The 61,667-nt window shown below is 40.1% G+C and overlaps 1 protein-coding gene across 4 annotated transcripts; it reads right to left on the bottom strand.

Annotated features, from left to right (window-relative positions):
* Window positions 1-990: 990 nt before the first annotated feature.
* Window positions 991-39,980, bottom strand: RESF1 (retroelement silencing factor 1). Of its 4 annotated transcripts, XM_045587893.1 has the most exons (9): window positions 39,920-39,964; window positions 39,090-39,178; window positions 37,952-38,039; window positions 34,647-34,706; window positions 19,054-19,116; window positions 9,097-14,087; window positions 7,707-7,790; window positions 7,375-7,572; window positions 1,690-7,320 (listed from the first exon to the last, which is right to left on the bottom strand). In XM_045587893.1, the coding sequence occupies exons 6-9, from the start codon at window positions 14,024-14,026 to the stop codon at window positions 4,925-4,927; spliced, it is 7,608 nt and encodes a 2,535-aa protein (XP_045443849.1). In that variant the 5' UTR covers window positions 14,027-14,087; window positions 19,054-19,116; window positions 34,647-34,706; window positions 37,952-38,039; window positions 39,090-39,178; window positions 39,920-39,964; the 3' UTR covers window positions 1,690-4,924. The 4 variants fall into 4 exon arrangements, with proteins under 4 accessions (XP_045443850.1, XP_045443849.1, XP_045443848.1 ...); XM_045587894.1 differs by lacking the exon at window positions 7,375-7,572 and having other exon boundaries at window positions 991-1,713; window positions 39,920-39,958; XM_045587892.1 differs by lacking the exon at window positions 39,090-39,178 and having other exon boundaries at window positions 1,690-7,327; window positions 7,361-7,572; window positions 39,920-39,980.
* Between the last annotated feature and the right edge of the window lie 21,687 nt (window positions 39,981-61,667).

The raw sequence follows: 61,667 nt of genomic DNA, 5'->3' as shown, positions 1-61,667 counted from the left end.
GGATTTTGAGAATCCCAAAAGTGCACAGTCATGTGTTGATCCAGTCAACCATCAACAGTGACTGCAAGGCCAAATCACTTCAGAAAGAAGACAATGCTTTGCTTTTGGTGGGATAAGGAAGGTGTGGTGAAACTGTTAATACTGATCAGTACCAATAACAATTAATTTGAACCATGCTTTAATAGTAAAATGACCAGAATGAGCTAAAAGACTCTGCAAAGTGATTTTCATCCTCACACACTTCAAAATCAGTTAAAGACCTACTAAAATATCTTGCCTGGGAAGTATTAAACCACCCACCATATTCACCAGACCTTGCTCCTTCAGATTACCATTTGTTCCAATGGATGAAACACAGATTTTCTGAGCAGCACTTCAAAATGTATGAAGAAAATGAAAATTGGATCTCTGAATGGTTTGCCACAAAACAAGAAAAACTTATTAAAGTTTTTAAATTTATCTACCAATTACCTGAAAGATGGAAAAAATATGTAGCTAGTGACAGACACTGCTCTAAATAAAGCATTTTTTGTCTGTCTTGTATACTTTGATTGTAAATTCCACATTATTACTGATACACCTGGTATATACATGGACCACTCAGAAATAATATAAATTAAATATTGCAATTTGTGACAACACAGATGGGTCTTGAGTATTGTTATTTGCCCTAGCTGGTTTTGGCGTAGTGGATAGAGTCAGCAGGTGGACTGAAGGGTCCCAGGTTCAATTCCAGTCAAGGACACATGTCTGAATTGCAGGCTTGGTGCCCAGTAGAGGGCATGCAAGAGGCAGATCAGTGATATTCTCATCATTGAAGTTTCTATCACTCTCTCCCCCTCTTCTGAAATCAATGTTTTTGAAAAAGAAAATATGAAATGTACATTAGTAAGCACTGTTACTTTAATAAGTTAAAATTTTAAAAATAAAACACCTTCCTAATAGTAGTGTCCTATCAAAAAGGTAGGAAATCAAACACAAATCAATCCATTTTGATTTCAATTGTTTTTTTTAAAGTTTATTTCGAGTATAAAACGTAATGTTTCAGTATCAAAAATTCTGTCAGTTTACTAAGTATAAAAGAAGACTTCTGACAATAAAAGTTAACAATTAGGTATAAAATACTTAGGAATATACTTTTGACATTCAGACAGCACTTTTGAAAACTAAATTCTGCCAGTTACGTTTTAGAAACAAAAATATGAAATCTCATCTAAAATCACCAAGTCCTTAACTGAAGAATATTTCGCCTCAGAAAAGGAAAGTTAGCATTTCAAAGTAAGATTTTTAGAACTCCTTTTAAAATAATGGTATACTTGGCTCAATAATTTTGAAATTCAATGCCTTATGGTTTCCCTGAAAATAGCATTTACTTTTGTCTGTTAGCCACAAATAAGGTTCTCAATGACATATATAACAAGTCTTAACCAACACTGACTGAGGCATTTATCACAGAAATTATGTATATTTACAACAAAATATTCTGAACAGGAAATAAAAAATTTCTAATGACAGTGACAAAATCGTAAGAATTAAAGTCTCAGAATTCTTTTAAAGGACTGCTACCAAGGCTTTTGCTTCTCTTCTCCAGATACATCTTCTTGTAGGTTTGAAATATTGCTTTTGAATCCTTTACTGGGTTTTTTAGGGTCTCAAGTCCATCTGCACTGAAGGTTCTGTTGATGTTTCTTGAATTAGCCAAGACATTGTCATCTACAGAAACAGAAATTTCATTTTACTTTATTATTTTCTTAAAGTTAGTGAGCAAAACAGAGAAATTACAGAATCTTCTCCGGTATAAAAAATTAGGACAAGGAGTAAAAACTTGATGAACTATGGCTTTTCTCAATCAAATTAAACACACAACTTCTTTCTTGCCTGTCCTTTCGGTTGTTTTCTACTCAGTCCTTCTCTCCTGCCTAAGGGAAAGCTGTTCTGCTTTTTCCCTCAATCAATAAAAATCTCACTTGACATTTGAACACAATTGTGTAGTCTTCCATTTAAACAGAAGAAACATCAGCCAATTCGTTTTTAAAATTCTGGCTTAGGCATTCTAAAACATGCCCATACATTTACTACAAACTGTTTCAGTGCTGTATTAACCTCACTACTCCTTTAAATTGTGGGGCCAGCTTTTCACGTGCACTTCTTGATGAGCCTCTTTATTTCACTGTGGGTTCCCAAGATGCAGAATTCCAATACTTTTCTTCCCTGTTCCAGCCTTCCCTTTCCACAAGGTAGGTTTTACGTTCTGCCTGGGTGGATCTGTCATCTCGTTCTTCTCTGCCCTCGTTTTCACGAGGAAAGGAATGCTGCTGTCTTAGGGGAACCTCAGCTGTTGCTTTCCATTGTCGTCAGTCACTTCCTCTTCTACAATACCCGGGACTCGAATTCTTTGTAAGTAGCTCCAACCACACACGGAACATTTATACCTAAATTAGGTATATAATCCTTTAAAAAGGTTCAAGTACTTTGGGAGTCATTAGCATTTCTCACATCACACAGGTTCACAATGTCCAGTTGCTCTCTCTCCTCTCACGAAGTGTCAGCAGACTTGGACAGAGCTCTACAACTTGTATTAACTGGGCCTTCCCTCGCCATTTAAATATCAATAGATCACTGTTACCCTCTCCACATACGATGGATAAATTAGGAGAACAATCTTCCGACCACTCATTTGTGCAGCTACAGATCTCCCAAGCTTCTTCTCTGGTTTATGTTTTAGGTATTTATTTATGATTCTAGGTATTTGTGTTTCACTGTTTATTGCTCATCCTGTTTTGTGGTTGTTTTTATCCCTGTAATTTACCACCTGTCTAAACATCAATTGTCAACCCATACATGTATTCATCTTATATTTTCTTGTTCAGATTTCAAGTATGGCTCTCTCCTTCTCTTTAGAGTAATACCTGAGTCTGCCGTTTCAATGGCCCTTTTTTGCTTTCATTTACATGCTCATTTCTTTCACTTATTTTTACTTCGTGTTTCAATTTCAAAAAAAAAAAATTTTTTTTTAAACTTGTGTCCTCTTTTCTGGTTGTTTTCATGTTCTGATTAATAAGAGTTCACCTCTCCTTTGATTCAATTTGAGCATTTTTCCTATTTGCACTTTCAATGTGTATGGCTCAATTTGAGTATTTGTGCTTTCAGCTGTTTTCTCCACTTATTCCTCTTTTATGAAAATGTGCTCTCCTTTCTTGTTGCTTCTGGTAAAATTGTTTTCTTGTTTTCAACTGACTAAACTATTGTCTTGACACTCAATAAATCTAAACTTAAATAAAACTCCAGAACCCAAGTTTCTAGTTGTTAATGCAAAACCCTAAAAATCAACTAGATTCATTCAACCACTTAAAACTGATTGCTAAAAGCAATGGTATTTGTGGTTGGTCCTCAGCTCAAATACCTCCGCAGATAGAAAAATCAGCAAAGACACAATATGAAAATAACTCAATTTCCCTCTTGGGAAAGAGATCACTGCTACCTTCCTCCCCATATCTTTCTACTACTGATAAACACATACACCAAATCTTGTTTTTATTTTTTCAGGATACAAAGTTTATTCAATGTCTAGCACAGACTGGCCAAACTGCCTTCAACAACATGAACAGAAAGCCTGGGGAATAGGCAAAGTTGTTATAAAAATAACTTTAATTCAGTTCTTTCCACATTAGAAGTCATCAGGCAGGCCATGGAATGTGCCATATTCCCTCCACATTAACAATACTGATCCTGTAATTAGCTATTATCAAAATACACTTGTGTCTCTAAAAAAAACCACTACATACGGAATATCACTTCTGACATGTATAAAAACATTTAAATATTTTTAACCTTGTCCCCCCACCATACACGTAAGCTCAGAGTTCCGGGCATTAAAAAGAGAGGCCAGTCCAGCCAGGATGAAGTCTGCTCTGTGCAGAGAGAAGCCCCTAGGACTCATGAATGCAGAACTTCACAAGAAAGGGCCATTGTCCCACCTTAAGGGGCAGATCAGAAAAAAAAAAGAGAGAGAGAGAGAGAGACAGAGAGAGAGAGACAGAGAGAGAGAGAGAAAACATTGATCCAAATCTGCATGAAAAGAAAAATCATGCAAGTATGAAGCAGCCTTGTCCTCCGAGAGGACAGGTTAGGTGTAAGGAATCTGGACCCAGAGGTCTCAAGTCTGGGCTTTCTAGAAAGAACCCAAGCTTTTCAGTGGCCCCCACTGTGTCTACCCTGGAAACTAGATTCTGCCTTGCAACTTAACTCCAAGGAATAAAAGGTACATTACAAAACGTCATATAAGGAGAAAATATAGATTATTCAGATGCCATTTTTATTATCTTGCTATATAAAAAGTTATTCCCTCTTTCTTTTATATAAAGTGAATACTAGAATATTTGGTCAATTGGAAATATTGCTAGGAGCAGGTGTCTGCAATTGCATCAAAGGACAATTCAGAAATTTATGATGAAACAAAGCTCCATGCTAAAGCAGCACCAGGAACACACCTCAGGTTCTCATCACAGGAGGGACATCTAAGTCAGGGGTGAGGAGAATGACACACTTGATAAAACAGAAGAATGAAATGTGGGCACATCCTATACCTGGCAGCCTCTTGCCATATCAGGTACATGATCCCTGAGGAAGTCCCCGAACCCCTGAGCATTAACACCACCAAGAGAGCCCTGCCAAAGCCGTGCATTTTAAGACACAAAAAGGCAGAGTGGGGTTTGTGAATGCCCACTGCACAGGCTGCACAAGGCACAAGCAAGGGGCACCAGGGAGGAGGAGGTATCCTGTGTACCCATCACCAAAAACCTGAGGCCGGCACCCCATCTCCACAAGGTGAACAAGGTGAATTATATTTTAAAAAAAACAGGTAAACTCATTTCTCTTAGAAAACTAATAATCTCTGGTATTTTAAAAGTCATTTCAACAGCTTTTAAAATGGCTCTTTTCTGGAATGATGAGGTATTTTGGAAAAGGTCACCCACAGGTGCTGGTTCTTTCCCAGCTTGTAGTAGTGCAGGTCAATGAGCGCCTCGATGGCCTGTTCCACTGAACCCATCTTGATCAGCGCCATGTCCCTGTGCTTCCTGAAGAACTTTATCCTTCTGACAAACCTGCCGTTGCTGGAGAATAGGGCCCAGAGGTCATGCACAGAGGTGAAGCGCGGTATGTGGGAGACGTACAGGCACTCTGAGGGTGGGAAAACCTTCTGGTCCTTCTTGGAGCAGGATTTCCTGAAGCGGTGCAGGTGTGAGTTACTGTAGTCTTTGGTGAGGTCCAGGTCTGCCTGGCCCTCACGGAGCAGATGCACGTCTTTGTGCCGGGTGACGGTGATGAGCATACGCCGTCCATACAGCTTCTGCCCACTGAGGTGGCTCATGGCCAGCTGGGCCTGGATGCCATCTGCCATTTGCACCAGAGCTCGTGTCTTATTCTTAAAGAAAATCTTCGCCCGCTGCACATTGCCATACACGCCGAAAATAATGAAGAGGCTTTGGATTTTGATTCTCTTGGGGTTGAGGTTTTTGACCAGCAGGACACAATTTCCAGCCCCTGCTGGGCTGGTGGTGGCAATCAGGCTGCCTGCTGCTGATGCTGATGCTGCTGGGGCTGCTGCAGCTGCCACTGACACCAATGGTGATGGGCCTTGGGTGGCAGCTACTGCTGCTGCTACCCCTGGGATGGTCACAGATGCTGGGCCTGGGATGGCAATCGGGCCTCCTGCTGCTGCCTCTGACACCAACGGGACAGCAACAGGGACTAGGCTTGGGATGGCAATCTGGCCTGCTTCTGCTTCTGGCTCTGACACTGACGGAATGGCCACAGATACCAGATCTGGGACCGCAATCTGGCCTTCTGCTTCTGCTGCTGCCCCTGACACCGGCGCAACTGCCACAGGAGGCAGGGCCTGGAGCTCATTGGGATAACAATGGCCAGCAGCTTGAGGAATGAAAAGTGTAGAATGGAAACCAGCTCGTGATTGCAGAGGGACAGACATTACAGGAGCAGCACTGAAGGCCGAGGCCATGGCTTGGTCCTGTGAGACCTGGCTGTCACACCAGGGCAGGTCAGGATAGGTGTAGACTCGGCTCTTGCTGTCGTTGTACTTCACATTAAGGATGGAAGAGGAGGATAAGCTGATGTGAACTGTGCAACCGAAGATGTTCCAACTGTCCAGAAACACCTTTGCAAGCTCAGCACTCAACGGCTCAGCATACTGCAGCAATGCCTGGAATGTGTTGTTCTGGGTGAAAGTGATGATTTTTAAAACTTTGCCAAAATGGGAGAAGATCTGGTGAAGCATGTCCAGGGACAATGGGTGGGAGAGGTTCTCTATGATAATCTGTATTACTGGGCACTGGGAAGTCATCTCCATACCTGTATCCACAGCAGCTGCACTCACAGGGCTTACATTCTCAGTGCCTGAGCATACAACACCCTTGCCCAGAGAGTCTGAGTTCACAGTGTCCGCCCCCACATCCACAGCATGCACAGTGGCGGCATTCACAGTACCCAAAGGACCTGCATCGACAGTGCCTGTACCCACAGCACAAGCTGAGGAAGGCAGAGCAAGTTTCCTGGACTGAACTGAGTTCAGAGCTTGCAAGGCTGACTGGACCTGTGAATGGTTGTATGAGCTGCTGGTATTCAGTTCCTTGCGGTGGGAGAACTGGACACAGATGGGCTGGCCTCGAATCATGGGTATCATAGAGGTATAGTAGTTCACCATGGTGATGGCAGCCTCCTCTGTGTTCATCTCAATGAATGCCTCGTTTTTCGATTTCATCATCAGGAGGTTGGTGACCTTCCCAAAGGGCAGACCTAGAAATAGGACCTCGTCCTCAGTGACACCCCCAGGGAGCTTCCCGATGTAGACCACTCGGGAGGGAACACCTGAATTTTTGTTGTCACCTTTGAACTTCTTACTGTTGTCTTTCATCTTCTTGCTATCACCTTTTAACTTACTGCCATCACCTTTCAACTTTTCGCAATTAAGTTTCAATTTCTCGTTGTCAACCTTAAACTTACTGCCATTGCCTTTCAATTTCTCGTTGTCAGTTTTCCACTTACTGCCATCACTTTTCGACGTCTTGTTATCAATTTTCCACTTCCTGCCATCACCTTTCAACTTCACGTTCTTGTGGTCAAGTTTCAACTTCAATGTCTCGCTGTCAATTTTCAACTTGTCACCATTCGACACCCTGTCATCAACTTTCAATTTCAGCTTCTCCCTATCACCTTTCAACTTCAACTTCTTGCTGTCAATTTTCAACATCCTTTTGTCACCATTCAACTTCTTACTGTCAACTTCCAACATCTTGCTGTCACCTTTTAACTTCAACTTCTTGCTCTCTACTTTCACCTTCACCTTCTCGCTCTCACCTTTAAACTTCTTCCTGTCATTTCCACTTGCTGCGGAAGCTGAGTTAGTAATGCAGGCAGAAGACAGCTCGTCAGGTCCCCGCTTTGTGCCAGCTGCTTTGTCTAGGGCAATGCCATCCATTGCACACAGAAGAGACCCACGGGGGTTGGAGTGCAGGCGCCGGAACGGAACCAACAACGGCTCTGAGTTACAGACTCCTAAATCATTTTTAAATGAATATGAATAAAAACAAAACTTCACAATAGTATCATAAATATAATCCAGCTTATACAATATATGACAGAGTAACAAAAATAAAGAAAAATACTTATTAACTAGTTTATGACCTTACCTATTTCTTGGTTGACTTCTGGAATCCTTTTCTCCTCAGGTACACATTTTATCCAGTCTTCTTTGGAACTTTTTATTCCTGTAACTATTTAAATATTCGTTTTGAGATGTCTAGATATTGTTCTTCACCAATTTTAGTACTACAATGAAGATATATTTAGATGAAGCCTAAAACGTATTATTATATTCATATCATTCTAAAAGGGTTCAAGAACGCTGACAGGGTTCCAAGAACAGAGCATCGGCCATGGACTGAAGGGTTCTGGTTCGATTCCGCTCAAGGGCACATACCTTGGTTGCATGCTCAAAACCCCAGACGCAGTCAGGACAAGTGGGGGAGGCAACCAATGTGTCTCATTCACATGGATTTTTCTCTCTCCTTCGTACCCCTCACTTCAATTCTCTGTAAAAAGCAACGTAAAATATCTTCAGGTAATAATTTTTTTTAAAAGGGAGGGGGTGGCTGAAACCGTTTTTGGCTCAGTGGATAGAGCATAGGCCTGTGGACTGAAAGGTCCCAGGTTCGATTCTGGTCAAGGGCATGTACCTTGGTGGTGGGCACATCCTCAGCAGGGGGTGTGCAAGAGGCAGCTCATCAATGTCATTCTCTCGATGTTTCTAACTCTCTCTCTCTTGCTCTCTGTAAAAAAATCAATAAAATATATTTAAATAATAAATAAAAATAAAAAGGGAGGGGGTGGCACCAGGAAAATACTCTTATTTTTAAGTGCCTAATTTTCTCAAATTTGAAAAACAATTTACTTGGAAAGTTCAGCTTCACTATGCAATTACTTCCACTTGGGTTAAACACCATCACAAGTCAAAGTATTAAAAGATACATGACAGAAACGTAATTCCACTGCCTCCACCAACTTTCAAGATTCACAATAGATCAATGCCTCAAATCCTATGCACATAATTAACAGCATGAAATTAAATCACCCATGGATTTAAAATTGTACTCCTAAGAAAATGTAGCTATAATGCACTTTAACAGATAGTGTCTGAAAAGCAGGAGAAACATTTCCATTCAAATCCTTCAGTTTTTCCATCTGAATTTTTCAGCACAATACTTTTTACTTAATGTTCACAATTCCTAACTAAATGTTTGCACACTACCACAAATCAATAATCATCTATTTTCTCCCTTCCTCCCATACAACATTGAAAATTCCGTAATTCGGTTAACCAATAGTCTTGATGAAAATTCTATTTGTCAGCCTGGGTTTGGTGACCTTCCTGTTTCTACATTCCTCCCTGAACGTTAACACTTTAACTATAGTGACATCTGTCAACAGCTTCAAAGATGGTAAAAGCTACCACTAATGATGACTACATATCTCCTAATATTTAAAACAAAATTTCAAATTCATAAGACTATCATACTGGACCTTGCATAGGGGCTTGCTCAGGACAAGGCGGCAGATCCTTCCGTTCTTCAGTAGAGTTTGTCTTATTAATCAGCCCATCTGGACATAACTTAAACTCCAGCATGCTTTGCTTTTCTGTGGCATTTTTCTCAGGTAAAGGGCTGTTGGGTTTATTTTCCACCTTCCTCTCTTTATTAACATTTTTCGGTAAACTCTCGAGTTTGGTGAGGCAAATGCTCTCTCGTTCAATACATTTAAAGGCAACTCTGTTCAGATACTGTTTCCTTTGCTCCTTTGCTTGGGGAGACAAATGGCTGGGTTCAATTCCATTGTTTATATTGATTGAATTTTTATCTAATTTTGTTTTGTCCAAGAACATTTTATCAGGTTGCTTTCCACCAACTGTTTCTTTAACATTCCCCAAAAGGCATGATTTAGATAAATTAGAATGGTGGATTTTTGTTTTCTTAGCTTGGCTTGAACAAATACTTAATGATTCTTCAGAGGTTTGCACACTGCTACTGTGTAGCTCATTAGATTTCCCACAACTCCCTACTTGCACACTAAGGTTATTTGACCTCACAGATTGAGTCTCACATGGTATACTTTTCTCACAGTTTAATTTTGATGCTTTTACACCCATTGCTTCTTTACGCTTCCGCCTTTGCAAATACTGCTCTAGTGTTATAACTTTAGCAGCTTTAGGCAAACCATCCTTAGACGAAGAGCCTGATGATTTAACATCAGTCTTTTCTTTAATTTTGGCGCGTTCATTGGGGTTCAACAAAATACCCGTTTTCAAAGTAACACCTCCATTTTTATTTTGATCTTGTTTAAAATACTTCATCTTCTTTACCTCTGAATTAAGTATGCTCCCTTCACCTAATTTCCTTTTCACTGAAATTTTTTGCTGACCATCACCTGTTTCCAATTTTCTCTCCTTTGGCAAGAATTCCCGTACAAAAGAATTCTTCTTGATAGGTAAATCTTTACTTTTATTTGTACAGAAAACTGGCTTTGCTTTAGGTAGACTTGAATTTTGTCCTATGATCTTTCTCTGTGAGCCCTCTTCAAAAAACTTTTTCTCACTAGAGTGAAAAGTTACCTCATGAAATTTCAGTTTTCCTTTCTGTATGTGACCTTTTAAGGAATCTAGTTTTTTAACCCCTTTAGATAAAGTTGGACTGGTTAATTCTTGCTCTGTGCTTAGTGAGCTGAATAATGGTTTGGATATATCTTTCATAATCTTGCCTTGTTCGGTTTCAGAATGTTTTTCCTCAATCGGAAAAGTCAGAGCAATCTTTGGATTATTATTTGGAGAAGTCTTATGTACAATGGAATCATCTTTATCAGAGGTAGTCTCTCCTTGCTTACAACTATTGGTCTCCAGAGAACATTGATCTTTCCTGTTTTCAACCTCTGAAGTCAAGTTCTTGATAGAATTACATTGGCATTGGGGAAATCCTTTATAAACATTAGAGAGCCAACCCAATGAACAGCAACGGACATCATCTTTATCATCTTTCTCTGAACCCATTTCAAAATTAGAACCATCTGGATGTACTGGTGAGTCACCCTGGATTTTTGTGACAGGGTTTTCTTTCTCACATTGTGTCAATTTATCAACCTCAGGAGATTCATCATTCTGTTCAGGAAATAATTCTTTCATTTGCTCTGAGTTTAATATTGTAATCTTTATCTGGTCAGATGCAACTTTGGAGTCACAGGTGGTTTTATCACAAGACTCATCTTTTGAGTTTGGGACTGTTATTTGCTGTGCTGGAGAATCTTCATGAGTATTCACAGGTTCAATACCATAGGGAAATTCTTTTGAAAGTTCTGAAAGCTGACTGTGTGGGAAGACGGATGTGTTATCAAGAATCTCATTTACTGCAGGAACCTGGGCAGTGTGACTGCAAGACACATCAATTTCCTGAGGGTTACCGTCCTGGTGAAGAGCAGCTGATGAACACTTATCTATAGCTGAGCTTACTTTAGTATAATGCTTCAAATTGCTTTCCACTGGATTTTCACTGGAGTTGGCATGCTTCAAAAATGATGACTCTGGAGGTTGCGTGGACTTTGATTGATCAGGTATTTTACATGAAACATCTGTGTGCCGTAAAAAATTACCTTCTTGTAATCCAAGCTCTATTTTTTCTGTGATATTGTCTAACTGTCCTGTTTGTTTTTTAGTACTAGTTACTTGGAGATTAGGTAACAATTTCTGTGGTTCAATCTTGTCAATAGGAGGTGGATTGAATATCTTTGCTATTTGATAATTATAAGATGTATCACCTTCAACAAGAGAACATATATTGTCAATCTGTAACAACTCACTACTCAGAGCATCACTGTCTCTTGAGTTAGATAAGGCTTGCTGATCACTCACAGTACAGTGATTATCTGGTTCAGACTCTAATGGAGTTCCTTGATTGGTATTAGGTGCACCTTCTGTTTTACCATTAATTGATGCATTTTGCTTTTCCTTCTGAATTAGAGGGGAAACCTTGGTGGATTTTGTTATATTTGTAACTGGTTCATTCACTTTCGAAACAGTAGTCACTCCTGTGTTTTCTGCCCATTGATTCTGTAAACTACAAACACTGCCTTCTTTAATAACCGGATAGACGGTTTCAGGTAAAGGATCAGGTGATATTCCTTTGTCAGACAATGTTTTGATGCCTGAAATTAAGGGTGACACCACAGCAATCTGAAGTTCTGTTCCCTTTGTAGTAGTTGCACTTGAAGATTCGTAATTTTGCACTACCATTGGCAGAGTTGTAACTTGTGAGCAGTTTTCTATCTTATTGTGAGAATTTTCCACAAGTGAAACTGCAGTTTGATCACAGATTTCTCCAGCTTTCGAGAGTCCAACTGCTGTTCTGTGTGTGTTCAACTCAATACACTGTTTCTTTTCTGTAGGTTTGGAAGGTTGTTTTCTCCACAGATTAAGACAGGTTGCTATCAATTCCAAAGAATGACTATCAGAATTCAGAGTAACTCCAGTTGGGGACGATTTATGGTCAAGGCAAACAGAATTTTCTGAAATCTTGGCATTAATATCACAACAGCTTGGAGTTTCCATAGTTTTCAAGTTCAGTTGGTTATTAGTGATTTGGGTATTGACATTCCTTTCAGAACTGTGTGGTTTAGAGTCCTGAATAGTTCCACAACCATCTTTCATTAACCTTTTCTCAATACCATCTCCATGTGTAAGGAGATTGATAAGTAGCCTATTTTCATTTAAGTATTTTGAAGCATATGACTCAAAGGCCATGGACTGAGGAACTGAAATTGTTTTGGCATTTGTTTGCACATTTTCTTCAACGTTAACTACATTTCCTGATGAAAACTGGGTTTGCTCCATAGGTGGTATATTGAAAGAAGTGCCATCTTTTAAGTTATGTAACTGGTCTGAAACTGGCCCCTTTCCCGAACACTCAGAATTTAGTAAAATGGAATTAACCTGGTATGAATTTCTGAGATTGGTATCTTGAATGTTAGAATTCAATGTACTATGCATTCTATTAGTTTTTTCTATTTCCACTGCTGTTGGTGATTTATCCCCTACAATCTCTGGAGCAGCTGGGGTTACCTGTGGTCCAAACTGGGTTTTGCCAGTTTGTTTCAGTGCAAGTTCAGAATTTTGAGTTGATTCGCTATTAGCTTTAATACAACCTGATGACATTAAAATATTTTTATCAATTTTAACTTTCCTAGCCAGTTCATAAAATTTATTTTTCATTTCTATTAATTTTGCAATATCCTTCACTAACTTTTCTTTTGTGAGACTTGTGTCCGGTACTTGACTTGAAGTAAAATTACAAAACTCTACTCTTTCTTCTTGATTACTTTGAGGAAGAATCTGAACACCATCCACAGAAGATCTAGTGGGGTCATTATAAGGCTGATTGTTATTAATATTTACTTTCACATTACAAAAATTTCCAATCATGCTTTCATTTTCATTGAGGTTTTGCTGTTGAAATCCCCTGCAAAAGTCTTTCCTTATTTCAGAAATATGTGCTTCTTGACCCTGAGGAACGTCACTAGAAGAGTGAGTAATAACATGCTGAGTATTTTGCAAAGTTTGGCTTACATATCTACAGTCATAAGGAGTAGGAAGTCTTTTTTCAGTCTGAAGTACTGCAATTTGATAGGATGGTAAAGGTGAAGTCTGCTTTGACTGTAACGTAAGTGCAGAATTTGAAGGATGACTATTTTTAACTTGTCCTGATGTAAGTGGCATAGGATTTTGTTTCTGAAGAGGACTTTGCAAAAAGCTTTGTGATGGATAATTGTATTGCTCTGAATGTGGTCCATAATCTGCATAAGTCAGTCCATTCGATGTATACTGCTGTGCCCATTCAGCCTGTCGCTCTGATAAAGATGAGGTAAGTCTCTGGTTTCCTTGATAAGTTGCAGGAACTCTTACAGAATTAGAAGGGACCATTTGTCCTTGCATAGGATAGATTTCTGATGATACAAATTGATTCTGTGGTGCATTTACATTTGGTAGATTAGTTCTAAAACTATTTGGTTGAGTAATAGCTGCCCCCGGGTGAGAAAACATAGAATTACTCATTGAAGAGTTTGTCCACACATTTTGTGCAACTCCTGGAGACATTTGTAAACTGTTGTTTAGTTGATTGGGTCCTTTTACATTAGCATGCGTATTTCTTTCCACTGAAGCTTGTGAGGGAAAAATTGTCCTACTATGTATATCAGAAGCAGAAATTTGTTGAGGAGCTGTATTTCTGATGTTGAGGGCTGACTGTGAAACTGGATTTGAGTTACTCGGAAACATGCACGCAGGGTGGTTACTTCTAGGAGGGTTTAAAGATACTTGAGATGGTGCGTTTATTATACTCTGCTCCAAAAAAGATGGCCGTCTTTTGGGATACATTGGTGGTAAGGTGACACTTTTCGGTTTTGCATTCCAATCCATTGTTGATTAATTAGAAGTAGTAGAAGTGTATTAAAAACCAGGTTTTTAAAATGTGAGGAATCTGTAAAAAATAAAAGCCTTTATTAAGCTGTTTGCTTGGACAGAATTTCTTTTAAAATCAGTTTACCTGAATACCAATGCTGGCTATATCTATCATACTTCCTGAATATTCAAATTAGACAAATCCTCATTTTAATTTCCGAAAGAGAAATAGCAAAGTAGGATGCAACAATAAACATGGCAAATGTCACTATTTCTAGGATATTTAACTGGAATTCATCCTACACAGTGGAGTTAATACTTTGTTACATTTAAGTGCTTTTCAAGTATCTCTTTATTCTAAGTAATCCTCATTCATTATTTTAAAGACAGAAAATGTTACTATCACTACTTTCCTTACACTATAAGTGAATATCAGCTGTTACACCTCTTTCAGAAAATTTTGATACACACATCAAAAAACAAAAACAAAAACAAAATACTTAACAACTAGCCCTTGATGCTGTGGCTGCATTGGTTTGAGAGTTTGCCCAATGCAATGAAAGGTTCATTTCAATTCCTGGTCATAGCATATAGAATCAACTTGCAGGTTTGATGCCTACTGATACTTCACAGAGTATTTAATGAGGGGTAGATATGGGAGGCAACCACTTGATGATTCTCTCTCTTTCTAAAAATCAAAACATATTTTTTTAAAAACATAACACTAATATATAAAATGAAGCCTCCTTTTTAAAAAACAAATGGAATCCTACCGAACTGTCTACAATTTGCCTGATTTTCATTACTATACAAAGGATATCTTATCATTTCACTAACATATCTACCTCATTGTTTAAATAACATTCTACTTTATGGATGCACCACCATTTAAACAGTCCTCTATTGACTAACTATAGGTTTACCTCGTAAATTTATTGCACTTTCCTTTATTGCATTACAAATTGAAGAGGCACCATCGTAACCAAACTACATGATAGGAGAATGACAGGTAAAATTAAATTAAACAACCTTGACTTAAACTTATTTATAACCAACAACTTCAGAATGCACATTCTTACCAAGTGCATAAGAATTTTTACCAATATTAATTATATGGCTAGGCCATAAATAAATCTGAACTTTCAAAGAATTAAAAATGATTGAGATTAATTCCGTGGAATTACGCTAGAAATTACAGACCAAAGGTAACTATAAATTCCAAAATAATTGAGAAGTAAAGAATGCTTGATACACTTGAGGTAAAACAGAGACAGAGACAAACAGAGAATGAGTCTGGCATCTCTTATTCTACTTACAAAGACACCAGTCCTTTTGGATTAAGGACCTACCATTGTGACCTCATTTAAATACCACTACATCCCTTAAAGGCCCAACTACAAATACAATCACATTGGATGTTAGGGCTGGGGTTTGGAAACACAATTTAGTTCACAACAGTCTTCTATCATCCCAATGTTCACATAAGACCTTAAGACTGGGGGAGTTTGAGGGTTTGGAAGACATTAATGGGGGGAAAAGGAGTACCTAAGGAATACTTTCAAAAATAAAAAATTTTTGAAAAAGAAAAAAAACAAGACCAAAAGATAATATATAGCATTAAACAGACTAAAAGAAAAAAAAAAAAAAAAAAACCTGAGAAATAATCAAATAATCAAAAGAACTGAGAATAAAGTTTACCAAAGAAATGAGATAAAGACAGTAAAATAAACACACAAAAAAAGTAACAAAAATACTGAGATTCAAGAAACTCAAGTTGATTCTCTAAAAAGAAAAAGAAAATCATTAAGCTCTGACAACACTGACCATGAAAGAGACAACACAGCATTAGGGAAAAAGGCTATCACTAAACCTGGCAACAGTAAAATTATAAATATTTTGCGGTGGGCATTTTCTGTTTTCAGCATCCAGCATGGAAAACGACAGGTTCCTGCGTGGAGGAGCTGGGGATTAAGAAATTAGAGACAAAAAGAAGAGACATGGAGTCAGAAATAGATTCAGCAAGCTGGGCGCTAGGTGGGTGCCATCTCTCTGATGGAGAGGCAGTCACACCCACCAGGCAATATAGCACATTTATTGATTTCCAAAGGGGAAGTTTAAGGTTGAAAGGAGTTTCGGGTGTGCCCAGATCCTATTCATTAGGATCTGGGTAAGTTCCTCATATTTTGGAACAAGATTTAGCATATCAAAGACCTGGGTAAGTCAAGGTCCTATTTCTTCCTCATTCCAAGCACATGGATAAAAGAAATCAGTACTGATAACAGGATTTTGCCAGTGCCCTCGGGCTCAGCTGATAAGAATTAAAAGAATGTCCATGTGCCTTCCCAGACAGCTCTCTACAATATTTACTGTAAGTAACTATATTCCAATACATTCAAAATTTAGGTGAAGACATTCCTTTAAAAACACACTTCACTAGCTGGCATAATACCATTCTTTTAATATTTGTCTTTATTGGAGCATTCTAACAATAATTTATAGAATCATTAATCCAATATACCTCATTTAAAGGAAAAAAAGAGGGGCTATTTTACAGCTGATTTAATAAGTCTGGCATACCAAAAGCTGAAAAGAAAAATTAACCAGCCAATCTCCATCAAAAAGACAACTGTAAAAATCCTAAGAAAAATGTTAGCTAACCATATGAAGTAATATATGAAAGAATGACACATTATGATTAAATGGAGCTTTAGAAACACAAGATTTGCCATTTAAATATTAACCGAAGTAATTACATTACAATAATTTTTTTAAAAAAAAAAGATTACTCCAATTGATAGAAAGAACTTGATAATATATATCTATTTTTTAATATATATTTTATTTATTTATTGTTTTTTATAGAGGGAGAGATGGTGGGTTAGAAACATCGATAAGAAAAAAAAAAAAAAAGAAAGAAACATAAGAGAGAATCATCCATCAGCTGCCTCCTGCACACCTCCTACTGAGGATGTGCCAGCAACCAAGGTACATGCCCTTGACCAGAATCGAACCAGGGACCTTTCAGTCTGCAGGCCAACTGAGCCAAACCGGTTTCGGCTGTACTTGATGATATTAAATATCTATTCATTAAAAGAACAATTACATCAAACCAGGAATAAAAACTTAAATTTTGATAAATGGTGGCTTTAAAATGTTAGACAAAGATGTCACTATTATCCCATAATTGGACCAGAAAGGCTAGAAAGAAAAAGCTGAGAAGAAAAACAAACCTGACTACTCATAGAAGCTACATTGAAAATACAATTGTATATACCTTCTAGACCAGCAATTTTAACTTTTTTCATATCATGGTATACAAACTAAATTACTACAATTCCCAGGCACACACAAAATATTTTTTTTTTCAGATCTGACAAAAATAACAAAGATTTAAGTGTAAGGATAAGCCATATTCATACATTTGAAGATAACTAGGGAGGTTATCTTACAATTTACCTATAAACTAGAGGCCTGATGCACGAGATTCATGCACAGTGGGAGGGAGGGCAGCTCTCAGCCTGGCCTGTGCCCTCTCAGTGCGGGAACCCGGGATCAATCCCCCCCAGAGGTAGGCCAGCCACCCATCTGGGGCTCTTCAATAGATTGCCCCAAAGAGGTAGGCCAGAGCCTACCACCAGAGACGTGGGAACCACTTCTACACCACACACTCAGCATCAAGCCCCCACCTATCTGCATGCATCAAGCCCCACCTACTCAAGCACACCACTGTGCACACAGCCTCCTGGTGATTGTTTTGGCATGAGAGAATCATGACCACAGAAGCTTTTATTAATAGGATTCAATGCAATCCAAGTAAAAACCTCAGTAGATTTTGGTAGAAATTTATAAACTGATTCTAAAATTTACATGGGAATGCAAAAGTCAAGAACAAGAAACTTTTATGTATAGATGTGAATTAGAACAAGATCAGATGACAGAATTGGTTGTAGTTTCTTCACTAAACTCAAGAAAAATAAGATCATGGTCTGAACAAAATATAAGGAGAGCTGAGACCAGTTTGGCTCAATGGATAAAGCGTCGGCTTGGGGACTGAAGGGTCCCGGGTTCGATTTCGGTCAAGGGCATGTACCTTGGTTGTGGGCATATCCCCAGTAGGGGGTGTGCAAGAGGCAGCTGATCGATGACTCTCTCATCGATGTTTCTAACTCTCTATCTCTCTCCCTTCCTCTCTGTACAAAATCAATAAAAAAATATATTCAAAATATAAGGAGAAAAATTTATATATTCTTTACATGTATTTTCCTAATAAAGGTCACTAATAAGATAACTGATTGACCAGGTAGAAGTATAATTCAAAATTAAAAGCAACACTTCTAAAAGTTATTCTCTGAATTTGGGGGTAGTGTGTAATGAAGTGAATTGTGTGTACCTCTAGATACATAACTGAAGGCCTAAACCCCATTGTGATTACATTAGGAGATAGGGCGTTGAGGATAATATTTAATGTTAAATGATTGTTAGGGTAAGTCACTAACCCAACAGGACAAGTGTCCTTTTACGAGAAAACACTAAATGTATGCACATAAAGGAAAGCTGACATGAGGTCACATAGGGAAGATGACTATCCACAAGGAGAGAGACCTCAGGAGAAACCAAACACTGATTTTATGCATCCAGGTTCTGGAACTGAGTCATCCAGACTGTGGTTCTTTTGTTAAGAGCAGCCTAGCAGACTAATACAGATTATATGGGTGTGAAGAGAAATGACCATTATGAATAATCTGGCATATTTTCCCCCTTCTCTCTCCTTGAGGCGACAGAAGACACTTAAGGCCTGAAAAAGGATCCCTGAAATTAGGGGGAAGGAGTTGTTTTCTGACTTTTTTACTGCAGTCTGTAGTTTTGAATACAATGTACTTCCTCTTATACCATTTACATGTAAATGCAAAAAATAGACTTCATCAGAGATAGATTTCCAGTCTATTGTTTTAATTTCTCTTAGAAAAAAAATCATTTTGCCAAAAAATCTCTACCTTGCCTGCATCCCTTATCAAACCCTCAGCTGTTACAGCAGTGGCACTCACCTGAAAAACTCCAGCTATGACTGAACACATGAATCTCCTCTACAAAGGAGCAGAGCAGGTTTTCTGGAAACAAAAAATAAAATCACTTATGCCTTCATAAACATGAACATAAAGATCAAACTCAACATTGATTCTTAACTGGTTTGGCTCAATGGGTACAGACAGCGTTGACCCGTGGACACAATGTCCCAGTTCAATTCCAGTTAAGGGAACATGCCCAGGTTGCAGGTTTGATCCCCAGTAAGAAGTGTGCAGGAGGCAGCCAATCAATGACTCTCATCATTGATGTTTCTATCTTTCTCTTCCTCTCCCTTCCTGATGTCAATAAAAATGGTTTAAAACAAAAACAAAAAACACCTCAGTAATTCTACCTCATTTTATTAAAACTGTATTTACACTGAAAATAATTTTATCCCTAGATGGTTTAGCTCAGTGGATAGTGTGTTGATCTGAGGACTGAAGAGTCCTGAGTTGGAATCCAGGTAGGGACACATGTTGGGGTTTTAAGCTCAAACCCCAGTACAGGATGTGCAGAAGGCAGCCAATCAATGATTCTCATCCTTGAGATTTCTATTTCTCTCCATTTAAAAATGTAAAAATAATAAGTTCAAGAATATGCTGTCTCCAATAGACAGACTTTAGATTCAAAGATACAAGTTGAAATTAAAATGGGAGAATGACTACTGTAAGATAAAACAGCAATAAAACAAAAAATGTTATTAGAGATTACGAGACATTTTATAACCAAACAAGGGTCAAGCCACCAAGAAAATATCACAATTATAAATAAATATGCACCTAACAAGAGCATTAAAACATAAGCAGCAAAAATATAAACAAGGGAGAATTAGTAATTTAGAGTCCAAGACTTCCATTCCACCCTTTGAACAAATTGTCAGGAATAAAATCAAGAAAAATAGACGTTTTGAACACATTATACACTCCTAAATTCACCTTTCCCTTTTCTTATCTCTCCACTCTCCTCACGCCACCACCTGTGGTCCATTAACTTCCCCACTCCCAAGCTCCAAGTGACCTTCCTTTACCCCTACAACTTGTTTCCTAATCCCATTTATTCCAGGAATTACTTTTTCTACCTGTGATTTTATAAATAAATGTTATTTTTTAATAAAAAAAAAAAACAGTAAAAATAAAGCAATACAGTTAATTTTAAGTCGGTGACCTATTGGTGGGTGGCACATAGGTTTAAGGCTCTATCCTATCCAGTGGATACTGTGGGCTGGATACAATAGTTCAAGAAATGTTGTCAACTAGTAAAAGGGTCAGCCAGCAACCCAGTAATGGGAACAGGTGCCATAAAAAATAATGGAATCTTACATTCTGTTGTAGGGAATTCTCCTGGGAACATCCTTGCTTTGACTTAGCTATAGGTAAATTAGTGAACCCTAAATGATAATCATAGATAGTGATTTTACAAAGTTTGGCTCTCTTTATGATGTAATATAATTGTCTTTCTTGAAATATTAATATTTATCGCATGTAACATTATACTTAAAATTGTTTTTCTTTAAATATTCATTTTTATTGCAAATAACATTATATATAAAATTGGGGTTTTTTTGAAATATTAAAGAGTTTGGCTCTACTAACTCCAATTTTCTGACAGTAGGTTTTACAGTTAACAAAGTAATATTAATATGTTAATGCTGATTAGATGTGGCATCCCTCATTGGGAAGCAAGTACTTCTTGCAAATTCAGAGGCATCATTCATACACCTTTTTTTTTTATATATATATTTTATTGATTTTTTTACAAAGAGGAAGGGAGAGAGAGAGCGAGCTAGAAACATCGATGAGAGAGAAACATCGACCAGCCACTTCTTGCACACCCCTTACCGGGGATGCGCCCACAACCAATGTACATGCCCTTGACTGGAATCGAACCTGGGACCTTTCTCTACCACTGAGCCAAACCGGCTTCGGCCACATACTCCTATTCTAAGAGAGAATTCATGGTTATATCCTTTGTGTCATAAAAATGTCTTTAAATTTTTCACTTTAAAAAACCATGCATGCTTAAAATAAACAAGTCTACATTTAGGTCTGACCGTTTCAGAATTTCAAAATTGTATATTATTACTCTTACTTCCTATGAGAAAACTGGCAATAAGCGAGTCACTAAAAGCCATACTAGAAGAAGTTGAGTCCAGCTGGTATGATTCAGAGATTGAGCATCAAATATATGAACTAGGAGGTCAAAGTTCAATTCCCAGTCAGGGCACATGCGAGGGCTAGGGGCTTAATCACCAGTAAGGGGCATGCAGGAAGCAGCCAATGATTCTCTTTCATCATTGACGTTTCTCTCTCCCTCTCCCTTCCTAAAACCCATACACACACGTACATGCATACATATATTATTTTGTCTTCAGAAATTGTGTATACCAAAGTAGGAACTCCAAAATACAAATTTATTTGTGAAGCAGGGGGGGAAAAGTGAATAGCTGCTATAAATTAAGACCTAAATCTACTAAAATCTAATATATGTAGATTTCCCATTTGCTCCAGTAATCCCACTTCTCAGAATATAATTCCAAGAAAACAGTAAGGATGTACTAGATGTACCCATTACTAATGTGGACTTTTTTCAATAGATCTGATATGTATCCTATTTTGTTGTATTGGCAACAAGCTTCAAAACTTCATGTCAAACTTAAGGTATTAGCATCATAAATACTTTACACTAAAATATGTCCTATTTTGTGACAAAAAAAAGAGCATTTGCGGGAAGTTTTAATTCATTACTTTATTTTGAAGAAAAAAAATTACTTTGGGAAGCTTATGGTGAACATCCTCCACCTCACAATACTTATGAACACTGATTTAAACACTTTAAAAGTGATGATTTCAATGTAAAAGACAAAAAAAAGTCCATATCAACAGAAAAAATTTGAAGACCAATTATAAGCATTATTGGATGAAAATGCATGACAAACTCAAAAAACAACTTGCAGAAAGATTAAAAGTTGTTTAGCCAACAATATCCAATTATCTACAAGCAATGGGAAAGACTTTGAAGAAAGGAGAATGGGCTATAGCTGGTAAGGGTCCTAGGTTGATTACAGTCAAGGGCACATGCCTGGGTTGCGGGCTTGATTCCCAGTGTGGGGTGTACAGGAGGCAGCAGATCAATGATTCTCTCTCATTATTGATGTTTGTCTCTCCCTCAACTCTTTGAAATCAATAAATATATATTTTTTAAAATAATAAAATATAATAAAGGAAAATGTGTGCCACATCAACTGAATTAAAGACAAATGGAAACCGAAAAGTCATCAGTAAAATGTCACTTCAACAGCACAAAAAGAAAGTCTTTTTTGCATCAAATTGTGACTGGTGATGAAAAGTGGATTTATCTTAAGAACCCAAATGCATAAAATCATGGGTTGATCCAGGTCAACCATCAACATCAACTGCAAGACTAAATTGCTTTGGAAAGAAGACAATGTTCTGAGTTCCACTTGGTGGGATCAAGAAGGTGTGGTATATTATGAGCTTCTAAAACCAGACGAAACTATTAATACTGATCGCTATCAACAACAAATAATCAATTTGAAACATGCTTTGATCATGAAATGACCAGAATGTGCCAGAAGACACGGCAAAGTAATTTTCCTTCATGATGATGCACCATCACAACACTTCAAAACCAGTTAAAGACACATTAAAAGATCTTGTCTGGGAATTATTAACATACCTGCTGTATTCAGCAGACCTTGCTCCTTATTATCACTTGATCCAATTGATGGCACATGCACTTTTTTAAAAAATTATATTTTATTGATTTTTTTTTTTTTTTTTACAGAGAGGATAAGTTAGAAACATCAATGAGAGAGACATCGATCAGCTGCTTCCAATACACCTCCTCCTGGGGATGTTCCCACAACCAAGGTATGTGCCCTTGACAGGAATGAAACCTGGGACCCTTGAGTCTGCAGGCTCTATCCACTGAGCCAAACCAGTTTCAGCGCCTCATGCACTTTCTGAGCAGCACTTCAAAATGTACAAATTGGAAAATTGGGTCTCTGAATGGTTTGCCTCAAAACAAGAAAAGTCCTATTGGGACGGTATCTACAAATTACCTGAAAGATGTGGGAAATGTGTCGCAAGCAATGGACATTACTTTAAATAAAGCATTTTTGATGTTTCTCTTGAAATTATCATGTTTTCTTTTATTACAAAATCCACATTAACCAATAAACCTAGTATGCACCCCTATGTTCATAGCAGCACAATTTATCAAAGATAAGATTTGGAAACAGCTGAGTGCCCATCAGCAGATAAGTGGATTAGAAAACTGGTACATCTACACAATGGACTATTACGCCACTGTAAAAAGTAATTCTTACCATTTGCAACAGCATGGATGGAGACAGAGCATATGCTAAGCGAAATAAGCCAATCAGAGCAAAATAAATATCACATGATCTCATTCATTTGTGGAATATAATGAATAAAAACGTTGAACATACTGTCCAACCTATGAGGGAAGGGGTAAGAGATCAACCAAAGGACTTGTATGCATGCATATGAACATAACCAATGTACATACACAGTAGGGTGTGGGAGTGGCTGGGAGAAGTCTCAGGGGGAAAAAGAAGATACATGTAATACTTTAAAGAAATACTTTGAATAAATAAGAGACTTATGCCCTAGCAGATTTGGCTCAGTGGATAGTGTCAGGGCCTGCAGACCAAAAGGTCCCAGGCTGGATTCTAGTCAAGGGTAAGTACTTTGGTTGCAGGCTCCTCCCTGGCCCTAGACAGGAGCCTGGTTGGGGATTGTGCAAGAGACAACCAATTATGTTTCTCTCACATAAATGTTTCTCTCAATCTCTCTCCCCCACTCTCCCTTTAAAAAAAAAAAAAAAGAAAGAAAAATATCCTCGGGCGAGGATTAACAACAAAAAAGATCTGTGAAATATTTTCACTTTAAAATATTTTATATGCGTGCAAAGCAAAGGATGTGGTTTAATTGAAAAACTGTCAGCCCAGCAGCTTCCTTTATTTTTAGGTCAGCCTTATTATACAAATTACAAAGCAAAAAATAAGTTATAGGCAAGGTGGAAGGCATAAAAAAAAGACACTGAATCAGGGTAAAAAAATGCATATTTATACAATACGTAGCAGGATTCAATGAATATTTATTGAATGAACACCTGTAGTTGCTGAAAACCAAATTTAAGACAAGTCCTTATTTTAATTTATAGATGGGAAACAGTCTTGCCTCTCCCTTCTTCAGATCTATGCCAACTGTGATTTCATGTGTATTTCAATACCTTGTTTAAAAAACATATGTATTGTATATATACACACACACACATATACACTATAAGACTTCTCAACTGAAAAGTGAAGCAATAGAAAATGTTTTGGCATTTAAAATAAAAATTCTTATTGATTTCAAAGAGAAAGAAGGAGAGATAGAAACATCAATTATTGACAGAGAATCATTGATTGGCTCCTGCACACCCCCACATTGGGAACCAGCCAGCAACCACAGCAAATACACCCTGACCAGGAATCAAACTGTGACCTCCTGGTTTATTGGTCAATGCTCAACCACTGAGTCGGGCAGCCTGGACTGTTTTGGCATTTCTAATGGAAATTTTCCATTATGTCTAACTTCCACAAGCTAAAGTTTATTTGGAGAGCGCCTACTCATGTGCAAGGAAAACCAGCATTTTTTGTTGAAAAACTTATTTGCATTGGGAAAAAGCTATATTTAGGCTTTGAAGACTAAACTCTAGATTATTCTAAATTGCACAGTATTTATAAAACAACACAATTATTTACAAAACTTCATTAATACTAATAGCTAACATTTGAGAATCTACTATATGTTAAGAACTTTCTAAATACATTATCACATTTAATTCTCACACTAAATGAAGTTAAGCAGTCTTCCCTAAGCAGTATCACCATGCTCAGCAGGGCTAGAAGGCCTATAATCACAGCTGTAAAGCTGGTTGTTCTCCATACTGCCACATAGAAAGGAGAAAGACTAAAGGGATTCACTCAACATGTTTATTCCTTACTCAAACAACAAAACCAGTATAGCATTGTTCCAGACCTAGGTCATATTGAAGGGCTCATGAGAACACAGGCTCTGCAGGAGCCATCGGTAGCCACTGTCTAGCCTTGCAAAGAAAATCCTGTGCTCAACTAAAAGTAGGCAGGCACACACCAGCACTGTGGCTACTTCTCACAAGGTTAGTATCAACATTTGTTCTGGGAGGACTTGCAGGGTCCTCTGCCAGAGTGTAGGTCAGAACTCCAAGGAAGGTTAATTGTTTATATAAAAGACTTATATAAACATGTATGGTTTTATTGTACTTTTAGATAAAATAATTTTTTAAATTTCCTGTTTTTGTTTCTATGCAACCCATGTGAAGGCAAAGGTCATTAGAGCACCATGGTGAAGGTGTTTGCGTACCTCTAGTCTCCAAACATGCACGTATCCATCTACTCTCTTCAGGCTCTCAGACCACTCAATTAAATACTCTCTCCCAGCCGAAACCGGTTTGGCTCTGCCGTGGAGCGTCAGTCTGCAGACTGAAAGGTCCCGGGTTTGATTCCGGCCAAGGGCATGTACATTGGTTGAGGGCACATCCCCAGTGGGGGGTGTGCAAGAGGCAGCTGGTCGATGTTTCTCTCTCATCGACGTTTCTAGCCCTCTGTCTCTCTCCCTTCCTCTCTGTAAGAAAATCAATAAAATACACTTTTTAAAAAAATAAATAAATAAATAAATACTCTCTCCCAGGCAACACCAGGCCGAGTGACTAGACTGCGACTCTGAGCAGGAAGACCGGGCCTTTCTTGGAGGTCAGCCCACAACCAGACTCACTGCCTGCCAGCTAAAGTATGTCCCAGATACCATGCAGGTTCACCAATGAGAGCCACATGAAAAACAGGAATGGGAATTAAACTGCTCTTTTTCCTGATTAAGTAATCCAGATATCCGAATCATTATATCCCATCGTGACTGGCCAGCAGAGCAATGCAACTATCATTCTGCAAGAAAGTTCCCACTTTAGGTAACCTTTTAGGTAACAACACACGGATTAGGGGCGCTGACTCCTCCCCCACCCACCACCTCCTAAAACTGAAAATCCAAGTATAACTTTTGGCTCTAAAACCTTACCTGGTCTACTGTTGACTGAAAAGCCTTACACACTTTGTATGTCGTATGTATGATATACTGTGTTCTTACAAAGTTATTACTACTATATTTGTTGAAAAGTAAATCCATGTATAAATGGATCTTCACCATTTAAACCCAAGTTGTTCAAGGGTCAATTTTCTTGTATTATTTCCTAAAGTGGGAACTAAAGATAATACACACGGAGTCAGTTAACCTTCCTTGAAATTCTGCCTAGTAACTCATTTTAGAAACTCAAAAAAAAAAAAAAATCCATTATGTTCTCAAATATCTAAAAATCTCTGAAAACTACAAGTAAAGGACTCATGTTTAGCAGCCAAGTATAAGCAATATAAGGATACAGTATTCTGTCAGGGTACAAACTGAATTAGGATATTAAGTATCACTTATTAAAATGAGTGAGCTAATTTTGTGCCTCCTGACATAGAAAAATTCTTTCCATAAAAGTGATCAGGTCCCATGTAACAGGCTGAAATGCCACTAAAGATAAATCTGATAAAACTGCCATTCCGTTAGTTACCCGTCACTATAGGTCACATTCCAGTTGTCCAGGTTCTGTTGAGGGTAGCAAGAACCACAATACCGTTATTTTACTAGGATGAGTAAATAGCCAGACTTCGTAAAACTGAACGTTGAAATTAATGATGCAAGACGACCTCAAGTACCAGAAGAGACCTATAGGACAGAATATACTTTCTAGTCAGTAGGATCGAGTTAAGGGATGACAGATCCAGCAATCAGTTAAAATTCAGAGCCATAATTATTGCCTAGTTAATACATACAACTAGTGTTGTGCTTTCCCTTAATCAGGAACCACAGAAAATCATGACTAATAGGTTGAGGTATTCAGGGCTTCGCCCAAAGACACAAATCCTCACTCCCAAAGTCAGCATCTGCTGAAAGTTTCTACGTGTCCTTGGATTAAGATTTCCCATTGGCCAGCAGTTATGTTGAGGATGGGGACAACTACTTTGGGTAAATCAGATTAATGGCTGAGACTCTCACCCTCCCCTCTCCCGGGTCTATTGTCTTCTTCCCTAACAAACAGGGGAACTCTGTGAAACTGCCTGATCATGTGCTCTAAGTCACGCTAGCCACAACTTACTTTGTCCAATGACATGGTCATGCAGGAGGGAAAAGGTGAAAGCTGGTAAGAATATTGTGGCAGTGAATCTTTAGGACGGTAATGCAACAGTCACCTACCTGAGATGATTCTATCACTCAATAAACACCTTTCAACTACTTTAACCAAAACTACACGTGGCATTAAAGAGAGTTGCAAAAATACAAAACAATGCTACTCTTTTCTCTATTATTTTTGGAAAAGATTTACATAAACAAGTAAGGTTTTATTCTACTTTTAAATAATTTTTTTTAATTTCCTCGGTTTTCGTTTCTAATGTAGTGAATGTTGTTGTAACCTACATAAACAAATGGTCTTTGGGATCCTGAAGAGTTTTCTTCTCGAGTCCATGAGCCCCTGCAGTTTGCAGCTGCAGTAAAAGTATGTCCATGCAGCCGAGACCGGTTTGGCTCAGTGGATAGAGCGTTGGCCTGCGGACTGAAGTATCCCAGGTTCGATTCCGGTCAGGGGCATGTTACTTTTGGTTGCAGGCACATTCCCAGTGGGGAGTTGTGCAAGAGGCAGCTGATCGATGATCCTCTCTCATCAATGTTTCTAACTCTCTATCCCTTTCTCTTCCTTTCTGTAAAAAAAATCAATAAAATATGTTAAAAAAAAAAAAAAAGTATGTCTATGCAATGTTCATGCGGCAAAAAGCTGGAAGCAGATACTTTACCTTTATGGAATTTGCCTGTGCATACTTTTTTCCCCCTGTTGGGTCTATATTATATCTTTGCTATCATAAAGTTTCAACAAAATAACACAAAAATAGAGAAAAGGTTCAAAACCACAAGGTAGGATTTTGAAAAGATTAACTAAATTGGTAAAAACATTTTAGCTAGACTGACCAAAAGACACACACATGATCAGCACAGCAAGTGAAGTCAACATCTAATATGAATGAAATTTAATGCATCTTAAAATCCAACACCTTTCATGATAAAAGCAGAAAGTGGACATAAAAGGAAATCTGGGAGAGCAGCACGCTAGCAGATACCTTGAGGTATCTACAAAAACCCACAGCTTTCATACTTAATTGTGAAAGACTGAATACTTTCTCTGAGACAGAACAAGACAATGTCTGCTCTTGCCACTTCTATTCATAGAGGAGTTTGAAGCAGAATTGGGCAAGAAAGAATTAGGGGTGGCAGTAGGATGCAGGGATCTGACAGCTGGAGCTGAAACCACAAATGTTTTCCAGAAAAACTGGATGTTTTTTGTGGGTTTTTTTAAAATATATTTTATTGCTTTTTCACAGAGAGGAAGAGAGAGATAGAGAGTTAGAAACATCGAGAGAGAATCATCGATCAGCTGCCTATTGCACACCCCCTACTGGGGATGTGCCCGCAACCAAGGTACATGCCCTTCACCGGAATCGAACCTGGGACCTTTCTGTCCGCAGGCCGACGCTCTATCCACTGAGCCAAACCGGGCCAGGCAAAACTGGATGTTTTGTGACAAGGATTTTTTTCTTGCAAAGTGCAAAATAAAATGTTGCAAAAAGGCCAGAAACCAATCAGAGAGCCACACAAAGAAAGGCCTTTCTAAGGGGAAAGACCAGAATGCTTTAATGGCAATCCATTTGGGTGCCCTTCCCGAGTGGGGAGCCTGTGTTTTCCTGCAATAAGCTCCTGCCTTCTCTGAACTCCTCTGGTTCTTGCTTCATTCTTCAATTCCATGAGACAAGTCCAGGGAAGAATTCCCCCTCAATGATTCCAGTATCAATACTGTACCAGGCAGTTAGGCAGAAAAGGAAAAGAAAAAGACATCCGGACTATAAACAAAAAAGGAAAACTATCTCTCCTTGAAGAAGACATCATCTTATATATAAGAAAACTGTTTAAGAATCCAATAAAAAACTAATACAACTAATAAAATTAGCTTGGCCAGGTTGTCTAATACAAGCTCAATATACAAAGCCAATGTATTCCCATAATACATTTAATCTAGAAAATATTCCATTTAAATAACATTAATTAAAAAAAAAAAAAAGGAAACCCAGCTCCTGCGATGGGTCAGCAAAAAACAATGCCAGGGCGCCTTCCTCTGTGTCTTAGATGACATGATAGCAAAGCTTAAAACGCCCTCAACACCTTGGTCCCCACTACTGTCCCGTCCACCACCAACCAGTAAGCATTCTGGCCCAAGATGCTGGCAATCTGCCTCTCTCCAACCTGCGTAGACCAACAAGTGAGGTGAGCTGGGCCTTGACTATGGAACCCCCACTATAAGCTGACGAGACAAGGCCTCAAGTGTGGAAGTGGCCACTGGGGGATTCGGAGACGTGTGGACCAGAGGTTGTGCAAGCTGAACAATCTCTTGCAGGTGAAAGTAGAAGTCCTGCTTTACAAGTTCTCTGAGACCACTGTCAAATCCCAAATAACTCAGGAACTGGAAGAAATGAAGTGTCAGTAAGAGAAGGAAATTAAGAACTCTGAGATATTAAGAGAAAAGGTTCAACACCACAAGTTAGGACTTTTCAGCCAAACCAGTAGAGTGGGTCCTGAGAGTATCACAAAGGCACTGGCACCCTTGAGTTGGCAATAGCAGGTGACCACAGAATGGAGGAAATCAGGACTCCGGGGCAGTTAAGTACCAATATTCTCTAGCTGCACAACAAAGGGAGGCCAGGCTGTGAACTAGGCCCCAGGAAGGTCTGGAGTGATGCTGATGCTAAGGCTTTGGGTGCTCTCCAGTTACCTACCTTATGAATGCACTTATCCCAGGCTCTCCCTCATTGGATGGACTCTCTTGGGAGAAGTAGCTGGAGTTCATCATGGCTTCCCCTCACATTGGTGTTTGGGGCGTGGTCCCAATTCTAAAGAGTCCTGTCCTCTGCCCTTCAAGCCACTCTCTTTGTGCATGAGTGTGTGTTCCCCAAATTCACATCCTCTGGTTTTAGTTTCTCAGCAGCAATCACCAGTCTTCTATGCAAATCAATTTTTGTGCTCCTTTCTTGTTTACTCCACATTTTTTTTTATTTAATAAAGATTTAAATTAAAAAATAAAATGACTTCCCCTGGCTGGTTTTGCTCAGTGGTTAGAACACCAGACTGTGGATTCCCAGTCAAGGGCATTTATCTCCCATGCAGATTCCCCAAGCTAAATCCTGCCAGACTTGTCATATGTGGGAGGCAACAAATCTGTGTCTCTCTTACAATGTTTCTCTGTCTCTTCTCCCTCTCACTCCTCCTTCTTCAACTCTCTAGAAATCAATGGGAAAAAAATATCCTCAGGAGAGAATTTAAAAATAAAGATAAAACTTTGAAACAAACAAAAATAAAAGCTATATACTCTGAATATTATAAAACATTACAAAAGAAATCAAATCCTTAAATAACTGGAGGGGGAAATCCACATTCATAGACTGGAGGATTTAATATTGTTAAGGTAGCAATACTCTCCAAATTATGCAATCCTTGCCCAAATCCCAGATTTCTTTGCAGAAATTAAAAACGTGACTCCAGCCGAAACCGGTTTGGCTCAGTGGATAGAGCGTCAGCCTGCAGACTGAAAGGTCCCGGGTTCAATTCCGGTCAAAGGCATGTATCCGGGTTGGAGGCACAATCCCAGTAGGAGTTGTGCAAGAGGCAGCTGATCGATGATTCTCTCATCGATGTTTCTAACTCTCTCTCCCTCCTTTCCTCTCTGTAAAAAATTCAATAAAATAAAATAAAAAAATAAAAACCTGACTCTAACATTCAATTTATAAAAGAATAAATAAAGTTGGAAGACTCATACTTATCAACTTAGATACTGATTAGTATTGTCAAAAATAATAAAAATGCTAACTATTATGTTAAGCCCCCAAGATAGCAAATTAAGTCTTAATTGCAGTTTCAGCCAAAGCTGGTTTGGCTCAGTGGTAGAGCATCGGTCTGCGGACTGAAAGGTCCCAGGTTCGATTCCGGTCAAGAACATGTATGTTGGTTGCGGCCACATCCCCAGTAGGGGGTGTGCAAAAGGGAGCTGGTCGATGTTTCTCTCTCATCAATGTTTCTAGCTCGCTCTCTCTCTCCTTTCCTCTCTGTAAAAAAAAAATCAATAAAATATATATTTTTTTTAAAATGCAGTTTCAGCCCAGGGGGAAATAATCACAAATTAGTGAGGTAATCTGTCTAAAAATACCAGTCAGGTGACCTTGTCTGAAACAATCCTTCCTTCTTCTGTTAATTTTCTTGCCCCAACTTGGGGGGGGGGGGGGGCTGGAGAGGATCACTGGGGTAAAGAGGGGGACTTATTATTGTCAATAAGGAATTATTTATATATATATATATATTTTTTAATTGACTTTTCACAGAAAGGAAACAGAGACAGAGATAGAGAGCCAGAAACATCGATGAGATACATCAACCAGCTGCCTCCTGCACACCCCCCACCAGGGATGTGCCCGCAACCAATGCACATGCCCCTGACCGGAATCGAACCCAGGCCAAGGCTCTATCCACTGAGCCGAACCAGTTTCGGCAGGAATTATTCTTTAAAATATTTTTTTCTTGCCCCAACCAGTTAACTATGAAACCCTTCCTTTTCCACTTATTTTTACGTAATTTTTCAGTTATGTTGGTAAGTAATACTATATTAACTTTCTATTACTTCCTGCAGTACATCTGTATTTACTAGTGGGATCGTTCAATAAAGCCAATCAGACCTTCAAATTTATGGGGCTAAATTTTAATACAAAACTATACAGGTTCTGACATAGAAGAGACATTAATAAATGGAATAGAAACCAAATAAAAACTTCACATTTATGGTCACCAGAAGAAACTAGAATTCAGAATATAAATTCTTACAATTCAACAACACAAAGACAACTCAAATTTTTAAGTCCAGGAAAGTTTTGCCCCACAGGTGTGGCTCTTCAAACCATGTCTGTGGACCCATGAAATAAGGTCACAACAGTTCAAGGTCAGGGTACATGCCCAGGTTTTGGGCTAGATCCTCAGTAGGGGCGTGCAGAAGGCAGCCAATATGTGATTCTCATCATTGATGTTTCTATTTCTCCCTCTCCTTTCCTCTGTGAAATCAATAAAAACGTATTTTAACATAAAGTCTATAAAGGTTTTGGATAGTCACTTTCTCCAAAAACAGATACACAAGTAACTAATAAGATGATTGTCACTTATCATCAGGAAAATACAATAAAAAGCCACAATGGGGTACCATTTCTTGGTCACTATGATGGCTATAATTAAAGACACAAGTGTTGATACGGATGTGGGCAAACTGGATGGAACTCATGCTGAGAACAGAAGTGGCTCACCTCCTTTGAGTAACAGTCTGACAGTTTCTCAAAAGGTCAAATGGAAAAATTATCCTTCGGAGATTTACTAAAAACTAAAAACGTTCATATCGAACCTCATCCCGCATGCCTAATGGGGAACCTGAGATGGGGCACTGAAGAATTAAAGAAAACAAGAGAATATAGTTGGGGCCAAGTGGATCACAAGGGAGTGGTCAAGACTTCTACAATGTTCTTTGCAGTTTCAAATCTGCTTCTTTCATGTTGCAATTCTCTGAACTCTTTATCAAGCTTTGTTTTGGCAGCACTTGCTGCGCCTCCCACAGCCCACATCCCTCAGCTACCTAGGACTACAAGGTGGGACTATAAGGTCAAGCTTACATACAACCATAGCCTTTGGCTATAAGTATGCTGGGAGGGCTCTGCCCTCTAAGCTGGGACTTGTATGTGGCTTTACTGCAAGAAGACCTTGCCCTCTCGTCAGTCCAAGGCTTGATCCTGTCCAAATGCTGTAGCTGCTCTCCACATATATATATTTTATTTGAAAATAAAAACTTTCAAATGTTACCATGTGACAGAGCAAGGCCCAAAAATACCAGTGGTTCTCAACCTTCCTAATGCTGCGACCCTTTAATACAGTTCCTCATGTTCTGGTGACCCCCCCAACCACGAAATTTTTGTTACTACTTCATAACTAATTTTGCTACTGTTATGAATCGTAATGTAAATATCTGATATGCAGGAAGACTTAGGCGACCCCTGTAAAAGGGCTGGTAGACCCCCAAAGGGGTTGAGAACCACTAGTCTATACTAACACATGTACTTTAATTCTCACAGCAGCATTACTCATGGTAGCCAAAATATATAAACACAATGTTTATGAACATGAAAGGATAAGAACAAATTTTGGCATATCTACACAATATAGCATTTTTTAGCAATAAAAAGGAATGTACATATGTGTCAACATGGATAAACCTTGAAAATACTGTTCTAGATCAGAGAACAAAAGACCACATGATTTCATCTGTATGATACTCATGTATGTGAATATACTTAAAACCACTGTACACTGTAAATGGGCTAACTGAATAATATGAATGCGGTATATGAATTATCTCTAAGCTACTTTACAAAAACAAAAATACACACACAGCATTTTCCTGTTACTAGCAATACATACACATGACCCAATAAGAGCTAATGGAATTTGAATTTTTGGTGGAGCAAGCAGTCAATGGGCATGATCAGTACAAGTTGAAACTGGTTAGATAGGTGAACAAAAGCAGGTAGTAAACCTAACAAGCTCAGTGACCAAAATAACCTGTGTCACAGGCTAATCATCATAATTCCTAACCACTATATGGATAGCCTATGGACAGACAACAGTTCAAAGACGACCGGGGGAATGGGGGGGATGGGGGGGTGGAAGGGAACGGGGTTAATGGAGGGAGAAAGAGGACAGAGTACTTTCAACAACAAAACTAAATTTAAAAAATTTAAAAAAAATTTCTAACTGGGCAGGCCATGGTGGGTAGTTACCACAGGCCTAAGACTTCCTCAGTAAAAGGTGTATCTTTCCCTTAAGCAAGCCGCCGTCCACTGTTCTTGTGCACTAGGGCAACAAACCTTTGAAATACTGGAGTTTTGCCAGTCCCCGGCCTGAGGTACAAACCTGAAGAGAGCACAAGATCTTGTTGCCTGTATACCATCCCTATTTATTGTAAAATGTTAATATCCAGCAATGTATCCATCTCTCCATTTTACTTTTTATTCAGTGATTCTCCACCCTTGACTTCCTCCAGCCTCTGTAATCAACAGCCAATTAATTTCATGTAAATCTTTTTCTTTGTTGATTACAAATGCATAAAAGCAAATGCATAATTAACATTCTCCAGAGCATTTTCTTAGTCTGTTGAGGTCTTGCTTCCATGCATGTCCTCAGTTAGGCTCAAATAAACTTATAAAATTTTTCTATAGGTTTGGACACCAATTAACAGATAAATACCTAGAGATACTGGGACCACACAATGAAGGGAATTGTACCTGAGAATGAAGTCAATGCTGAAGCCAAGCTCAATTCAGAGACGCAGGATCAAGCCATACCTGAAGGTCAAATTATATACCCTTTATGTGATCCAATAAATTTTCTTTTTGGGCTTAAAAAACAAACAGTAATCTACTGATGATTTCTATCTCTTAAACTTTAAGAGTACAATAATTCCTTATAACAGTTTGCTACTTTAACCACGTTAAAAGAATTTATTTGCAAATAAAGTATTGCAATTTGAGAACCATAGTGACTCATTAAATCTCTGAAATCATTAACTATTAACAAATGTCTCACTTGCTTTTCAATTTACAAGCACTCTTAGGATATTATTAAACAGTTGCACAGCTACCTCCCAACAAAACATTTAGAATTCTTTAAGGTCCACATAATTCCTTCTTTACAAGGCTTATTACAAAGTAAATGTTTTAAAACTTTTGTAATGTGTTTTATTGATTTCTGAAAAGAAGAGGAAGAAAGGGATAGAAACATCAATGAGAATCCTTGATTGGGTACCTCCCACTGGGGATCAAGCCAGTAACCTGAACATGTGCCCTGACCTGAAATCAAACCCATGACAACCACTGAGCCACACAGGCAAGGAACAAAGTAAATTTTAACTTGCATTTCTATAAACAGGGTTGGTAAACTATTGTCTCTAGCTCATATTAAATGTTTTCTATGTCTCTTTCACACAGTTTGCCTCCAGTGGGGGATGAGGGGTCTAGGAAAAACCTAGATAGACAAAAAAAAGTCTTGAAATTCACCTTTATAAAAGCCTTTTAAAATAATAGGTTAGCCGAAACCGGTTTGGCTCAGTGGATAGAGTGTCGGCCTGTAGACTGAAAGGTCCCGGGTTTGATTCCGGCCAAGGGCATGTACCTTGGTTGCGGGCATATCCCCGGTGGGGTGTGTGCAAGAGGCAGCTGGTCGATGTTTCTCTCTATCCCTCTCCCTCTCTGTAAAAAAAAAATCAATAAAAATTTTTTTTTTAAAAAATCAATAAAATATATATATTTTTTAAAATAGGTTAGATCAATTCTCTAAACATTTGTTACTATTGTGTCCGTAATAATGAGATGGGAGCCTCCAGCTCTTCAGGGAATACAGAAAATATAGAGTAAAATTTTGGCCAAAATCGGTGGGGGGCTGTGCAGGAGGCAACTGATCGATTTTTCTCTCATCAATGTTTCTAGCTCTCTATCCCTCTCCCTTCCTCTCTGTAAAAAAATCAATTTTAAAAAAGTTTTAAGTAAAAGTTTGGAGAAAATTTGTCCTGCGTGGAAAATTTTGTGGAGGAATTCATGATTTCAAAAAAGCCTGCAGATAAAAACTAGAGTTGCATCTGGTACTTCTTTATAAAAACAGAACCTACAATAGGATCTATGGTGAAAACTTCTTACAAAGCTGGTTAAGTTCATGTAGAGCTTTATTTGTAAACTGAATTTTATACATCTAGTATATTGTCTTAGGTCATAAAATGTATTCTAACACAACACCTAAAATTTATTAAGCTATTACCATGTGTCAGGAGCTGTGTTATAATACAGTGCATTTGGAACAGGTCGTGACACAACAATCCAAGAGGTAGCTACTGTTAACCGAGACAAAGACAAAGAAGTTAATTATCGTCCCAAGATTGTACTGAGAGTAAAAGAATAGAGCCAAGATCTGAAGCTCAGCAGTATGATTGCAAACACTGTGGTCTTAGTCATCCCTCTTGCGTTTTATAGGATGAAACCCCAGGAGATAATCTCTCTGGCTTTATTGGTTGGTATCTCGGGGAATGGCTCACCCAAAGTTGGGCTGGTGTTCAACACCATTTGCCAGAAATAATAAAAGCAACCAAATAAGATTCCCACGATCAAAGAAGTAAACACATCGAAATTAAAATGCCAAAGGCTTAATACAAAGAATCTTCAAACAGCAAGGAGACCAGGCCAGATTGGCTCAATGATATAGCATCAGCCTTGGGAATGTAGGGTGGGTCCCAGGTTTGATTCTGGTCAAGAGCACATACCCGAGTTTCAGGTTTGATCCCCACGAGGGGGCATGCTGGAAGGCAGCCGATGAATGACTTTCTCTCATCATCATTAATGTGCTCTCTCTCTCCTTCCTTCCTCTTTGAAATAAATAAAAATACATTAAAAAAAAAAAAAAAGGCAAGGGAGCTTAGTTACCTACAGTTGAGGGCCCACATGACTGCCAGCTGATTTCTCAACAGTAACTTTGCAGGCCAGAGGGGAATGTCAGTCACCGAAACCGGTTTAGCTCAATGGATAGAGCGTCGCTTGGGGCCTGAAAGGTCCCGGGTTCGATTCCGGTTAGGGGCATGTACCTTGGTTGTGGGCATATCCCCAGTAGGGGGTGTGCAAGAGGCAGCTGATTTATGACTCTCATCAATGTTTCTAACTCTCTATCTCTCTCCCTTCCTCTCTGTACTGTACAAAATCAATAAAATATATATATATAAAATCATTTAAAAAAAAAAACAAAACTATTCAGTGATGAATAGCAAGGACCTAGAAGCAAGCAGCAAGATTAACTATAACCAGCAAAGCTATCATTTAGAATTTCAAGTCAGATAAGGAACTTCACAAACAAGAAGTATTACATGAACTGTTGGAAGGGTCTTCTTTAAGATGAAGAAAAAAAGATAAAAATTTGAACAAGAAGCTGGGCATGGACTTATGAATCAGGAGATCAAGGCACATACCTGAGTTGCAGGCTGAATCCCCAGTGGGGGGTGTGCAGAGGCAGCCAGATCAATGATTCCGAACATTGATCTTTCTTAATCTTGTCTCGATCTCACTCTCCCAATCCTCTCTGAAATCAATAAAAATATATATTGGCCCGATACCGGTTTGGCTCAATGGATAGAGCGTCGGCTTGGGGACTGAAAGGTCCCAGGTTCGATTCCAGTCAAGGGCATGTACCTTGGTTGCAGGTATATCCCCAGTAGGGGGTGTGCAAGAGGCAGCTGCTCGATGACTCTATCATCGATGTTTCTAACTCTTATCTCTTTCCCTTCCTCTCTGTACAAAATCAATAGAAATATTTTTTTTAAAACTTTTGTAAAAAAAAAAAAAAAACAACGTAAAATATATATATATATATTGGGGGGAAAAGCATCTCTTCCATATCTTGCCAAGATGAATTACCCTCCATCCTAAGCTAACATTATTTCTAAGTTTTGTCATCAAATCCATTGTGTACTGTAGTTTAATTTTTAGCCAATGCAGATTCACTTAATTATGTCCCATAGCAGATATATTAGGCTTTCTAAAAGTGGCATACTTACCTTTAAATGTACCTTTTTCATTATTGTATGTGTTCCAATTTCTCTGCAAACATGTCAGTGTCCCTCCACAAAGTTTACTTCTTTGATCCTGGGACATGAAGAAACTACTATATAATTACTTAATATAAAACTTATATATCACCTTTACTTATATTACATTTATAATAAAAATACATGGTAATCTGCTCACTTGATGACACTGCTGGGGAAAGCTGTTATTTAAGGTTGCATGAAAAGCATACTAATTTCTTTGAATTTAGAAGTGTGCAAAGAAAAAAAATAGGTCAGGCCCCACAGGTATGACTCAGTGGTTGAGCATAGACCCATGAAAGGATAACTGATTCTCATCTGATGTTTCTGAATCTCCCTTCCTATCCCTCGTTTCTGAAAAACCAATAAAAATGTATTTTTTAAACACACACACACACACAAAAACATACTAAGTCTGGCCTAAATTGCCGTTCACCATTCAAGTTAGAATTCATGTACCTTTCCGCCAGGTCTACTACTATCCTTTTATTCCCAAACAAAAGTACTCTGGCCAGGTGGCTTAGTTAGCTGGTGTGTCCTCCATTACACCAAAGAAAGGTTCTGGGTTCCTTCCTGGTCAAGGCACATTTATGGGTTCCATTCCGTTTGGGGTAAGTGAGGCAACCAAAGGATGTCACATATACATTGATGTCTCACTCCCTCACTTATTTTTTGTTGTTGTTGTTTTAATATATTTTATTGACTTTTTTACAGAGAGAAAGGGGGAGGGACAGAGTTAGAAACACCGATGAGAGAGAAGCGTCCATCAGTTGCCTTCTGCACAACCCCACTGGGGATGTGCCCGCAACCAATGTACGTGCCTTTGTCCGGAATCGAACCTGGGACCTTTCAGTCCTCAGGCCGACGCTCTATCCAACTGAGCCAAACCAGTTTCGGCAGATGTCTCACTCTCTCTAAAAATCAATAAAAACATATCCTCGAGTGATATTTTTTTTTAAGTTCCTTACCTTAATTTCATTAGATTAGTACAAGAGCCCAACGGTACAAGGAGAGAAAAAAAAACAAAACACAAAACACACACACCCCTGAGTAACTGAAACCTAAACACTCGTGCATGTGTGAGTACTGAATACAACTTAAAACTTACAGCGCACGTTCAGGTCTGCAACCCCGGGCCAATGAAGATGCACTCGACGCTCCTGCAGCATCACCTGCTCTTCACCGCGCAGACGGGCACTGCAAGCATTTAAACACACAAATGGTTTTCACTTGAAGCTACTGAGCGCAGGACCCTCGGGGCTGGTGCCGAGGGAGTCCGCGTCCCCCGAGAACGCCTCCTCCCTGAGCCCGGGGTGCACTCGCGCCCTGGAGGATGCCTCCAGAAGCGACCTCCTGCCGGGAACCGCCAACATCCCCAACATCCCCGGCAGCTGCGCGTCCGCGGGCGGCTCCTTGGTTTGGGGAGGAACAACCTCCCGAGGGGGTAGGGCGGGAGGGAACGGTCCAAACCTACGAAGCCGCACCACAAAGATTGGTTTCCCCCACCGCAGCTGCAGGAAATCACGAAAATCAGAAGCTGCTCCTACACCTCCCCGCCTAGAACGAAATGCGCCCCCGCGGCAGCTGCCGGCGACCTCCAACGGCGCAGCGGCGGCGCCCTCGGCTCCCGCGAGGCGAGCCTGGCCCCAGCCGCTCCGGCGCGGGCACCGCGCGCGGGTCAGCGGGCGGCCGGGCGGGGAACCCAACGGGGCGCGCGAGCCGCCGGGGACCTCCCACCCGGGAACCTCCCACCCGGGAGCCGCCCAGCGCCCTCCGCCCGCGCGGCACCGTCACGGCCTCCGAACAAAAGCGCTGGGCGGCCGGGCGCGCGCCCGGCTCCTGCCCGCGGGCGCCTGCGCCCCCGGCGGAGCCCGCTACCGGGGATGGAGCCGCGCGAAGGTGAGCGAGGTACAGGCGGCTCCGCGGCCCCGCACTCACCGTCCAGCTCAGACCCCGGCCGGGGTGAGAGGAGAGGCGAGCCGGCCGCCGGGGCGCCGGAGCTTTTAATCCCCTCGGCCCGCCTCCGGGGGCGGGGCCAGCAGCCAGGCTGGGGCTCCCGGAACAGCTGGGCTCCACCCCGAAAGCCAGCGCCTCCGCGGTCCTAGTGCCGCCCTGCTTCGCGGCCGCGGCTGCCGGCCCCGCCCTCCGGCGGAGCACACGGAAGTTTGCAAAGCACATTCGCGCTGCTTCCAGTGGTGTAAACGTCGCCGGCGCCAGCGAGGGTTCTCTTCCGGAATCGTCCGCGGCGGCGTGTGAAAAGGAGATTAAAGAACACCGTCTGTGGAATCGCCAATTCTTTAGGTCTGCTGTTGCAGCCGGTCTATGGACCAGTAAGACAGTTATGAGGGCGGCAAAGTTTAGCCCAAGGCAGTGTTTCCCAAACTTCTCTCATGATGAGAATCACCTGGTGGAGTTGTTAAAAATACAGATTCCTGAATCCCAACTAAGAAGTGCTAAACTAGAATTTTCGGGAACATATAGGTAAAATTGTGCTACTAGAATTTTCGGGAACATATAGGTAAAATTGTGCTTAAGTATACAATTTTACCTATATGTTCCAAAAATTCTAGTTTAGCACTTCTTAGTTGGGATTCAGGAATCTGTAGTTTAACAACTCCACCAGGTGATTCTCATCATGAGAGAAGTTTGGGAAACACTGGCATAAGGGGTTGTGGTGGTTGGTTGGTTGGTTGTTTTTAGCCTATTGCAGTAGGGAGACCGTCCATTAATGCAGAGGAACCTCCTCAAAAAAAAGGAAATAGGTCTTTATTTTTCTTTTCCTCTTTTTTTTTTTAGACCTTTTTTATAGGAGGATTTTTATAGGAGGAAACAAGGGGATCCTGTCTGAGTGACGTAAGAATGAGAAGTGACAGAGGTGTATAGTTCTTGCCATAGGGAGAGCAGGATATTCCTTTGCCCTTGAGGTTCAATTCTTGGCTCTGCTATAGACAGACAGCCCTGGGAAAATCATTTAACCTGTCTCTGCCCAGTTTTCCCATCTGGAATACAAGCGTAACACTAATACTTACCTAATAGGATCATTGAGATAGTTATATAAATTAATACACAACCTAGAGCAAAGCAGATAGGAGGTTTTCCAGAACCTAAGCCACAAGGAGCAGCAAGCAGAAATGAACCCAAGGGAGAGGGCGTTTTGTTGCCAGAAAATCTGATAGAAACCCCACTCCTTTACAGCTTCGGAAAGGTTTAACACCCAGCAAGATTAATGCCCAGGAAGCTTCAAGTCTATTTGGGACAAAATTAATGAACTCTCTGCGGTGCATCCTTGTCTGGGTTTACACTGACTTTCTCTGGTCTCCTTTACATAAATAAAGCCTGTCTGATTTCCCAAAAGTGTTTCATCTTTTCACCAATCCTAACATACAACTGAGTTTGTCACAAGTATCACATGATCTTAACTCATGTGTGGAATCTAATGAGCAAAATAAACTGATGAACAAAACAGAGACAGAGGCATGGAACAGACTGTGGAATCTCAGAGGGAAGGGGGGAGGATTGGGTACGTAGAAAGAGATCAACCAAACAACTGGTATGCATTGATGGGTATCTGGGACACAGACAATAGGGTGGTGAAGGTGGGGGTGGGGCTAGAAGAGGCCAATGGGAAAAATAAGGGGACATGTAATACTTTCAGCAATAAAGATTTAGGAAAAAAAAAAAAAAAAAGATTTGTGAATGGAAAAGGAGCTATGTAATAAATCTGACACATTCAGTGACTGAAAGTAATCTCCAAGCGTGATCTGATCATAAATTCCTAACTGGGCAGGTCATTGTGGATAGCCATCCCCCTCACCCCCCCACCCCACCCCACCCCAGGTCTGTAAAAGGTTTTTCTTTTCCTTAAGCTCATTGTTCTTATGCAACTTGGTTAACACAACTTTGAAATGCCAAAAGTAATCTTTTCCAGACCTTAGGGCAGCCATCCTTAAGGGATACATGATTTTGTAAACTATTCTATCATCCAATCACAATGATTTTCCTCCTTGCTTTCTCCCACCTTAATTCCAAATCCAAAAATAACTGCAAAACTGTCATACTCCAGAGCACTAGAGATCTTGCTTTTCAACAAGTCAGTTGTTTGTCTCAAATCAACTCATAAAAATTCTTGACATTCTTGTATCAAAAATTCATCAATACAGCAGCCCTGAGGAGTCGGCCAGGAAGGAAACTTGCAAAGGAAGGGCACATTATCCAGGACCTTAGAGTAAGCTTAATCAAGGGCTGGGCTTTATATAGTCTTCTCTTCTGATATTTACAACTCTGTCAAACAAAGAACTTTGTTATCCAACTGGTCTGGCTGAGGGAAGATTCCCCTAAAAGATTAGATAGCTCTCCTTGCTGGTGTGACTCAGTGGTTGATCATTGATCCATGAGCCAGGAAGAGGTTCATGATTCTCTGTCATCTTTGATGTTTTTTATCTATCGGGTCTAGTAATAATTAATGTCATTTTTAAACATTCGTTTAAAATCTTGCTTGGCATTGACTTGTATTGACATAACCTTCAAACACGTGGTATCTACAGAGCGTGTGAAGTACACTTAACAAGTTTTGCTTGAAAAAGTTTGTGTTTGGTTTGGTTTTTGTTGCAAAACTAGGGCTAAGAAGATGGCGGATGAAGAGCATATTCGGCACTGCATGCTTTACGAGTTCCAATTAGGAAGAAAAGCAAGTGAGGCTACAAAAAATATCTGTAGTGCTCTTGGTCAAGATGCAGTTAGCGCCAGAAAATGCCAGCGTTGGTTTGAGAAATTTCACGAGGGAAATTTTTCGTTAGATGACAAGAGTGGTCGAGGTCGTGTGTCCAATTTTGATCAAGAAGCTCTTCAAGCTCTTTTGGTGCAAAATCCTTAAATTACCCAACAAGAGCTTGCGACAACTTTAAATTGTTCACAAAAACAATTTCCAATCAATTGCATGCACTTGGCAAAGTCCAAAAGTTTGGAAAATGGGTTCCTCATGAGTTGGCCGACAACAACCGTAATCAAAGAGTCACAATTTGCAGTTCGCTCCTCTCTCATCAAAACCATTTGCCGTTTTTAGAGCAAATTGTTACCGGAGATGAAAAATGGGTGCTGTATGTTAATTTGAAAAGGCGGCCTCAATGGTTGGACAAAAATGAGGCTCCGCAGCCCACGCCAAAACCTGACTTCCATGCGAAAAAAGTGATGTTGTGTGTTTGGTGGAATTTTAAAGGAATTCTTCATTATGAACTTTTACTATCTAACCAAACCATTACAAGTGCAGTGTATAGTGCCCAATTGGAAAGGTTAGCCCAAGCTTTAAGAGATAAAAGAACCCGCGCTGGTTAATCAGAAGGGCGTAATTCTTCACCACGATAACGCACGACCGCATACTGCAAGAATCACTGCTGAAAAACTGCGCCAGTTGGAATGGGAAGTTCTCCCTCAACCTGCATATTCTCCTGATATTGCCCCTTCCGATTACCATTTGTTTCGTTCTTTGCAAAACTTTCTTCTTGGAAAAAAATTTAATAATGAAGAATGCCTCAAAAATGCATTGACCGAATTTTTTGCATCAAAATCACAAGAATTTTACAACAGAGGGATTAAAATGCTTCCTGAGCGTTGGGCACAAGTAGTAGAAAACAACGGCAACTATATTGTTGATTAAATTTTGTTGTGTTGTTTATCCGAGACCGGTTTGGCTCAATGGATAGAGTCTCGGCTTGGGGACTGAAGGGTCCCGGGTTCGATTCTGGTCAAGGGCATGTACCTTGGTTGCGGGCATATCCCCAGTAGGGGGTGTGCAAGAGGCAGCTGATCAATGACTCTCTCTCATTGATGTTTCTGGCTTTCTATCTCTCTCCCTTCCTCTCTGTACAAAATCAAGAAAATATATTTTTTTAAAAAAATTTTGTTGTATTGTTTAAATAAATTCGATTTAAAAAAGTATTAGAAAACGACATTAATTATTACTAGACCTAATACGTCTCCTGTGGAAATCATAGATCCTATTCTTACACTTACCAACATTTAAATTGCGTAAAGTTATCTCAATCTTGCAAGAGTGTCCCAGTAGAGTATATAGGTGTTATCCAAGGCATCCCTTGAGATAAACTTAATCAGGCAGGTGTTCAGACATTAAAGAGTAGCTAGCAAAGAGCCAAGCAGGACCAAGGGTACGCATCATCACCTGACCTTATGTTGTTAATACTAGAGGCCTGAAGCACAAAATCCATGCAAGGTGCAAGAAGCTCAGCCCTCCCAGCCCTGGATGCCGGCCCTTGAAGCCGCAGCTTCATCTGGACAGTTGTTCTGCTGTTCAGTCTAATTAGCATATTGGCTCTTTATTATATAGGATAGTTAAGATTGCTAGAGAAATTATGGCACACAAATATATGCAGCACTTTATTATTCACACAAATTCCTGGTGCGGCGGGTACAGGCTTAATGGGGTCCCCAAAGTGTGGCTTCCTCTGGAGGCAGCTATGGGGCCATCTGGAGGCTGGCAAAATCTGGTGGGTTTCCACAGCTTTTACCACCCAAGATCTTAAGAAGACTCTCCTAACTCAGTCTCATCTCTGACAGGTCGGGGAATTGAATCCAGGCTTGATGGGGGGTATTTGCCTTCTTCTGCTGTTTGGCATGGAGCAGGACACAAAGCTAGTGTGGGTGGCCAATCGATCAGTCGTCTCTGGCTTGGGTCCCCGTTACATAGCCAGGTTGTTTACCCACAGCAGTCCTGCAGTTCAGGTGCTTATCAATTAGGGTGCAAGACAAGTTTCTATCAACGTGCACTTAAAAACAGGTATGCACTTAAAAACGTGTTTTCAACCAAAGTAAGTTCAAAACAAGTCCTTATCTATGAGATACACGCTTCTAAGTTACCTCAGAAACATGTTTTTTCCAAAAAATGTTCAAAACATCACACAGGTGTTTATCACACTAAGTTCCACCCAAATATTTTTCTAATATAACAAAGAGCATAATACTTAGCTCAAATTGTTAATTCTGAAACTTATAAAACATGATTAGAAAAGTGTGTGGCATCATTAGCATGTCTATAGTAAGAACTTGTGAAAAAGAATATAAATGGAGTTTGTCTCAGTGGATGGAGCATCGGCCTGTGGACTCAAGGGTCCCATGTTCAATTCTGGTCAAGGAAGGGCATGTACCTTGGTTACAGGCACATCCCTGGGAAGTGTGTAGGAGGCAGCTGATCAATGTTTCTAAGTCTTTATCTCTCTCCTTCCCTTGCTGTGAAAAATCAATACAATATATATTTTTTAAAAGAATATAAATGGAGATAATTCAAAATGGAGCCGGGAACTGCCAGCCCAGAAGAGTTGCCTTGCATATCTTCTTCCTTTGGAATGTTAAAAATGGGCAAGTGTTCCTCTATTCATGTAATTGTTCCCCTTTCCTTTCTCATAAGTAACTACTGCCTTCACCTCCTAGTAAGAAGACTGGGTTTCCACCTAACTCAATGCTTTTCAAATAGTTACTTTTGGATTCAAATAAATGCGTTGTTGTCTCACACTTTGACCTTTTATTTTGAGGCTAGCATAATTATGTTAATTTATAAAAGGTGCCTATTACTCATTTCCGCTGTAAATCAGGTCATTGGTTTTCTTTTTCTTTTCTTGGTTATCCCCTGTATTCTGTTTCCCCTTCCTGTTCGTGTGCTTTGGCTGGATCCAAGGCCTTTTACCTGGAGAATACATTCCCCTAGCCTCCCTTGCAGCTAAGACTTGTTTCAGTTCTCAAAAGGACACAGGAGCAGAAATACTGTATGCACATGTGCCTAAGGGAATGCCTTACCCTGAAATTCCTTTATCTTTCTTCATTTGTTTGCATTTGGAATGCAGTCATGCCAGTAACCTAATTTGAGCCATGCAAAGGAATACAATCCCTGAGTTCATTCTTTTTTTGAATTTTGTAAAATTTATTGATTTGAAAGAGGGAGGGAGAGAGAAAGAGAAAAATTGATTTGTTGTTCCACTTACTTAGTATGCATTCAACAATTGTTTCTTGTGTGGACGAAAGGGGCCACCTGCTGACCTGACAAGCTCAGGGAAGGCCTGCATGGTGGTCTTGTAAACTCAGAGACCTAAAGTAACCACAAGGGATGGTCTGAAATTACACTTTAACTAAAAGCAGTTGTGGTGGGGTAGTTACCCTAGGCCAGTATCTTCACTGACAAGGTCAATCTATGCCTTACCTGAGCCTATCTGTCTTTTTGCAACTATGATAACATATCCTTGAAGTGTCTGGGTAACTTGTAACTTCCCTTTTTCCAGACCCCTTGGGGTCCTTCATTGTTATTATCATGTTAATTTTTTTTCATGTTAATTGTTGACTGTTGACTATCCTGCACCCACCTAAGTAAGTGTCCATCATTTTACTTTTTATCCAATCCCAGAAGTCCCCTACCTCCCCCGCTTTGCTTTCTCCCACTTTTAATCTATACCAATGGATTTCATGAAACCTACCTATGTCTCCTCCTTTGATTACAAAAGTAGATGAAAACCTTGCCAAAACCGGTTTGGCTCAGTGGATAGAGGGTCGGCCAGCGGACTAAAAGGTCCCGGGTTCAATTCCGGTCAAGGGCATGTACCTTGGTTGCGGGCACATCCCCAGTAGGGGGTGTGCAAGAGGCAGCTGATCAATGTTTCTCTCTCATCGTTGTTTCTAACTCTCTATTCCTCTCTTCCTCTCTGTAAAAAATCAATAAAACATATTTTTTTAAAAAAATAGATGAAAACCTGACATTCTCTGAAGCATTATCTCAATCCATTGAGGTTCTGCTTCCCGGCAATTGTTGACAGGTGGGCTCAAATAAACTTACAAAAATTCTTTACAGGTTTTACAAAGGATTCAGGAAGTCAAAAAAAAAAATTCTTTACAGGTTTTAATGTTTTTAAATTAACACTTGTATGTTCCCTGGCCAGGACTATTTTCATTTTTCTAATGCCACAAATCTCTTTGGCAGTTTGGTAGAGCCAATAGATCCCTTCTTAGGATTATGTTTTGAAGTGCTTAAAATAAAACAAATAAGATTACAAAGGAAGTTAATTCAATGTGAACATTATCCCCCCAAAAATAATAAATTAATTTCTTAACACAATAAGTAAGATCTAGGGTTAGATCTAACAACTGTGATTTTGAAACTGATGGACATAAACGATAGCTCTAGTTAATATTCATTATCTGAGGGGGTGGGCAATGATATATGTACAAAGATAATAATTTAATAAAAAATTTTTAAAAATATTCATTATCTATCTATAATAATAAAGGAGTAATATGCTAATTAGACCAGATGACCTTCCGGAAGACCTTCCAGACAAAGCCAGGGCTGCGAGGGAAGCTCAGGCCCTACGTGCCTGCTGGCAGCCGGAGGGAAGCCCAGGTGCCAGAGGGAGGCTGGTACTGGCAGCCAGGGGAAGGAAGGCCTACTCTTGCATGAATTTCGTGCATCAGATCTTTAGTAGTGATTATATAAGAATACCTGTGATTATCATGATGAAAATTTTACTATTAATACTGCTGTAGCCGGGACCGGTTTGGCTCAATGGATGGAGCGTCGGCTTGGGGACTGAAGGGTCCCGGGTTCAATTCCGGTCAAGGGCATGTACCTTGGTTGCGGGCATGTCCCCAGTAGGGGGTGTGCAAGAGGCAGCTGATCGATGACTCTCTCTCATCGATGTTTCTAACTCACTATCTCTCTCCCTTCCTCTCTGTATAAAAATCAATAAAATATATATAAAAAAAATAAATGTGACATTTAAAAAAAAAAAAAATACTGCTATGTTACTGTGCCTTTGTTGCCAACTGTTGTGGGGTTGAACCCTGGGTTCAAAATAAGACCACCGGAGGCTGATGATTAAGAAAAAGCAGGCAAGAATTTATTGAACTGGCCGGGACGGACACAAGAGCACCACATGCAGGTGGCCAGACTCAGGACTGTACCGACTGCACCGTTCCAGGTGTAAGCAGTCCTTTCAAAGGTCTAAACCTCAAAAATTTTCCATTGTTCTGATTTCTAAATTCTAAAGGCAGTCCCTCGCTCCCAGCCACATCCTGCTGGACATTGGAATGTGGCCCTATCTTGCCATAGCCAAAAACACAGAAGCAGAGCTCAGTGATTAATCTCTAAAGGTTATCTACAGTTTCTACCCCTGAAGCTATTGAGTCAGTGGGAATCAGTCTCCTGTAGTTCTGGTCCCAGGCACAGGAAAATTGCCTTAGCCTCCAGGGCTCCACCTGGAAGCTGAGGTAACTACCCTCAGGTGCAGAAGCCAGAATAGTAGGGTTAAAATTCAAACAGCAGTTTTTTACCCAAGTATGGTTCTCCCATATTTCACATTCAAAATTGAAGGAACTAGTACATTCCAAACTGGCTGGGTGCCTCAAGGTTGGTTGGAGCATCATCTGAACACACCAGGGTTTTGGGTTCAATCCAAACAGGGCACATATGGTGTTGCTAAATGGTTTAGAGCACGTTTAAAGGTTCAATTCCCAGTCAAGAGCACATACCTGGGATGCAGGCTTCAGCCCCACTAGCAGGGCATGCAGGAGGCAACCGATCAATGTGTCTTTCTCACATAGATATTTTTCTTTTCTTCTTTTTTTAAAATATATTTTATTGATTTTTTACAGAGAGGAAGAGAGAGGGATAGAGAGTTAGAAACATCGATGAGAGAGAATCACGGATCAGCTGCCTCTTGCACAGCCCCCACTGGGGATGTGCCCACAACCAAGGTACATGCCCTTGACCAGAATCGAACCTGGGACCACCGTTCAGTCCCCAGGCTGACGCTCTATCCACTGAGTCAAACCGGTTTTGGCTCACATAGATATTTTTCTCTCTCTCCCTTCCTCCTTCCCTTTCTCAAAAATAAATAAAAAATAATCTTAAAAATTTTTTTTAAAGCAGAAGAGGGAGATACAAAAGGAGGCCAGAGAGAGGTAGGGAGGCAAGTCTGAGATTGAAAGCATGGGAAGGACTCAACTCACATGGAAGCAGGAGAAGGAAATGAATTCTGCCAACAACCTGAATGAGCTTGGGAAATAACTAGTGTGTTGTTTAAGGAGCTTAGTTCATGGTAATTTATTATGTCATAATAATATTTTTCCTCCCACATTCAAAGCTCTTCTAGCTGGGCTAATAATCAAATTAACAAAGACAGATTAATGGGAGAAAATCAAAATTGTAATACATACCCGTGGGGAATTCTCCTAAGCATGAAAATTGCAAAGACAGCGAGGCAATATTGGATATATATGATATTTTGGACAAAGGAAAAAAGGGGAAGGGGGAGAGGTTTTAGAATTCAGAAGTGAAAATGGGCAATTCACAGGTAGAGGAAGAGTGGAGGCAGGTCATGGCAGGCAAGTCCTTGCTAGGCAACCCAAAAACAATGGGACACAGGCTGTGAGCAGATAACAGGCCCCTCCTTAAGCCCCTCCAATTTTCTATGCATATATTCAAATTAGGCTGAGAAGAACATCCTAAGATTTCCTTTCTGAAGATTTTTTCTGTCTGAACCTCTTGAGCAAGAAAGAAGAGATAGTCACATTTTTTTGTTTCTGAATGACCAGCTTAAGATCAATATCCCAAAAGGAGTTTCATGGTAGTAAGACTTTGCTCCCTTTCAGTAGCAACTATTAAAATAGTGGGCTCCAGGCTATAACACCTGCCCATGGGAAGGTTTAAGGAACATTCCTCCTGAAGAAAACTAGATGCTGGAAGATCTGTAAAGATCTCCTCTAGCCTGGACCAGGTAGACTATTTCTGAGAGAGAAGTACATTTCTATCTTTTAAAATATATATATATTTTTTAAAAATTGCTAAAACGGGTTTGGCTCAGTGGATAGAGCATCAGCCTATGGACTGAAAGATCCCAGGCTCAATTCCAGTCAAGGGCATGTACCTTGGTTGTAGGCACATTCCCAGTGTGGGATGTGCAGGAGGCAGCTGATCAATGTTTCTCTCTCATCGATGTTTCTAACTCTCTATCCCTCTCGCTTTCTCTCTGTAAAAAATCAATTATATATATATATTTTTTAATAATATATTTTATTGATTTTGTACAGAGAGGAGGGAGAGAGATACAGAGTTAGAAACATCCATGAGAGAGTCATTGATCAGCTGCCTCTGCACACCCCCTACTGGGGATATGCCCGCAACCAAGGTACATGCCCTTGACTGGAATCGAACCCGGGACTCTTCAGTCCCCAAGCCAACGCTCTATCCATTGAGCCAAACCGGTTTCGGCTTTTTTTTTTTTTTTTTTTAATTGATTTCAGAGATCAAGGGAGAGAAAGATAGAAACATCAAGGATGAGAGAGAATCATTGATCGGCTGCCTCCTGCACACTTCACACTGGAAACGGAGCCTATACCCCAGGATGCCCTGACCAGGAATAAAACCATTACCTCCTAGTCCATAAGTCGATGCTTAACCACTGAACCCATTGTCCAAGCTACATTTCCATCTTTTAAAAGTTGATTAAAACTCTGAATATGAAAGTATTACTTGATGTGAAGTGTAGAATGAGAAAAGGGACACAGGACCAAGTCTTGAAAACTCCTATTGTAACCATACAATTCATATGTCCCCGTGAAAAATGGACCTTAAAGAACTGACTCCTTTCTGTCCCCTTGCCCTCTATGGGCACAGGCATTCCATTTCATTCCCATAAATTCTCTTAGGACTGCCTTCCAGGCACAGATGGTCCATTGACCTGTTAATTCAAGGATATAACTAAACCAGATACGTAACTATACTTATTTCTAGCTTCTGTAAATATGCTTGCTTGAATAATGGGAAAGTAAGGGGGGTGGGGGAGAGACTGGAAATCTGAGCCTGTGACAGAAATCTGATGTACGTTCTTTTTTCTGTTTTTAATATTTTTAATTGATTTTTTACAGGGAGGAAGGAAGAGGGATATAGAGTTAGAAACATCTATCAGCTGCATCTCGCACACCTCCTACTGGGGACGTGCCCGCAAGCAACCAAGGTACATGTCCCTGACCGGAATCGAACCCAGGACCCTTCAGTCCCTAGGCTGACGCTCTATCCACTGAGCCAAACTGGTCAGGGCTGGTGTACGTTCTTATCGGTCTATGGTCTGGTCACTGCTCCCTCTTAAATTGTCTTATCTTGCCAGGTTCTTGAGTCTCTGTGTCATAGAATGAGCACTGAACTCAGAACAAGATCAAGCAGATAATTTGTTGAAAAGAGCTTGTGCAGTATGCACATATGCATAACCCGTGGGCACAGACCATAGGGTGCTGAAGGCTTGGAGCAGGGGTGGGATAGGGACTGGAGAAGGTCAATGAGGGGGAAAAGGGAGCAATTGTAATATTTTCAACAATAAGAAATTATTTAAAAAACAAAATAAAAAGAGCTTGTGCACATGGGAATCAACCAGAAAAAAGTTGAGCTCCCGAAGGGTTCTTGTGGATGGCTTATAGAGGGATCTTGGGGTGGGTATAGGGCTTGGTAATGAGGATGAGGTTCAGTTGTCCCAAGATCATCATCTGGCAGTGGTTGATCCCTGCCTGGATACTCAAGATGTTTTCCAGTGGACCACCCAAAGGGCTTGTAAAATAATGTTTGTGCAAACATTCTGATTACCCTTTAATTGGCAAAACAACTCTTTTCCAGAACATGATGTTAAGATGTTATCATCATACATTCTTTTCTTTAAGGATGTGGTTAAAAAAAAAAAAAAAAAAAAAAAGGTTTATTTATGGAATTTTACTGAAAACAAGAACTCCAGCCTCAAAGATGGAGTTCTTTTGGTCAAGATGGAGTGCAAATGTTACCCCTAGAGTATCTCACTGTTAAAAATGAAAATAAGAGTAAATTGGGAAACACCCTTTGGATTTGACAAGAACAACATAATTGGAGACCTGCACTCGGAAAATCAAAGGACCTAAGGAACTGCAGAACCAGCTCAGAAAGATCCTCTTCTGTTTAACAAGATACTGAGTAGCTTTTCAGAGACAACAGACCAAAACACACATTTGGCCTCCAGCTGAACCCAACCAAATTGATACTGAATTTTTGGACTGGAACCCAGATTCTTTGTCCACCAGAAATGAAGAATGAATCCATGGAAAGAAAGTGGTAGAGCAAAGATGGAGATTTATTGAAGAACAAGTACACACTCCCACATTGGGAGAGGGAAGAGTCCCTCTGAAGTCCTCTTTCCATGGTTTATATAGGCTACAGGTCCTGGTGCCTTGATAACCCCTCTGATTGGTCACTATTCCCCTTGGAGGTGGTTACTGTAGTAATTCCTGGGCTCAAAGGTTGACCCTCCCCTGGGACTTGTGAGGTTCTCTCCCATCCTGCCTTCTGGGCTTTCTTCTTTTCCATCTGAATGAAGGGCTTCCTTCTATTTATTTTGTAAATATAGGCCTTTCTTGGCTACTTCCAGTTCCCTTGTCTTATGAAAATGTAGTAACTACACCTGGCTTCCTTGAGTTATGTAAATGTACCTTCTCCCAGTCTGTAGTCCTGTGTTTTTTTTTCCATGGACCCCAATTCTAAAAAATTCCTAAGCCTGCCGAAACCGGTTTGTCTCAGTGGTAGAGCGTTGGTCTGCAGACTGAAAGGTCCCAGGTTCCATTCTGGTCAAGGGCATGTACCTGAGTTGCGGGCACATCCCCAGTAGGGGGTGTGCATGAGGCAGCTGGTCGATGTTTCTCTCTCATCGACGTTTGTAGCTCTCTATCTCTCTCCCTTCCTCTCTGTAAAAAAAATCAATAATATATATATATATTTTAAATCAATAAAATATAAAAAAAATAAAAAATAAAATAAAAAATCCCTAAGCCTGCCTATATCCCCCTAAAATTCCTGCTTCAAAAGTCTTACCCCTCTCCGTTCACCTTTCAAAGAACCAAAAGACCAGGACATAACCAGAACTTGAACTCTGGAACCCTTTCGGAAGTGAGGGGTCCATTGTCTAGGAAGATCCAGTGCCGATGCCCTTTATCATAAAAGGCAAGTTGCAAATTCCTCTAATTAAAACCTTCCCCACCAGCACTTTGCATACCTGTCCCCTAAACCCTTAAAAACTGTTAACCAAGTCTATTGATTAAGATGGAATTGAGGACTAAACCGGTTTGGCTCGGTGGATAGAGCGTAGGACTGCAGACTGAAGGGTCCCAGGTTCAATTCCGGTCAAGGGCATGTACCTTAGTTGCAGGCACATCCCCCCGGTGTGTGTGTGCAAGAGGCAGCTGATCAATGTTTCTCTCTCATCAATGTTTCTAACTCTCTCTCCTTTTCCCTTCCTCTCTGTAAATAAATAAATAAATAAATAAATAAATAAATAAATAAATAAAATATATTATATACAATATATATTAAAAAAAAAAAAAAAAGATGGCATTGAGGTATCTTTAAGTCACCTATTTCTCAGTTGGTGCCTTCTCAATCAATAAATTTTTCCAAACTGCTGTCTTGAGTTCTGGCCTTTTATTGCAACATCCACCTTATATAAAAACTGCTGTTTGAAATTTTAACCCTGCTATTCGGCTTCTGTAAATGCTTGCTTGCTTAAATAATAAGGAAAATAAGACTACTCCCACTTCAGAGAGGCCATTAAACCTTTCCTGGACTAAATTATCAGTTCTGGCACCAGGCCAGGCCTTTGGTTGAGGTCTCAAGGCGCCAGCACATAGGGGCTCTTTAAGAACTTGCAAAGGGGCCGGAAACGCCCCATATTTGGGAAACAAAGAAGGTAAAAACATAAAAATGTTAGAGAGTGGGAGTTTTTGAGCATGCTTTCTCCTAGTCCACTTGGCCATAAATCCCAGCTGCAACTAATAAAACAGCCTTGCAAGACAGATCACTGTCAACTTTCCTGATAAGGGGATGCAATTACTTACTCTATCAGGCTCCAGGACCCTGTAAATGACATGTTGACATTTACCTAAGAAAAACTACTTCGTTTTAAAGAAAAACTACTTTGTTTTAAATTGTTTGCTCTGCATAAGCAGGAGGTAGTGAATGAGTTTAAATATGGTCGGACACAAAGGGTCGGGGCTGCTCTCTGGGCTGCGTGGAGAGAGAGCAGTCAGCCGGCTGGGTATTAAAAGGCTCCTTAAATTTTAATTTGGTCTGGACTCCAGTGGTTGTTCACTCGTGTTCGCTCCACAACAATAAATAGGGAAAGTTCCTCCATATTGGGGCCCAGAATTTCAGAGACATTTTCCTCTGGGCCCATGTGTAATAATAATAATAATAATATTAAATACAACTCCATCTCTCTAAGCGTTGCTTGGTTCTTTCCTGGTTTTCTGTAACATTATCATCAGGAAAAAGAAATTGGGTTTGGTAATGAGAAAAGCTAGTAAGCCAGGACAACCAGAATAGGGAAACTGAGACAGATAGTTAAATGTCTAAGCAGTTTACAGCCATCTAATCACAAAATTCTATCTTCCCTAAACCAAGAACACTTTAGAGTAAATGGTTAAGGCCTGGAGAGGTCACTTAATTGGTTAGAGCAGCAACTTTGTACACCAAGGTTGTGGGTTTGATCCCGTTCAGGACACATACAAGAATCCACCAATGAAGGCATAAATAAGAACAACAGCAAATTCATTTTTCTCTCTCTCCCTTCCTCCCTTTCTCTTTCTCAAAATCAATAAGTGGCCAGCTGGCATGGCTCAATGGCTGAGCATTGACCTATGAGGTTTGATTCCTGGTCAGGGCATATCCCCAGATTGTGAGCTCCATCCCCAGTGCGGGATGTGCAGGAGGCAGCTGATCAATGATTCTCTCTCATCATTGTTGTTTCTAACTCTCTCTCCCTCTCCCTTCCTCTCTGAAATCAATAAAAAATATATTTTAAAATAACAATATTAATACTAATAACAAATAAAAATCAATAAGTAAATTTAAATTTTTTTTAGGTTTCCTTTTTATTACTGATTTTAGAGAGAGGAAGGGAAAGAGAGGAAGAAGCATCAATTGGCTGCCTCCCACACATGCCCTGACAGGGAATTGAACATATAGTATGGGTATATGCCCTGACCAGGATTCAAACCCATCACCTTTTGGTATATGTGAGGAACTTCAAACATCCAGCACAACGGCCAGGGCAATAAATAAAGAAATTTTTGAATGGTAAATGGTTTACACTTCTTCCCAACCAGAAAATAAAGAGTTTGAATCATCTACTCAGGGAGCTAGAAAGCAGAAATCCAATTAGTGCTGAAATAGGAATTTTAGGGGAATATAGGCAGGTTGAGGGAAGTTTTTAGAATTGGGGTCCATGGGGGGAAAAAAAGGGTTACCGACTGGGAGAAGTTACATGTCCATAAGACAAGGAAACTGGGAATAGCAAAAAGGTCTATATTTACAAAATAAAGAAAGAGGAAGAAAGCCCAGAGGCAATAGGATGACAATGAGGGAGGAGGGTCTCCTGAGTTACTGTAGTAATGAATTCTAAAGGGAAAACTGACCAATCAGAAGGGATATCAGGACACAGGCACTTTCCTTTATAAACTATGGAAACAGGAAGTCAGAGGGACTCTTTCCTCCTCCCCATGTGGGAATCTGTGCTGTGAAATTCTTTCCCCTTCCCCATATGGGTGTATTTGTTCTTCAATAAATCTCCACCTTTGCTATACCATCTTCTGTCTGTGGATTCATTCTTCAACTCCTACAGACAACTCAGGGAACCATCCTGCCCAGGAGAACACTGCATGTTCCAATCCAAATATCATGTATTGTGCCATTTGCCAACCATGACAAAGGACGGGAAAAGTTAAAGGAATAAATCTCATTTGGGCATGTCAGCATAAAACTGATTAGTATTCTACTGAGAGCCTTACCTAAGACCTCACCTAAATTCCCAGCCTTTAAAACCCCTCAAACCCAATGTCCCAGCATGCACTCCGCCTCCCAAGAGCTTGTGCTTGCCTTTCCCTACCCCTTCTTTCCCCTCTTTCTTCCCCGGCTCCTCCCCCGCCAAGGCATGCATCTCCTAAACTCCAAGGGACCACCCATGAGACCTGCAACCAGGGGAGCAATAGGCAGCAGTAGCTCCTCTGAGCTAACCAAGGCCCCTTTTTTTTGACTTCCCAGTAATTTAAAGTCACCTAGCCTAGGATTTCCTATTGCTTCCTATGCTAAGCTTTTCCTTGTTCAACTGTCCCCAGCTTTACTAAATGGACTCTCATACTCACCTGGACTCATGCTGTGAAATTTTTCCTGCATGAAGTCAAAAACCCATACCCTATCGGCCAGCCCTAGGCAGACCCACTCAGGGCTAGGTTCCCTGTCTAGTAACAGTAACACCAAGAACAGCACAAAAGAATACAGGGTCCTCGGGTTACGTCGGAGATCCGTTCCTACAACTCGACGTAACGCAAGTTTTGCCGTAAGTCAGAACCCACCTACATAAGCATCTACATCACGCATGTGGTGCACATACACAGCAGTAATGAAGTGAAACAGTAAAAAAAAAATTTAAGAAAGATAACAATTCCTGACATTTACTTGTGGTAAATAAATAATAAAAAACATAAAGCACATATGTACATACATTAAAATGACAGAATTTTTTTTTTTAATAAATAAATGGGAGACGGCGATGTAACTATGAAACAATGTACATCGAGTCCAACGTAACCGAAGGACTGCCTGTACTGAGGAAAAGTTGAAGGACTTTCACAACCTAATTTCAAGACTTACTATGTAACATGCCGAAACTGGTTTGGCTCAATGGATAGAGCATCAGCCTGCGGACTGAAATGTCCAGGGTTCGATTCTGGTCAAGGGCATGTACCTTGGTTGCGGTCACATCCCCAGTAGAGGGTGTGCAAGAGGCAGCTGATCGATGTTTCTCTCTCATCTATATTCTAACTCTCTGTCCCTCTCCCTCTCTGTAAGGAAATCAATAAAATATATATTTTTTAAAAAAGACTTACTATGTAACAAACAGGAAATCCAGAATTGGTGTAAGGATAAACCAGCTATATGCTAATCAATGTATTCTTCTGTACTTTTCTCCATGCTCATTTAACCATATATTAATAAATACAGAAGTATTGATCAACCAAAGGACTTGTGTGCATACATATGGGCCTAGCTAGTGGCCATGGACAATGGGGGGAGAGGGGGCATATCTAGAAAGAAATAAATAAATAAGTAAATAAATAAATATAGAAGTATTTTAGTCAGTGTTTCATTAAATAGCATTTGGTACATACTCTCCTGATTCATGCTTTATTCAACAGACCATAACAATCTCTGCAGGTCACAGTGACAATTCTAAGACATTTTTCACAAATCACTTAAAATTCATCCTTATCCTATTGAAATTCACTTTGTTTCCAATTTTGGCCAATTGTGAACAATCCAAAAGTATTGGAAATATTCCCAAGAGGGAGATTGCTGCATTAAACTATAACTTTAACATAACAAATATTGCCAGGATACTTCCTTTCACTAACACCCAGAATGTTAATTTTTCCCCATCATTGACCGTGGGTACCAACTTCTCAATCTATGTCATCTCATTGTTGTGTTTATTTAACAGAAAAACATCTGGTTAATTGAAGAAAGCAAATTCAAGGCCAATTTGGGAAGCAGGAAACAAGAACCTGAGCCATTGACCACAGGGTTCAGTCATCAAAAAGGAAAATACAGCGGCTGCCAGGCTGAGAGCGGCCAGGCCCGGAGCAGCAGCAGCCAAGTCCAGAGCAACTAGGTCGGGAGCGGCAGTGACCAGACCCAGAGCAGCTGGTTGTGGAAAGAACCAGAGCAACAGAGGCCAGGCCCGGAGCAGCCAGGCCCGGAACAGCTCACTCCTTGCCTGCCCCTGCCCCACGGCTGCCTCTCAGACATGGCAGGAAACTTTTGCGGGAACTTGAGGGTCTGCTGAATCAAGTGATGAAGGCTTAGATCTGGATGTGTTGAGTTAGTATAGCGCTGGGGTGTTGATCTGTGAGTGCCTTGGGTGGGGCCTGGATTAGGCTGGTTGACCTATTTGGAAATGTCTTTTGTGTGAAGTGTATCATTGGGCATGCGGAGGTATTGTTGCTATGAGAAAATGCTAAGTAACTGATTTGCTATCTGAAAAGGGATTTACTATCGGGGAAAGGGAGGGAGGAAGAGACTGAACATAAACTGTGCACCTATGGATGAGGACAATGGGGGATGGGGAGGGGGCGGAGGGTGGAGTGGGAACCTGGTGGAGGGGGGAAGAAATGAGGAACCTTTGTAATAATATGAACAATAAAGATTGATTTAAAAAAAAATGGAAAATAGCCCGGCTATTGTGGCTCAGTGACCAAGCATCGACCCATGAACCAAGAGGCCACCAGTTGGATTCTCGGTCAGGGCACATGCCTGGGGGTTGTGGCTTCTGCCCCCTGTGGGGGCTCTGCAAGAGGCAGCTGCATGACGATGTTTCTCTCTATCTTCCTTTTTCTCTCTAGCTTCCTTTTTCTCTCTTTCTCTCTCCCTCTCTAAAAATATATACACAGCCCCAACCAGTTTGGCTCAGTGGATAGAGCGCCAGCCTGTGGACTGAAGGATCCCAGGTTTGATTTCTGTCAAGGGCATGTACCTTGGTTGGGGGCACATCCCCAGTAGGGAGTGTGAAGGAGGCAGCTGATCGATGTTTCTCTCTCATCGATGTTTCTAACTCTCTATCCTTCTCCTTCTCCCTTCCTCTCTGTAAAAAAATCAATAAAATATATTTAAATAAATAAATAAACAAACATAAATAATGGAAAATAGCCCAGCAATTCAGGTGCTTAGAGCTTTGAAGGTGTTTTGTTTTGTTTTGGGGGGCCATGAGTATAATCCCTTTGCACATGAGTATGACCCCTACTTATCATTCTCCTAAATTCCTCTCAACTAAACCATAGCTCATCCATAAGAATTACTGCTCTCTTTCCCAACCACTTATCTTTGACCAACCATTCTGCAAACCAGCCAAAGTTCACCTGACTCCTCCTGCTAAGATGCCATCCTTTCACAGGTTAGATTGCTCATGTGGAGCCTTCTCATACCCAGCATTCTTGAATAAAGTTTTATGCTAACATAACAGTGTTCTGGTCTATTTTCTAAAATTGTGGAGCCTCCATTTGAATCAGAACTGGACCTTCTGCTGCTCAGCCCCCAGCCACATCAAGAAGAGAACATCACCCAAGACCCCTTGACATATCACTTCAAACTGCAGGGACAGGCTGGCTGAGTAAGCCCTGTTCCTGTTCTGTTCTTCATGTTGAAACTGTTTGAATAGGTAAGTAGACATGAGCAGGGCAGAGACAGGATGAATGGATCAGACTTGAAATAAACAGAGAGGTAGGGAGTAAAATACAATCACCACAGACAGAAACAGGGAGAAAAGTGCAAATACAGTTAAAATTACTTACAGCACCAAAAGGGCATTTTTTGTTTGTTAGTTTGGTAGCCTGAAACAGGAATTGAACCCATGAACCCATGAACCATGTCATTAGACGACATTCAATAACTAAGCCACACTGGCCATGGCAAAAGGGCAAATCTTACAAGAGACCTGTAGACAAACAAAATTCTAGAAAACCCAACAAGCCAAGCAGGCAAACTAAATTCTAGGAAGCCCATCAGCTAACGGACCAGTGGTACAAGAAGATTAAGACAGAATATGTGAGGGGCAAAAATCAGATAAAAAACCAGAAGCTGCCGAAACTGGTTTGGCTCAGTGGATAGAGCGTCGGCCTGCGGTCTGAAAGGTCCCGGATTCCATCCCAGTCAAGGGCATGTACATTGGTTTCGGGCACATCCCCAGTGGAGAGTGTGCAGGAGGCAGCTGGTTGATGATTCTCTCTCATCGATGTTTCTAACTCTCTATCCCTCTCTCTTCCTCTCTATAAAAAAACAATAAAAAAATAAAAAATAAAAAGCCAGAAGCTACACCCACTCTGGGCTCTGGAACCTCACGAGAGCTGCCTCTCTGAGCCTCCTCTAATATACTTTCTTTCTTTTCTTTTCTTCTTATTAAATCTTATTGGGGTGACATTGGTCAACATGAACATATAGGCTTCATGTGTGGATTTCTAAGTTATAAAATCTGTATATAGCACCATGTGTCCACCACTCAAAGTCAAGCCTTCTCTGGTCGCTTCATAGTAGATCACCCATCATCCCCCACTCCCCCAGATGTACTTTCGATTATAATAAAACTTTGCTGCTTACTGCTGTCTTTTTGAGTTCTTTCCTCCGAGAGGCAACAACCTAATCTTGCTGATCCCCAGCACTGCTGGCAAAAGGCCACCTAAACCTCTATTCTTTCTTATTGTCCATGGTGTAACAAGCTTGATTCAATTTGTTTTCACTATTCAGGGTCTCACAGAGGAGCTGGGCTTATAGTCCCAAGATGCTTTTCTGGCCTATTTATTTCTTGCTTGTTCTTATCATTTGAACATGGCTTAACATTGTGGGGATAAATAGCACTAAACATTGGAAGCTCTGGCAGGATCTTACCAATGACACATTAGAACGTCAAGTGATCATTTTGGGGAATTTGGAATATGAATAATGATGATACATCTGCTTAGCTCCTTAGGTTCAAGTGGTTAAGGTTCCAAATATTCAATGGTCAGCATTTTTAAAATATATATTTCTTTATTGATTTCAGAGAAGAAGGGAGAAGGAGAGAGAGATAGAAACATTAATGATGAGAGGGGATCATTGATTGGCTGTCACCTGCACGACCCCCTCTGGAGATTGAGCCCACAACCCAGGCATGTGCCCTTGACTTGAATTGAACCTGGGACCCTTCAGTCCACAGGCTGACACTCTTCCACTGAGCCAAGCCAGTTAGGGTGATGGTCAGCATTTTTAAATGGTCATGATAAGACCTCAAAAAGAAAAATTCTAAAATTGCTGCCTTAGAAAAGGCTAATAAAAATATGGAGGATCTAAAATCCAATCTTAAAATTTCTTCTGCCTCTCCAGATCCAACCTTGGATTGACTTTACTCCTGGGCCCCTGAACTTGACTTACTCCTCCCCTTTGTTCTGCTAATTGTCTTCCTCCTGCACCTTCCCTAGATCCTCTTCCCTTCCCTCCTCCTTACTAAACACACCCTCTCATTGGACAATACCCCTTCATGATGTCTTATAACGTAAGTAAAAATGATGACCAAATTTGCTAACCTTATAGCTTTATACTTTGGTCAAGATCAAGTTTACACACCGTATTTTCAATTTAGCCCTGGCCAGGAAGCTTAATTAGTTAGAGAGTCATCCTGATACACCAGGGTTGCAACTTTGATCCCCAATCAGGGGACATACAAGAATCAACCAATGTAAGTGAAGTGAAACAACAAATCAATATTTCTCTCCTTTCCTCTCTCTCTAAGATCAATCAATTAAAAAAATATTTAAAAAATAATTTTTTGCCAGTTACCTAGTTAAGAACTTTGCAATTCTTCTAAGGAAAGAGGAAAATTCATTGAAGAATTTATAATCTTAGAAATTTATAGTTAGGTCCTGGTCAGAGTGGCTCAGTTGGTTGGAGCATCATCCCATTCACTGAATGATCACAAGTTCATTTCCTGGTCAGAGCACTTAACGAGGTTGCTGGTTCAATCTCTGCTCTGGGCGAGTCCGGGGAGCAACAGATCAGTGTTTCTCTCTCTCATTGATGTTTCTCTCTCTCCCATTCCCTCTCCTTCTC

The sequence above is a fragment of the Pipistrellus kuhlii genome, unplaced genomic scaffold (assembly GCF_014108245.1).
Source record: "Pipistrellus kuhlii isolate mPipKuh1 unplaced genomic scaffold, mPipKuh1.p scaffold_m20_p_3, whole genome shotgun sequence".
Classification (NCBI taxonomy): Eukaryota; Metazoa; Chordata; class Mammalia; order Chiroptera; family Vespertilionidae; genus Pipistrellus; species Pipistrellus kuhlii.
This window is presented reverse-complemented; position numbering and strand designations above follow the sequence as displayed.

Bases quoted from the DNA above. Each gene is read 5' to 3' on its own strand.
- RESF1 (XM_045587892.1), bottom strand. From the start codon at position 14,026: ATGGATTGGAATGCAAAACCGAAAAGTGTCACCTTACCACCAATGTAT. The intron at 7,573-7,706 runs GTAAGGTCATAA...AAAATGATTTAG, and splicing joins AGAAGTCAACCAAGAAATAG to GAGTCTGTAACTCAGAGCCG. The intron at 7,328-7,360 runs GTGAAGGTGAAA...AAGAAGTTGAAG, and splicing joins TTAAAGGTGAGAGCGAGAAG to TTAAAAGGTGACAGCAAGAT.